At 45.4% G+C, this 72,089-nt stretch overlaps 3 protein-coding genes and 1 long non-coding RNA gene across 4 annotated transcripts; all 4 read left to right on the forward strand.

The window, feature by feature from the left end:
• The first annotated feature begins 29,715 nt into the window (after positions 1-29,715).
• LOC120985017 lies at positions 29,716-33,857 on the forward strand. Its single transcript, XR_005775491.1, has 3 exons — positions 29,716-29,806; positions 33,396-33,455; positions 33,794-33,857. It is a non-coding gene; the product is annotated as an uncharacterized LOC120985017 (long non-coding RNA).
• Positions 33,858-35,801: 1,944 nt separating this feature from the next.
• Positions 35,802-41,324, forward strand: LOC120985016. The gene is made up of 5 exons (XM_040413464.1): positions 35,802-35,932; positions 39,522-39,581; positions 39,920-39,989; positions 40,327-40,403; positions 40,648-41,324. The coding sequence occupies exons 1-5, from the start codon at positions 35,863-35,865 to the stop codon at positions 40,983-40,985; spliced, it is 615 nt and encodes a 204-aa protein (XP_040269398.1). The 5' UTR covers positions 35,802-35,862; the 3' UTR covers positions 40,986-41,324.
• Positions 41,325-41,975: 651 nt separating this feature from the next.
• LOC120985014 lies at positions 41,976-47,111 on the forward strand. The gene is made up of 5 exons (XM_040413462.1): positions 41,976-42,060; positions 45,649-45,708; positions 46,047-46,116; positions 46,453-46,529; positions 46,774-47,111. Exons 1-5 carry the CDS (start codon positions 41,991-41,993, stop codon positions 47,109-47,111), a joined length of 615 nt encoding a protein of 204 aa, XP_040269396.1. The 5' UTR covers positions 41,976-41,990.
• A 944-nt stretch (positions 47,112-48,055) lies between these two features.
• LOC120985015 lies at positions 48,056-53,238 on the forward strand. Its single transcript, XM_040413463.1, has 5 exons — positions 48,056-48,186; positions 51,776-51,835; positions 52,174-52,243; positions 52,580-52,656; positions 52,901-53,238. The coding sequence occupies exons 1-5, from the start codon at positions 48,117-48,119 to the stop codon at positions 53,236-53,238; spliced, it is 615 nt and encodes a 204-aa protein (XP_040269397.1). The 5' UTR covers positions 48,056-48,116.
• Positions 53,239-72,089: the final 18,851 nt, after the last annotated feature.

Below are 72,089 nucleotides of genomic sequence, written 5' to 3' on the forward strand. Positions count from 1 at the left end.
ACCGGATTAGGGCACCATTCCGTGGAATGAAAGATGGACTGGCAGATGGCACACAGGGGAGCCTTCAGACCTGCGAAGTGCCGGCAGAATAATTCCATGTCCAAGTCTGCCCAGTTGGACATGAACTGGAATTGATTCAGGGCTGCGGCGGCTTTGGCAGAAAACGAACGATGATAATCGTAAAATGCCGAGCCGCCGTACTTGTGCCCCAAATCCGCAATCCGGTACAAGTAAGTATCCAATTCCTCCCTACGAGTGGGATGGGCGGAGCATATTACATCCCTGTAGAGACTGAAGGCCAGGACAAACTCGGAAACCGACAGCTTCCTATTTAACCGAGCATCCTTGGCCTTCAAGACCACGGAAACCTCTCCGCAATTAATCACCCGGTTTTCGGAGATATCCTGGGAGGCAATCAAAATGGATGCTAAATTAACGTCCTTGCCTGCCAGGATATCCTTCTTAATATGCTCCGGAACGAAGTGGGAAGGAGCAATTTGGGGGGTGGCAGAAGGCCTACCTGCAACGTCCGGAGGAATGGCAGAAATGACTGCCGAACCTGGAGATTGCGGTGAGGCTGCTGGCCTGGATTCTAAAACCGCGACCCTGTTCTGAATGTCCGTGACTGAGCTAACAAGTCCGGTGATGGATGACTGGATCTGGGCTAGAGCCAGCCGGATGGAGTCGCTGTTGGACTGCTCAGCTGACGGACCCGGAGTGGTCATCAGGAGCCGGAATAATTCGGCCTTGCGGGCCGTCGCGGGATGCCGAATCCCCCTGCGATTGAGTTCGGCGATTAACTTTGGCACGGTCCAACTCCTCAGAGACGTGTTGCTAAGATGCCCCGAGACGGATGATCCTGGCATGGAGAGATTGTCCTCCATATCGGACATGTGAGACATGACGACCTGGGAAAGAAAGGGGACTTATGTCTACCGGAAAACAAAAAAGAAGCACAGACGGAAGCGGTGGTAGCGGCCGAAAGAAGGTGAGAGACTGAATTGTGTGAAAAGTGACCAACGAAAAACCTACCTGACGGGAATGTGAACGGTTTAGAATGCTGATTTCCAAAAACCCCAAACGATTAAGTGGGAACTAACAAAAAGAACGGACTTGAGTATCAAACTGAGAGTTAACCCTACCCCAGTGACCGTCTCTGAGCCGACTTACCTGGAATTGCCTCGAGATCCCTAGATGAAACGAAGGAAAAATAACAACTGCCCAATCTAAAGGAAGGAACAATCGACATAGATGTAAAAACCTAAGAAAATGCAGACGAAAACCTGGGCGAACCAGGAACATTGACAACCTGGGCGATCCAGGAACATTGACAACCTGGGCGATCCAGGAACACTGACAACCTGGGCGATCCAGGAACATTGACAACCTGGGCGATCCAGGAACACTGACAACCTGGGCGATCCAGGAACATTGACAACCTGGGCGATCCAGGAACACTGACAACCTGGGCGATCCAGGAACACTGACAACCTGGGCGATCCAGGAACACTGACAACCTGGGCGATCCAGGAACATTGACAACCTGGGCGAACCAGGAACACTGACAACCTGGGCGATCCAGGAACACTGACAACCTGGGTGATCCAGGAACACTGATAACCTGGGCGATCCAGGAACATAGACAACCTGGGCGATCCAGGAACACTGACAACCTGGGTGATCCAGGAACACTGACAACCTGGGCGATCCAGGAACATAGACAACCTGGGCGATCCAGGAACACTGACAACCTGGGCGATCCAGGAACACTGACAACCTGGGCGATCCAGGAACACTGACAACCTGGGCGATCCAGGAACACTGACAACCTGGGCGATCCAGGAACACTGACAACCTGGGCGATCCAGGAACACTGACAACCTGGGCGATCCAGGAACACTGACAACCTGGGTGATCCAGGAACACTGACAACCTGGGCGATCCAGGAACATTGATAACCTGGGCGATCCAGGAACACTGACAACCTGGGCGATCCAGGAACACTGACAACCTGGGCGATCCAGGAACATTGAAAACCTGGGCGATCCAGGAACATTGAAAATAGGGGTGAACCAGGGACCCTGGAAACGAAAAGACCAGGAGACAGAAGCAGATCGAGACAGACAACAAAACCCGCTGTCACAAAACAGTAAAAGTGAAAACATCCCTTGCACCTGAACCGCAAATTCTGGTATTATGATGCTGCCTTTTTTTTTTTTTTTTTTTTTTTTTTGAACAGCCTAAGTATAGCTGCTCTGAGTTTAAATGGTCACGTGCATTAAGGGCTGGTGCTTTAGCCCGCAGAAACACTGCTGTAGGTGGGGAGCACTAATAAAACTGCGCCCCCCCTGAGACACAGGAATACTGCCTGCATCATAAAACCACAATTGAGAACACCTCCTGTGCTGGAAGCCCTAGGAGCATAACTGGTTTCCAGGTAAGATTCAGGAATCAGTATATGCTGAACGAGCATGTTATACATTCAAAGGAACTCATCCTGAGCCGGCATGTGACCGGCAGATCACTGAAGCTAGGATGCCGCTCCCCCAACCCAGCCGCGCGCACTTCTGTGAGCGGAACAAACTGGGGGAGAGCGGCATCACAACCGCGCACCCCGGGGGCTGGAGACCAGGACGGGCGTGAGGCACAGCTGGAACGGAGCCAGCTGAGCCCCGATTACCTGGCAGGCTGGCGTGTAGCGATGCGGATGTCGGCGGCACGTGATCACAGTATACCGGAAGTAAGGACACTGGTCGGAAGAAGGAGCGCGATACGCTGTGATGCGTGAGACTCGGGCGCCCGGCTGAAACGGAGGGGGGTGACTAAATAGCCAGACGCCCCTCCCACAAATGCAGGCTGGTAACAGCCTTACAATTTGTTTAGTTTTTTACTTTTACTATATACTTTATATTTGCCTTTTGTCATTTTACTATGTACTTTACAGTTGCTTTTTGAATTTTTGTATAAAAGAGAGATGTTTTCACGGGTAATGCTTCCAGAGCCTGGACCTGTATGTAAATAAAAAATGGTTGTCACCCCTGGATGTACCAAAATATAATTTGATGCCAAAATATATAAAAACTTTTGTGCATACCAACCAGCTTTTCAATAGACATTTAAAGGGAACCTGATTTTGGACTGTTATCTACAGTAATACATGAGTAGTCGTATTGAGCGAAGCATTCGAAGCAGAATTCAGTCCATAGTTTAGGAAAACTTATTGATTTTCCTAGTCTACGACGTAAAAGTCATAGTTTTATTAAAGACACGGAGGCGAGTATTGCTATCTCTTCCTTTACTGTTCCACCAATAGCAGCAAAGAAAATTTACATAATGAACATGGTAACCATAGTAACACAATGTCCCTCCCAGACAGCCCCTATAATAGGCAGCTCTTCCTCTGGGTCTTCCTCTTTCTTTGAACCTGGCACCGTAACTGGACATCAACTGGAACCGTCAACTAGAACCGGAAACTGGAAGCGAAACGACACAGCTCCCACCGAACCATTCAATCGAAGCCAACGTGGCTAACACTTTAGCAGGAAATTAGAAGTACGCAGATCCTGGAAGTCAGTGAACTCTCACCCTGAAATAAAATAAAGAATATGGCCAGAGTGAATATCATTCTGGAACAAATCAAGTCAGACAGTCGATAACCGGAAATGAACCGTAATGCCATCTAATAAACTTCAATAGAGAAGACAAATGCCATAAATACAATAAATATATAAACAAATATATAAATAAATAAACATCATAAACATAACCTCCTCCGAACAATACATCAATAAATATACAAATAATCATAAATAAATAATTTACAGTTGGGTGGGCCATCGATCAGGGTGGGCAATACTCGCCTCCGTGTCTTTAATAAAACTATGACTTTTACGTCGTAGACTAGGAAAATCAATAAGTTTTACAGCAAGCCACGGAGGCTCCTATTGCTAGTTCAAAGCTGAGAAATCACAGAAGCAAACAAATGAGGAGGAGGACGAAAATAATACTCCCTGAATGTCGTGACACTAGACCAGTCTGCCAGACGTAAGATGTCTTCCATACGCGCACCAGAAATCGCCAAAGCGGTGGCAGATGCACCTCTCGTCGAATGCGCCGTAAATATAGCAGTATCGATACCCGCAAGGGACATAACCCACTTTATCCAACGAGCCAAAGTCGGACTGGAGACCGGTCCGAAAGGATGGCGAATAGAAAGGAAAAGCTGCGGGACCAAGGGAGAGCGGTAAGCCCTTGTTCGGGATTCGTATTCTCGCAAGCAAGCCACCGGACAAAGAGCCGGAGAGGACGGGAAACTGGGATATGACACCTCTCTAATGTGTGTTTTGGTACGTCTAGAAATATTGAAGGATACACCCTCCGGAGTGAAGGATCTAGCGTCATGATCCAGAGCTCGAACATCCGACACCCGTTTACAGGAAATAAGGCAGAAAAGTACAAGTAACTTGGCAGATAGTTGTCTCAAGGAGAGGTCCGGATTGCTGGGCCAAGCCGACAAAAATGACAAAACCAACGAAACATCCCAAGTGGTCACAAATCGAGGACGAGGAGGGCGAGCAAGACGCGAGCCGCGAAGTAAGCGGGAAACCAAAGGGTGCTGGCCCGCAGGTCTACCGTCGAAGCCCTGATGAGTAGAGGAGATCGCAGACCGAAAGAGGTTGATCGTTCTATAAGCTTTACCAGCCTCAAACAAGGAGGTAAGAAATTGTAACAAATGACTCACAGGTGCCGAAATGGGATCAAGGTTCCGTTCAAGGCACCAACTAGACCAAGATCCCCAAGCTGCCCGGTAAGATTTTCTAGTGCCGGGAGCCCATGCATTGTCCAGGAGGCGTCTAGTTGCCTCCGAAACGCCCTCGACTTCTCCAGGTATCCTGAGACTCGGCACGCCAGCAACGGTAGGGATCCTTCCAGCCGAAGCGGGTGGCTCAATCCTCTGGGATCGCGAAGAAGATCTACGTGGTCTGGGAGAAGAAAAGGTATGTCTACAAGAAGCTCCAGTAGAGCTGGAAACCAACTCTGAGTCCCCCAGAAGGGAATCACCACCATCAGTTCGGCCCTCTGGCGACGCACCTGAAGCAGCATCCTCGGAATCATCGCAAAAGGAGGAAAAGCATATAGAAGGGAGCTCGACCAATCCTGCAGGAATGCGTCCACTGCCTCTGCTCCCGGATCCGGGCGCCAGCTGAAGAATCGAGGAAGCTGTGCGTTGAGTCGTGAAGCAAACAGGTCCACCGAGAAGGGACCCCAGACGTCCGATATCGCGGAAAATATGTTCGGGGCCAGCTGCCAATCGCTGCCGTCCGTAAAGCAACGGGAGCTCCGGTCCGCCCGAGTATTGTGGAGGCCGGGTAGGTATTCCGCTTGGACCACAATGTCCCTGGAAAGGCAATATGACCAAAACTCCTTCGCAAGCCGAGCCAGAGTTGCCGACTGGGTACCACCCAGACGGTTGACGTAACGAACCGCAGACACGTTGTCCATACGTAGGAGGACGCAGGCATGAGCCATCCCATTGGTGAAACTCCGAATGGCAAATGATCCGGCCAGCAGTTCCAGCGCGTTGATGTGAAGGCGTGTTTCGTCCGTCGTCCAGCGGCCGCCCGTGGAGACCCCGTTGCAGTGGGCACCCCAGCCCTGCAGACTCGCATCCGATTCTATCGTAAACTCTGGTTGAAGGCCGAAGATCGCCTTGCCATTCCATGCCTCTAAGTTGTCGATCCACCACTGAAGCTCCTCCCTGGCTTCTGAGTCCAAGGTAACTAAATCTGCAAACGCCGCACCTGTGCGGAGGTGTGCAATCTTCAGCCGTTGCAGGGCTCGATAATGCAGTGGAGCAGGAAACACCGCCTGGATGGAAGAGGCGAGCAGGCCAATGATGCGGGCCAGATGCCGTAGGGTCAACTGAGGGGTAGACAGGGCGTGTCGCAGTTCTTTCCGAATTGATCGCAGTTTGGATGTCGGGAGACTGAGGGATTCGGACACTGAATCCACCGTGAAGCCCAGAAATTCCATCCTCTGCAGAGGGGTCAGGCAAGATTTCTCCAAATTGAGGAGAAAACCGAGGCGTGACAACAGATCTGACGTCCAGCCTAGATGTATCAGCAAGGTTGATTTGGAATGGTGCATGATAAGAATGTCGTCCAGATAGACGATCAGACGTACACCCCGACTGCGAAGCCACGACATGGCCGGACGCATCAGCTTGGTGAAGCACCAAGGAGCCGACGACAGGCCGAAAGGGAGGCAGGTGAACCGCCAAATCTCTTCTCCCCACTGAAAACATAGAAGGTCCCTGGATTGGGGGGCAATCGGTACCGTCAGGTAAGCATCCTTCAGGTCCAGTTTCACCATCCAATCCCCCGGCATAAGCAAGTCTCTGAGGAGGTGAATCCCCTCCATCTTGAAGTGGCGATAGCGCACTATGGAATTCAGAGAGCGTAGGTTGATAACCGGGCGCATCTGACCCCCTTTCTTCTGGACCAGAAAGATATTGCTGAGGACCCTCCTGTGAGAAGGAGGCGCCCTTTCTATCGCACACTTGTGGGAGAGTGATACTAGCTCTAGGTCTACCTGGGAGCAATCTGGTCTTGAATGAACAAACAGGGGGGGAGGAGGTAGGAGGTAAGGCGAGTCTATGAGCTCGATGTGAAAGCCTATGACTGTGGATAGAATCCATGGGTCGGAAGTGATGACTGACCAGGCACGGGAAAAATGACGGAGTCTGCCTCCGATACAATGATCCGAAAAATCCCCCACAGGGGGAAGACTTACCAAAAGGTCTCCTGGAGTTGGGGTTTCCACGGAAGGACCTGGAGCGCCAGTTGCCGCCTCTGGCCGGGAAGAAGGATGAGGAGCCTCTATGATCCTGGAAAGGAGGTCTCTGGTGATAGGAGCCTCTGCCCATGCCTCGGGCTTGGAAATTGGAACGGCCGGACAGACGGCCCCTGGTACTGCCGGCCCTGCTGGAGACCCGTCCCTGAAATACTCTGCGCATTGAGGACTGGGCCTTATCTAATGCCGTAAATGCGCCTACAAATCGGCCAAGATCCTTAATAAAGGAGTCGCCGAACAGCAGTCCTTGCGCCTCCTTACCCGCCTCCGTAAGGGCAAGGTTAGCTAGTTTGGGGTCTAATTTAAAAAGAATGGCCTTACGCCGTTCAATACATAAGGATGTGTTGGCGTTGCCCGCGACACAAATCGCTCTTTGAGCCCAGCCACGAAGCTCTTCGGGATCTATACGCGAGCCATCCGCTCTGGCAGTTTCAGCCAATTCTAGTAGTTTAGTAAGGGGCCCAAATACATCCAGGAGCTTGTCCTGGCAGCTCCTCAAGGCGGAGTCTAACCCTCTACGGGGGTTCCAGCCTGATTTCGCCAAAAATTGGGTCATCTTAGGGTCGACCACAGGGGTATCACAGACCTTATTAGGGACCACGGGTCTAGGGCACTCGGCACGTAGTTTGTTACGCGCTTCTTTACTTAGCGGGTGGCGAACCCGAGATTCCAAATATTTAGCCACATGATCGGACGGGAGCCATTCCGCTGACCGGGGGTGGTGGAGAGTGTCCGGATCGAACATAAGTTCGCCCACAGGGTCTACCAAAGCAGACGTCAGATCAACCGCTGAAGGGACTGAGCTTACTAGGGAAGTAGAGGGGACGGGGCCCCTGGTAGTGGGAGTTGGATCCGGGGTCTCCTCATCAGAGGGATAATCATGATCCTCAAACGCCTCTAAATCTGAGCCCAGATCAGAATCTGAATCGGTACCTGGTTGTGCTCTGGCACATTTCCACGTACGCGCCTTTTCTGCCTGGCGCGGTAAGGCTCTCTTGCGTGAATGTTGCACGCTCTCATGGGTGGCAGTACGCACACCAGTTCTATTATCCTGTGAAACAGGAGCTATAATGGCATCAGATGGCGTATTTATAACATGGGTAGTCTGCAAGGCCTCTCTAGGAGGGTGTGCAGCAAGGGCCTGAGAAATGGTTGCAGCCAGTATAGTGGACATGGAGTCCATAGCAGTCATTATGGCACTGGAGACCGACTGCTGTAGGGTTAATGTATGAGGGTCATCCCTCTCTACCTCCATATCATCTGCAGGCATTGGGCAGGCCTGGGAGGAGGGTAGATCGGCTGCTGACATAGTGGTATGAATATCGATTCAGCCAGGGAAAAGAAAATAATAGGGCCAAATTAGGGAGCTAACTACCTGTACCTAGAACGACGTCGCAAGGGTTAATCACCCAGGCGCGATGCGGTAGGAGCGGGAGCAGGAGCAGGGCAATGCGACCGTACCTGAGCGCAGGAAGGCGGAACTGAAATGCAGGCCGAGATCCCGCGATAGGCGCGAACCAAGATGGCCGCCGGGATCTCGCGAGACTACGCGCAAGCCCGGGAAAGTGAAGAAAGAAGATCCGGCCGTCAGGGAAAGGAGACCTGAGCTAAAGACGCCAGGAAAGAAGCGCCAAACACCGGTAAAAAGGGGAAATATGTAGCGGATAACGATATGAGCTGAAGGCGGGGGGGGGGGGACCCCCCCGAAAAGGGTACCACACAGTAAAATAACACCCCCAGGGGATAACAAGGGGGAGAAAACCAGCAAAAACAGGAGATATACAGTAGTAGGATGCAGGTGTTTTAGCAAAAAGCAAATATGGGATAAAACCGATAGATAAACATATATATATTCTAAATCAAAGGCAATAAATGATCTGAAATAATAGAGATCCTAAGGTAAAAATTGCAGCACTTATCTGGTGGCAGCAGCAAAGAAAGAGGAAGACCCAGAGGAAGAGCTGCCTATTATAGGGGCTGTCTGGGGAGGGACATTGTGTTACTATGGTTACCATGTTCATTATGTAAATTTTCTTTGCTGCTATTGGTGGAACAGTAAAGGAAGAGATAGCAATAGGAGCCTCCGTGGCTTGCTGTAAAACTACAACCCTTATCCAAACTTCATATAGTTATATCTGCCACCCGCACAGTATAGAGATGTGCCAAGAAGCAAAGACCGGCGGAGAATCCAGGAAGCATGGGAACTGGGATATTACTCACTCCATATGTAAGTATTACTTTGTGCATTTTTCAAGCATTCCAAGTGGTTTTTAAATAACTAAACATCTCCAGGGACACAATATTACACGTATGTTCCAGAGTGGGCATTTCTGGAATGTATTGTGGAAGATGCTGGGGAGAATAGGACTTGACTTATTAATGGAGAGTGAAATATTGGGAGGCATGGTGACTCCATGGCTGGTATGTGTGATTTACAGGATGTTTTTGCTCCTGTTGCAGGCTGTGAATATATTATATATCTGCAGGGTGTATAAGCCTATCATAGCTGATTCCGTGTCACAGTAGCATGTAGAGCAGTGGTCTCCAAACAGAGCCACGTGTGACTTTCAAATCATGGTTGAACGATTAGCTGTAGAAGCCTTATATTATGACCATAAGCAGCGGCTACATTATTTGCAGCCATATCCTAACCCCCAATAACATATTCTGTCCCAGTTTATTAAATGGGCTGTTCAGCTTTGGAGGCCTTTCTATCAGTAACCTCCTCTTCACCCCCACGTAACCTGGACCTGCAGAGGGAAGTGTACTTACCTGCTCCCCACTGGGTTTCGGCTCCTTTGGTTCCGTCAATGCCTTGTTGCTGTCTCCGTATGTCAACATCCAATTTGATTCAGGTCAAAATCGCCGCTCAGTACCTGCCTGCTTGCTCCGTTTGTATGCGGCAGCAGGTAGGGACTATTTCCTCTGTTTCGGGCGCGGAAGAGTATCTCTTCTCTTCTCTCTCCCGCGCCCGCTCCTCTGCTCTGCTCAGTCTGCTCTGCAGAATCAAGTCCCGGCCAGCTTGTCCTTCCCTGGCGCCGCGGAGTGATTCTTCTCCCTCCGCGGCGCCAGGGAAGAGAGTGAGAGAAGGAAAAGCACCACTGGCAGTGAAGAAAGGAAAAAAAATAAAAAATTTTGTGACACTCCGGGCAGCGAATCCAGGAATCCAGGGAGGCAGACAGCACAGCAGCCAGCGCTACTACTACAGTCTATCTACAGTGAAGGAGGAAGTGACTGTCCTGGGGCCAGGAATCAGGATAACAGGTATGAATGTACTTGTTTGGGGGGGGGGGGGTCAAGATCTACTGTCTGCAGGCTCACTCTAATTATTATTTCAGGCCTGGCTACCCCACTGTAGTTGAAAGTACTGAGTAGTGGTAGCATTTAAAGTGGAGGTTCACCCAAAAAATACATTTTTAACATTACATTCAGCCGAGTTGTCCTAGTAATGACTGTTCTGTCCCCACATGAAGGCGAATGAAGGTGTAACTGATAATGACTTTGTGACTGGCCTACCTTCGTATCCAAGCAGTGGAGCAGACCGGACCGGCAGATGCTCAGGTTAGATGGATCCAGACGTAGACATGAGGATGCAATCAAACGTGGGTTTATTTGATCCAGAGCAGTGACATACAGTGATGGAATACAGGAATGCAGTAGATGCTGTGATGTGGATGTCTTTTCTGAGGCTAACTGCTGAGGCAACTGCTGGTCAAAAACTGATGCCTTCACAAGCCGAGGTGTGTGTCTCCAGTCACAAAGGAATGCAGCACTGAAAAAGGCTACAGGAAGTGACCAGGCCCAAGGCTGCTAAAACCACGCCCAGACATAAAACTTTATAGACAACGAACGAAGCGTGCAGCATACAAATTCCGGCCAGCAGATGGCAGCAGAGAACAATAGATTTAAACAACATAGGTAAAACAAGAAATAATACAGTGCAGAAATTCAATATGAAAGGAACAGCACACTCCCCGTCTGAAATTCACTTTGGGGATTTCACTATGACGAATGTCCATAAAATATAAACAACCTGTAAAAAGAACATGTTAGAATGCAAACATAGATTAGTCCTGTTTTCCAACTTGGAATGGAGAAGATCTGCGAAACTAGATACAGTCCTGTTCACCCATCAGGGACGTTCTCGATGGGTCTCATCCAACTGGAGAAACGTTCAAAGCGCTGACAACTGAAGCTGGCGGTTTGCTTTGTTCCAGTGACTAATGCACTAACTTCAGCGCGGATTTCTGGATCATTATCCGGATCCTGAATGCTGAAAACTTCCTGTACACATTCGTCCGCCTCTCCGAGCAGAAACTCTGGACGAAAGACGAATCCAACGTGATTTTGGTTGTTGGGTTCTGTCACCTTCAGATAGGCAACCGCTGCGATGGCCTCCGTGGAGGCATCCGAGAACACGTGGAGTTCTTTCTTTATGCTAGAGGAAAGTGAGGTTTTAATATAGCATCTCGGGATGTGGATCTCATCCAAGGCACACAAAGATCGCTTCCAGGCTTCCCATTTTTGCTCTTTCTCGGAGGGAAGTGGGGTATCCCAATCCTTGACTGTTTCAGAAAACTGTCTCAGTAGAGATTTACCTTGTATGGTGATGGGCGCTACAAATCCCAGCGGATCAAATAGGCTGTTTACCACTGATAGGACGCCTCGCTTTGTGAATGGCTTGTCTGCACAACTTATCTGAAAACCGAAGGAGTCAGCCGAGAGATCCCATCTGAGGCCCAAGCTCCTCTGCACAGGTGGACTGTCCAGTCCCAAGTTAATGTCCTTGAATCCTGGTGCATGATCGCCTGATTCGAAGGCCCTCATAACGGCCAGGCTGTTTGAAGCAATTTTGTGTAGTCTAAGTTTAGCTTGGTACAACATACTTTGAGTCCTTTTGAGCAGATCGATAGCCGCTTCTTCAGTCGGTAGTGATTTGAGTCCATCGTCTACATAGAAGTCCTTTTCTACAAAGTCTCTGGCGTCTTTACCGTACTTGGATTCTCCCTCTAATGCAGTTCGCCGAAGGCCGTAAGTTGCCACGGCAGGTGAAGGGCTGTTTCCAAATACGTGTACCCTCATTCGATATTCTGCCATCTCTGCGTTGGTGTCGTTATTCTTGTACCACAGAAACCTGAGGAAATTCCGGTGGTCCTCTCTGACTACGAAACAGTGGAACATCTGTTCAATGTCAGCGGTGATGGCAACGAGCTCTTTTCTGAACCTCATCAGCACTCCAACTAGGTTATTCGTCAGATTAGGACCTGTGAGAAGGACATCATTAAGAGATACACCTTGATGTTTGGCACTTGAGTCGAAAACAACCCTAATTTGATTAGGTTTCCGTGGGTGATACACTCCAAATGAAGGCAAGTACCAGCACTCGTCGTTCTTCCCTAAGGAAGGAGCTGGTTCTGCATGGTTGTTGCGGAATATTTTGTCGATAAAGGCAACGATGTGTTCTCTCATCTCAGGCTTACTGTTCATGGTACGCTGAAGAGAGTTAAATCTAGACAGAGCTTGTTCCCTATTGTTCGGGAGTCTCACCCTGGTAGCTCGGAAGGGTAATGGAGAAACCCAGTGATTGGTTTCGTCTTTAAGGAACTCATTGTCCATTATCTTGATAAATTCTCTGTCCTCTACTGACAAAGCTACTTTATCATCGTCCTTGCTTGTGTGAAAGACTAATCTTCCCAAGTTGTCAGCAAAGGGAGGAATGTCGTCAGGTGGTTGTATGAGGTCTGGAGGCTTCTCTTTCACCTCATAGTGATGAGGGCAAGGCTTAATGCAAGTTGTGCGTCCATCTCCACGCACGTACGTTTTGAATGAGCGGATTTTTGGTTGATCCAAGCATACATTTCCTATGACTACCCATCCCAAGTCCAGTCTCTGGGCGTATGGTGCATAGTCGGGACCATTACACTGTTGACGCACCTTGTGTACCCTTAGATTGTCTCTGCCAAGCAGGAGTAGAATCTCGACGTTGTTGTCCATAGGTGGGATAACGTTGGCTAGGTGCCTTAGGTGTGGATGGTGAAATGCAGCTTCCGGGGTAGGAATTTCATCCCTATGGTTGGGTATTTGATCGCATTCGATCAGCGTCGGTAGAGGTATTTCCGTATTTCCACTGACGGAACAAGCGATGAATCCTTGTGCCCTCCTGCCGCTAGTCTCTATGCGACCCGAGCAGGTGTTTAAGATGTAGGGTTCTGACGGTCCCTTTATTCCAAAGGCTTCAAAGAATTTAGGTCCTGCTAGGGAGCGGTTGCTTTGGTCGTCAATGATGGCATACATTTTTACTGCCTTTTCTGGTAGCCCCTCCGGGTAGACCTTGATTAGGCATATGCGGGCACAACATTTCTCACTCTGGCCCTCCCCACATACGTCCAAGCATGAGCAGGAAACAGCAGTGGCTGTGTTAGCGTGGTTCTGGGGCTCCCCGCCATGACTTGGAGCAGGACTGGTGGTGACGGCAGCAGGTGAATCCCTTGTGAGTGGAGTTGGGTGCATAGCTGAGGCATGTCTATCACTATGACACTCCTCACACTTGATAATGGATTTGCAGTCCTTAGCCATGTGCTCCAATGAAGCGCAGCACTTGAAACATACCCCAAGCTCGGTCAGGACTTTCCTGCGCTCCTGTATTGTTTTGGATCTAAATCCTCTGCATTTGTTCAGTGAGTGTGGTTTTTTATGAATGGGACATTCACGATTGAAGGCCTTGTCTCCTGATGAGGTAGTGTACTGTCTACCAGTGGGTACTGCAGATGATGGTAGGTTAGTCTTTCTAACATTCACGCTGCTCTTAAAGTCTCTGTGTTTATGCACAATATTTTCATACCTTGATGATGGTGTCACTGAAGCTGTAGTATTGAACTCCAGGAAGTCGAGGCTGGGGTCATTCCTCATCTGGGACTGTTCATCGATGAATCTACAGAAATGAATAAATGGGGGAAAAGTGACGTCATGCACTCTTTTGTACCTTGAGACTGATGCCGCCCACTTCTCTTGCAGGCTGTATGGTAGCTTCACGACAATTGGGTTCACCCCATGGGCAGTATCCAGGTAGCACAGCCCGGACAGACGAGGGTCTCTTTTGGCAAGCTCCAGTTCCATGAGCAAATCACTTAAATCCTGAAGCTTATGGACATCCTTGAGACTGATCTTGGGGACGTTTTGCAGTCTCCTGAATAGTGCCTTCTCTATTGCTTCTGCGCTGCCAAAGGTGCGTTCGAGTCTCTGCCAGGCTGCAGCGAGACCTGCTTCTGCTTGTCCCACATAGACAGTTCTAAGGCTCTTGATGCGATTTGTGGAGCCTGGGCCCAGCCAGTTGATCAAGAGGTCGAGCTCCTGCTCTGCGGTTAGGTTGAGGTTGGCGATGGCGGCTTTGAAGGTTGCCTTCCAGGCTCTGTAGTTTTCCGCACGGTCATCAAATTTTGAGAGACTGGTGTTAATTAGCTCTCTGCTCACCATAAACCTGGCAAACTCAGACATATCTGATTTCTCACTGCTTGTTGCCATGACAACTTGTGATGCCCCTGGGGCGTATAGGTTGCGTGGCGTGAAAGGGTGAGATGCTTCCGGGTAGAATGATGTTGCTGCAGGGTTGAGCTGTGGTCTAGCCTCTGTAGATTCTGATGACTGCTGCTTGAGCTGTGGAGGTAGGCCAGGAAACACCTGGTAGCCATCTTGCTGTAATAACTGCCCTTGAGAGGGCGCGTCTGGGCAACTGTTATTGGATTGCTCGGGTACTGTGGGTATCGCTGCCACTGCAGGTAGAGCTGACTTGGAGGTTTCAGTGTTGTTGGCTTGGACAGTACTGCACACTGGGGGTGGTGCAGATAACTGTTTCAGTATGTAGTCGCTGGTGCGATCAGCTGGATCGTCTATCTCCTCTGGTGGTAAGCAGACTGAATCAAGGCCTTGGCTCAATGCTTGCTCAAGTAGTCTTACTCTTGCTAATGCGATTTCCTCTTCCCTCTCTGATTCAAGGATCTTTATTCGAGCCTCTGCTTCTGCCCTCTTGGCTTCTGCCGTCTGTGCTTCTGTTCTCGCAAGGACTTCTTTTTCGGTGAAGGAACGCCTCACTTTGGATAGTTCTGCATTTATGCGGGCCTCTAGTAATCTGTCGCTCAGGTTGGAGCTTCTAGAGCATGATGATCTGTAGGACCGTGAGGAATGTTTAGACGAATGTGATCTGTGTGATCTAGTTTCTTGCAAATGAGAGATGCGGAGTTCCACTTTATCTTTAGCATCCAGCACCATGGCGTCTCTTTGTCTGTCTATTGATTCTGCCTTGCACAATTCTGACGGGGCTTCTTCAATATTAGAGTCTTTTAGAAAGGTTATATACCTTGTGGACAGTTTCTTGTATCTTTCATGGGCTGCGTTCAGCCGCCCGACGGCAACTTGTAAACTGGTGGTGTCGCCTGAGGAGGACTTAAGTCCTGATATGAGGGAGGAAACTCTTTCCCATAGCTCTTCCAGGTTGTCACATAGCTTATCTTTCCTGGTGTGATAATTTTCTGTGATCTTTATAGTTGGTTTGAGAGAGCGCCTTGGTCGCGTGACTTGGTCTGCTGGAAGTGTGGGTTCTACCTCCAGCTCTTCATAATGATCAGTATCAGGTTGCATTTGCTTTGTTTCATCACTGGGGAACTGTACAAGGTCCTTTTCGGACATTTTGATTTAAGGTGCGCTGTCTCTTTAAGAAAATGAACTTTTGAATTGGGGGCTGAAAATTGCAGTGCGGCTCGGATGAGGCACCCCGATGAGTTTCCCAAAGTCCTTTTAGTGAATTGCGGGGTTTTGGTTTAAGGGAGGCCCCGCGTGCGTGAACAGTTCTTATATCATGCAAGCAAGGGTTAATATAGGATGTAATAAGGGGCTTGGCGAGTAGTGGAGGACTTCCAGGTGAGAGTATATCTACTGCGGACACGCCGTGCTTCCCCTTAGACTTATGGGACATGCACTGTTGCCGGGCAGATTTGCTGGGAGTGGGCCTGTTGCAGGGGAGGTTCCTGAGTGTGGCACTGGGCTCTGAGGGAACCTGTAGCCGGCATTGGACATTCAGACGGGTATTTACTGGGGTATAAGGCTTTAAGGCAGTTTTTGACTGTTCTGTCCCCACATGAAGGCGATTGAAGGTGTAACTGATAATGACTTTGTGACTGGCCTACCTTCGTATCCAAGCAGTGGAGCAGACCGGACCGGCAGATGCTCAGGTTAGATGGATCCAGACGTAGACATGAGGATGCAATCAAACGTGGGTTTATTTGATCCAGAGCAGTGACATACAGTGATACAATACAGTAGATGCTGTGATGTGGATGTCTTTTCTGAGGCTAACTGCTGAGGCAACTGCTGAGGCAACTGCTGGTCAAAAACTGATGCCTTCACAAGCCGAGGTGTGTGTCTCCAGTCACAAAGGAATGCAGCACTGAAAAAGGCTACAGGAAGTGACCAGGCCCAAGGCTGCTAAAACCACGCCCAGACATAAAACTTTATAGACAACGAACGAAGCGTGCAGCATACAAATTCCGGCCAGCAGATGGCAGCAGAGAACAATAGATTTAAACAACATAGGTAAAACAAGAAATAATACAGTGCAGAAATTCAATATGAAAGGAACAGCACAATGACAATCGGCTGTTTTTTTTCTCGTACATACCGTATTTTACCGCCGCTTCCGGGTAGGTCTTCTGCGGGACTGGGCGTTCCTATTTGATTGACAGGCTTCCGACCGTCGCATACTGCGCGTCACGAGTTGCCAAAAGAAGCCGAACGTTGGTGCGCAGGCGCCGTATAGAGCCGCACCGATGTTCGGCTTCTTTCGGCAACTCATGATGCACTGTATGCGACGGTCGGAAGCCTGTCAATCAGATAGGAACGCCCAGTCCCGCAGAAGACATACCCGGAAGCGGCGGCGGTGAAAAAAACCAGACGATTGTCATTAGGACAACTCGGCTGAATGTAATGTTAAAAATTTATTTTTGGGTGAACCCCCGCTTTAAGGAAAATGTTTCACTGCAAATATATACCTCCCAACCGTCCCGCAATTCCAAGTGTGTCCCGGGGTCCCGCGGACTAGACTAGAGTCCCAGAAAACAGGGCCCCAGGCGCAACCTTTAGGGGGACGACATTCCGTGCCTCCTCCTAATTTTCATTTTCTGTGTCCCTGATCTCACCCGCCATGTTTGGTGTCCGGTGCCCTGTGATTGGGCGTATGGGGGTCATGTGCGGCGTGGGGCTGGCCTGTCTGGGATCGTCTAGAAGTCCCGCCTCCGCACATGACCGCTATATGCCCAATCACAGCGCGGCGGGAAATACGGACCATGGTGGCGGGAGACAATCAGAGTGTGAGCCGCAAGAGCTGCGGTCTTCCCCTCCGCCTGTTTCTCTGCTCTGTGTCCCTCGGCGGCAGAGGGGCAGGGCAACTCGGTTCTAAGAGATGGGAGCATGGATGATGGAGGTGCAGTCTTACACCATGGAGCGGGCTGCAGGTGGATGGCGCAGGCGGGGAGTCGGGACAGAGGTAAGGAGGACGGGTTTGAACCGAGCTGTGGGGAGGGGGTGTGTGAGTAGTGCAGGAAGTAGGACGCTTACTGTAGGAGTCAGGGGGGTCAGCGTCTGTGTCAGGTGGGGGTCAGCGTCTGTGTCAGGTGGGGGTCAGCGTCTGTGTCAGGTGGGGGTCAGCGTCTCTGTCAGGTGGGGGTCAGCGTCTGTGTCAGGTGGGGTCAGTGTCTGTGTCAGGTGGGGTGCAGCGTCTGTGTCAGGTGGGGTGCAACATCTGTGTCAGGTGGGGGTCAGCGTCTGTGTCAGGTGGGGGTCAGCGTCTGTGTCAGGTGGGGGTCAGCGTCTGTGTCAGGTGGGGGTCAGCGTCTGTGTCAGGTGGGGGTCAGCGTCTGTGTCAGGTGGGGGTCAGCGTCTGTGTCAGGTGGGGGTCAGCGTCTGTGTCAGGTGGGGGTCAGCGTAATGTGAGTAGTGCAGAAAGTAGGAGTCAGGTGGATCAGTGTGTGTGTCAGGGGGTCAGATAGATCACATGTGTTAAAAACATGGAAAGAGTGCAGCGCTATGTGGTTAAAATCATGTGTGAAATAAATTTTATACCTTGAAATGTAAACAAATGATATGTGAAAAATGTATTAAAAGGAAAACTAATGCAGAGTCCAAAAAGAACATAACATAGTCTGTGAAGAGTTAATTTCAAAGGCACACTACACAGACCACACTGTGGAATCTAGGAGCCAGCTAAAAAAGTTAGGAGCCAGAAACGCACCCCGTCCCACTAAGCTCGCGCGCAGAAGCGAACACATACGTGAGCAGCGCCCGCATATGAAAGCGGTGTTAAAACCACACATGTGAGGTATCGCCGCGATCGTTAGAGCGAGAGCAATAATTCTAGCACTAGACCTCCTCTGTAACTCAAAACATGCAACCTGTAGAATTTTTTAGACCTTGCCTATGGAGATTTTAAAGGGTAAACGTTTGTTGCCATTCCACGAGCGGGTGCAATTTTTAAGCGTGACATGTGGGGTCAAAATTTACTTGGCGTAACATTATCTTTCACAATATAAAAAAAATCGGGCTAACTTTACTGTTGTCTTATTTTTTAAGTAAAAAAATAAGTGTATTTTTTCCCAAAAAAGTCGCTTGTAAGACCGCTGCGCATATACTGTGTGACAAAGTATTGCAACAACTGCTATTTTATTCTCTAGGGTGTTAGAGTAAAAAATATATATAATGTTTGGGGGTTCTAATTAGAGGGAAGGAGATGGCAGTGAAAACACAAGGAAGCTCTATTAGCATTGCTAGTTTTATGTCATACCAATGGCCACCACAAGATGGCGCCAGATCACAGAAGGAAGCATAGGCCTGCAGAAGGCCGCAAAGCCGCGGTCTCAATGGCTGGCGCGGCCTGACACAATCGCACATCAGGGGAGGTAGGGGGCACACGGAGACACAGGATGGGGTATCCTGTGCCTCCGTGCGCCCTCGACGCGCAATCGTGTCGGGCTGCGCCGGCTGGTAATTGAGGCCGCAGGTTTGCGGCTTTCTGCAGGCCTATGCTTCTTTCCCCAGGCGCCAGGTCACTAATTCTAGTCGCAATTGCGACCTGGCGCCCAGCTTTCGTTGACCCCTGCTTTAACTGCAGTATATTTACTGCCGCAGGGTGACACACACGTGCAGGCTGGATCACATTTGCGTCATCCATCCTGTTCTGGGTTAGGGACGCACATGAATGCGCCTGCTGCACTGGTTAGTGTATGAGGCTTGAGTTCCTACCACCACTGTTTGTGCTACACAGCATTCCATAGAAGTGCCTGTAGCAGACCACTGTGTGTCCCACTCCTAGCTTCTGTAGCCTCCTGGGATCTGTGATGGTTTTATATGAATAAATAAAAGCTCATCAAAAGCTGATCATTGTAAGCACCCTCTCAGTGGTAAATGGTTTGTCATTTCTGTAAACTGATACGTCTGCATTAGAGCTTGTTCTTTTGAAAGACAAAAGACTTAATAGCTAGATCACCATATGAAAATAAATGAAAGAGAGGCTTAAAAAAAAAAACTAATGCAGATAGCACATCTAAGAATTGGTAAGCTGCAATATAATAAAGGTTTGTTTTTGGGTTAAATACTGCTTTAAACATATTTGCTGATTTATAGAAAATAAAATGGTTTACTTTGCTTACAAATAATGCATCATTGCACTACAGCAGTATTACACCTTGTTCATAGTAGTGGCTTGGGGGAGGTGGTAAAACCACGTTGTTAAACCATGCTTTTTAATGCCCTCCAACCTCTCCCCCTTTAGATGCAGAAGCAGTGGCCAGCGTCTACATATGTAGCAGCCATGGCAGGAATTATACCTCGTTTTGCGTCTAACGAGCACAACCACTGGCAGAACACTGCCCATTCAATTGAATTTGAATGCTGTTCAACCATCCTGCAGTGCACCCGGTTGCAGCAAGGCAAAGTGGTGGAGGGTGAGGGGGCACTATGCGTGCCACATTTCTATTCTACCCAAAGGTGTCCCAGGTCTATTTCAATCTATATAGTGTATATTAATAAAACAATTGTCTGTGCGCCGCTAAAGTGTTTGGGTTTGGCTTGAAGAAAAAGTGGCAACCCTAGTGGTGTGGCATTGAGGGGATTCAAATTTCAAATTTCTGTGAATTGCCTCAGAAAAGCAATCTGAGTAAGGATCTATTTTTGAAGGAGCTCCTGGTGTGAACAAGCCCATAGAGTGTTGTCACAAGTTAAAGTGACACTAAACTGTAGTTCTATTCAAGTATGTATTCTTAACTTAAAGTCCCGTCTTCCTCTTACAGCAAAAGTGGATAGGAGAGCTTCGGGAGCTCGCAGAGGACGTTACAAAGAGGCAGAAAACCACAGTAAGAAACAATTTCAGGAAAAATAGATTACAGGCCCATTAAGTAGTGGATATGTATGCTTTTTATTTTGAGCGACCGTGAGTGTTTTTGAGCTGATAGTATCTTAAGACACTGGGCTCCATTCCTGAAACAATATCTACCGCTTTAAGAGCAGTGGTAAAAAATCAATTTCAATTTTTTTTACCATTCTGCAAAAATTTTTAGTAAAACATGGCCTGCGTTATTCCATTCAAATATGCGGTACAAGAAGTCCCCGAGTTACGAACATCCGACTTGCGAACAACTCCTGCTTGCGAACGGGAGGCTGCGTGGCCACTTTTCGGCGGCGGGCACATTCGAATGAACCTTTTTGACTGCGAGCACATTCAACGGAATCTTTTCAATGGCGGGCACATTCAAGGAACATCGGAAAACAACGTATCTGCTGTTCTGCGCATTCGCGGCCACTTTTTGATGGCGGGCCAATTCAACGGAACTTCAAAAAACAACGTATCTGCTGTTCTGCGCATGCTTTTCCGACTTACGAACATATTTGACTTAAAAACAAACCTACAGTCCCTAGCCAGTTTGGAACTTGGGGACGGACTGCCTGTATTTATCTCATGAAACCAATTGCTATTTTATTATTGCATGCAATTTTTAGGAAAATGTGTCGTCGCCCAATACCGCATGCAATATGCTTTAGTGAATGGAGCCCATGATCACATTGAGGTGGAGTGAGTGATAAGCGCCTTTGGGCAATCTTACTTAGATATGACCCAAATTTGGGATTCTGGCTGCGTTTGTTCAGAACAAGAATCCTATCTCCCTGTTTCAGGTCAATCCAAAAATGTATCCACACAAGTCTGGATTTCTGAAGCGCAAGGAGAGGAAAGAGCGAGAGGAAGAACAAGAAAAAATAAAGAAGAAAAATCTAATATTTCACTATTTTAAGAAGCCAGAAACTACCCAGGAACCTAATGTTGAACAAGGAGAATCCTCAGAACTAGATATGGATGTTAGGTCAGACACAATTGAGGGCCATTCTCAACATTGTGAGCTGCTCACTATATCTGAAGATTTGCAAGAAGAGGGTATGGCTGCCTTTGAAATTCAAAACTGCTCCACTGAGAGTGTTTTACCTGAGGAAAGTGTGTCCTCATGCACCCAGTCTGCTGCAAGTATAGAAGATACCTCCTCCATTGCATATCCCTTTGAAATTTTGAGCGATTTAGAAACTTCATGCAGCTCCTCTTTTGCCTCAAGTTCTACAGGTCCTGTTACTATGGATTTGTGCAAAGTCGATTGGAAAGATCCAGCACTGTGGCCAGAAAATCTTCAAGACAAAGAAAGAAATCAAATTGTGCTTTCTGGATTGATGACTGAAGAGGATCTGAAAAAAATGGCATATCGTATGACTTTGGACAGCGATGGACGTTCATTTTCGGAGTATCTTTTGTATGCAAAATCCTCAAATGGACGTGAGAAGATTTTAAGAGACTGGCTTCGATGGAGTGATTCCAAACATGTTTTATACTGCATCACTTGCAGAGCTTTTTCTACAAATTATTACCATAGAAAGGATGGGAGTATACTATGTAGGAGCGAAGGCTTTGACCCTTCCAAAAACACATGGCATCGACTTTATACACGATTGCCAGAGCATGAACGTTCTGCTCAACACCGAAAGTACTACCTAAGTTGGCGAGCTTTACAGAGGTCCATAGGCGGACAAGGTGTGGACTTTGAGATGCAAAGAAAATTGACAAGAGAAGCAGAAAAGTTTGCAGCTCTGTTGGAAAGGCTTCTTAATGTTACCTTATTTTTGGCCTCACGGAATCTGGCTTTTAGAGGATGTTCTCAAAGAATTGGAGACATTCAAAATGGTAATTTCCTTGGAACTCTTGAACTTGTTGCCAAATATGATAGTGTACTTAGGGAGCACTTGGAAAAGGTGAAACAAAGCCAGGAAAAAGGAAAGCGTCTACCTGCACATTATCTGTCATCAGCCACACAAAACGAATTAATCGATGTATGTGGAAGACATGTTTTGAATGTCATGCTTTCTGAAAGGCAACAATCTATTTATTTTTCAGTGATCTGTGATGCAACACCAGATGTATCGCATATGGAACAGAATGTTATTATTCTGCGATATGTGCACAGAGATCTTGTGAAAAGAAAATGGGGCATTCAAGAAAGGTTCCTGGAATTCTTTGATTTCTTTGAGAAGACTGGTGAAGAAATTGCTGAAATGCTGCTAACAAGATTGTGTGAGCATGGCATTGATGTCAAAGACTGTAGAGGTCAAGGATATGATAATGGAGCCAACATGTCAGGAAAAATTAAAGGTGTAAGATCCAGGATCCAACAAAAGTATCCAGCAGCGTTGTTTAGTCCATGTGCAGCACACTCATTAAATCTGGTTGGTGTACATGCAGCTTCAAGTTCCCCTGAAATGAAGACCTTCTTTGGGAGTGTAAATAGGCTATATGTTCTATTTAGCAGCAGTCCTGAGAGATGGAGCGCTTTGTTAGATGAAGTTGGTGGTTCTTTACATGGCCTTAGTGACACCAGATGGAGTTCCAGGATTGAAGCAGTAAAGCCAATCGCACAAAAGCTTCCAAGTGTTCTGAAAGCTTTGGAAAGAGTGCTGAAAAGTAAAAAACTGACAAGTGCTGCACACTCTGAAGCGGAAGGGCTGCTAGATTATTTCTCCTCTTTCCGTGCAATTGTTCTGGCTACATTCTGGGTCAAGGTCCTGCAAAGTTTTGAGGAACGGAATAAAATCCTTCAGTCCAGGTCTGTATCTATTGACATAGGTGCAGCCAACATCAGGGCTTTGTCTGAAGAAATGAAGATTCTACGGGATAAGTGGCCAGCTCTACTCTCGGAGTCCAAAGTTGTTGCTGATTCTATGGAGATTCCCAAGGAGCTACTGAATGCTCACCAGCTTCGTAAAAAGAAGGCTGATAAAAATGTAAAAGATCTGGATGTGGAAATTTATTTCAAAGTCAATATGTTCTTCCCAGTAATGGATGTCATAATTTCAGACCTGGATCAAAGATTTAAATCAATGGAAGAAGTCTGCAAGCTCTTTGCTCCCATCTTGAATCTGAGGACTCTTTCAGAAGAAGAACTGAAAACTTCAACAGAAATGCTGATTTCCACATACCGTGATGACTTTACTGAATCCCTACTTACAGAACTACAACTCCTGCGGAAAATCTATGCAGAAACATTTACCAATCAGCTGGGTCCCTTGGAATTATTAAATTCAATTTATGAGCTGCAGCTTGAAGGGATTTTTGGAGAGATTTGTATTGCCCTTAGAATTTTTGCTACCCTTCCACTCTCAGTTGCAGAAGGAGAGAGAGCGTTCAGCAAGTTAGCCTTGATAAAAAAACTATCTCCGATCGACAATGAGTGAGCAGCGTCTGAACAGTCTGGCTCTTCTGTCCATTGAGCATGAACTTGCAAGACAGCTAAACTTTAAAGACCTTATAAATGAGTTTGCTGAAGCAAAGGTACGAAGAATGTCCACTACAAATTTGTAACACCTTTGGCAAAATGGGAAAGGACTAGTGAAACTGGTCAGTGTTTCACATTGTTTTTGGGTGAAGCCATAAATATATGCACATATGCAGACTGTGAATGTTCAATTGCACTCTGAACTTGGGTCGTTTGACTCCTGTTGTTTTTGTGCCTGTTGGCGCACTTATGTTTACCCAGTTGTCTACAGTAAACTATCTTTAACGAGACCTGGCTTGTTGTTTTTTTTCCACCTTTATCATTTGTTTAATCTTCCTAATTTTTTCAAAATACCACTTCATTTATTCATTAATGTTTTTTTATTACATATTGATATTAAAGAGGTCTGTTCTCATCTGAAAACAGTATTTATTTTGGATAATAAAACTTATAACTGGCTGGAGAAAAATAAATATCACTTGTAGACAAATCTGCATGTTGTTTCAAGGCGGCGTCTGGGGAGGGGCCAAGGGCGGGGCCAGGGGTGTGGCTGAAGGAGGGATCAGGGGGTGGAGCTGAAGGGGGCCCCGTCATGTATGCTGTACGGGGCCCCATGATTTCTATCAGCGGCCCTGCACCCATGGGTCACGTGACATGACACATGGGGGTCACGTCGCTGATGTTCAGTAATGTGAAGATTCTTTCAGAACTTTTTTTTTATTATTAAAAAAAAAACGAGTTCTCGTCTTTTCACCCAGAACACATTTGATTTTGCACAAAATGGGAACATATTCATATCTTGGCTATATCTGCTTTATTTGGACCCCATAGATTGAAATGGGAATCCTAGAGCATCACAGTGAAAACCCACAGACTTCACTGGGAGTGTTTGTTCGGCATGAGGGACCAAAGCAGTGCAAGTCTATAAGGTTTTTTCCATTGATCCATGGTCAGTAGAAAAACAAGGATGTGTGAATAGACACAAAAAAATTATGGATACTGTGACAAAACCCCTGTTTTAGGTATGTCCAGACTCGTCTGCTGTTCATGTAGTTAACCCTATTTCGCCCCTTAAATGTTCACAAACCACCTCATCTGCCTGTGACGCAGTTAGCGAACACAATGGACATTAGCGAACACAATGGATATTGCCTATGATACATTTAGCAAACACAATTTGTCTGGGTCATTGACCGCATGGAACTACACAATTTTTCTGGGTCATTGACCGCATGGAACTATGTCCGGCCCCTTTATCCAATTATCTCCAGGATAGAGAGGAGAGATTTTACTGCTCATGTGGGAGTGTGTTATATCTTACTGTATATTGATTGGTCACTGTATTTTGTGTGCCTGTTCCCCACAAGGGCCCCGTGAGAGTAACCCTTGCTGGAGGACGATCAGATCAGCGTGGGTCCGACTGTTTGAGGAGAAGGCAGCACACATATGAGAGCTGTTTTCTCTGCTCTGTTTACCGGCTTGTTGCAGAAATTTCAGTGGTGAGCAGGCAAACAGAGTAGAGAAGGCAGTGGTGGTACGAAATAACAAAAAACGGACAACCCCTACTTGGAAAACATTACATACAGCGCTACAGAACATACAGGAGAATACAGCCCCACATATGTACCTCTTACATCCAGTGATGTCTCCTCTAATGTAGATATTCTCATCCTCATCTTTTCCTGTCAGACCAGACCGCCATGATGATTTATTATTTCAACCGCGTCTCGTCTCTGAAGAGTTTAACAAAGCGACATCTTAGTTTCCTACTTTTCCATCATCTTCCTCATCTTCTGAACACCCCATCCTGCCTCCACCAATACTATCCTGCAGAAACAGTCGCCATGAAAATACTAGTACAACACACATATTGCGCCAGTACAAAAAATACCCCCTTACCTTTCAGATCAGACCCCCATTTCAGACCTCAGATGAGACCCCCATTAGACCTCCAGATCCCCATATCAGACCCCTATTAAAACTTAGACCAGACCTCCATACCCCCATTAGACCTCCAGACCCCCATATCAGACCCCTATTAAAACTTAGACCAGACCTCCATACCCCCCATTAGACCTCCAGACCCCCATATTAGACCTCAGACTAGACCTCTAGACCCCCAATCAGACCCCCATTAAAACTCCAAGTCCCCATATCAGACCTCAGAGCAGACCTCCAGACCCCCGTTAGACCTAAGACCAGACCTCCAGACCCCCATTAGACTTCCAGACCCCCCAATCATACCCCTATTAGACTCTCAGACCCCCATTAAACCTCCAGAACCCAATGTTAGACCTTAGACTAGACCTCCAGACCAAAGAATTCAATTGTTGAGTTTCCCTTTCTTCTCCTTTTGGTCCAGACCATCATGTGCAGATGTCTTTGGTCAGGAGTGTGCCACCTCCTCTGCTATATAAGAAGACACCAGGATTAATAGATGGCACACTATAGATGGGACGATTACAGATTTTACATTAGGGACCAGGAGACCAGGTTAAACCTCTGACTTCACTGATTGCTTCTGCAGTCAATCCCCACCCGCTATAACACACTTTCACACTGCCATCCTGGAGCGTTTTCTAATACGGTGCCCACTTCGGCACCAAAAATACTGTACTGCCAAGATAAAAGTACAAGAAGAAGCAGCTACAGAACTAGAAAATGATGGGGCCTAATACAGACTTTAGACATCAAACCTCAGACCAGATCCCACCCCAAGTTAGCCCCGAATTAATGTGGCTATCTAAAAGGAGCCGTCCAAAATGAAAGGTGGAATCTGATTGGTTGCTATGGGCAACTAAGCCAGTTCTACTTTACACTAGTTTGATAAATAACCCCTTATATTCTTATGACTTTATTAAAGGTTTACCAAAAGCGGCATTCCCCTTTAAACATCACTGCTCTATAAACAGTTCTTTATTCAGACTAGATCTCTGATGACATCAGCAGTAGCAAGAAGCCCCGCCCCCTTAGAATACTGAAGCTGTGTGACATCACAATGCTGTGTCCAGGCTTCTATGTGTTGGAGAACACTGGATTCTTTTGAGGGTTAGTTGTTGGAGATGATGGATTCGAGAAGAATTGCTCTTGTATTTCTATTATTTTTTACATTTTATGTTCAAGGAAAGCCCACAAAAACACCTGCAGGTAATGGATATTATCACTGGGGGTTTATCTTACTGAATGGTGGCTGAATATTGTATCTATCCTTACATGATTACGGGTCATAGAGGCAAACCTGGCTGGTATCTCTGTGGCTTGGAGCTCAGGTTATAGGACAGTGGGCTGTGTGCGGCATTGTAGCTGAGCCCCATTTAATTTGATGGCGCTGAACTGCAATACCGTACACAACCCCTGGACAAGAGGGAGGATATTTCAGAAAGAAAGCTGCAAGGTTTCTAATCTCATACAATGGCCTTAAATGATGACATTTTGTCTGTAGCCACCACTAGTGGGCACTTACTAAATACTGATTTATTGTTATCTTCTGTCTCCCCGTGTCCCCATTTTGGGGTTCAGTTGCCGCTATCATTGATTTAATGTCTTTATTTTCCTTCATTTTTTCATGGACAGTGACTTTCCCAGGATCAGGGAGGACAACCCCCGGTCCGGACAGCGCCGGTGCAAATAACAGTGAGTAGACAATTCCTTCCTCTCCTAATTCTACTCTCATCATCCTCTACCAAGCCCTGACTGTAGTGGAGAACAGCCACTAAGCTGCTCCTTTGGGGGATCGGTCCTATAAAATGATGCTGGAACATATAATGATGTGCCCCTTATCCAGACGTTACCAGCCCACAGTCCAGCAATTACCCCTCCATGCCCAGCCAAGCTGCCAGTGCCTACCTGCTGATGTCCTCATAAAGGTCACTGCTGGCATCAGGAGGATCTAGAGATGTTGGATAATGTCTTGTAGAATATGTTCTCTATGATAACAATTAATAACGAGCATCTTGTGTCTTTATTACCAGTCATGTACCGCGTTGTCCTGCCGCTAGTAGTATTCCTATTGGTCGCCGCCGTGATTATCATCTTTTGCTGGTGAGTTTCCAATTTTCTTCTACTCTACACATCACATTATTTTCTATACACTGTACTGTCTGACCTACAGGGGGCGCAGTAACTACTGCAGCCAGGTTATAATACAGGGGTCGGATGGGGCAGGGATATAATCAGGTAACCGCTTGTCCCCCCTTTCCCGATGCTGTATTATGATATAATATAGACTATGGCACTATATCCTTCCTGCCTGTTATATACTGCAGCTTTATATCTCACCCCCTGTAGTGGGGGAGGGGGGTCATGGGTATATTTTGATGGGGAACTAAAGATTGTCATCTGTACCGACTTATGTCAGGACATTTCTCTGTCTCACAGTTACAAGTACAAGGCCTGGCGCCGGCGTGAACAAAAACAGGCAGCTGATCTAGAGATGGTTCGAGTGGAGAAGCCAGGTAATAATTTCTATATAATAACATATATAAGCGAGGTACAGGCAGAGCTTAGGGTTACCTCTCATATCTGCTCATCACACACTTTGGGCTCCTTCTATTACTCAGAATTTTGCAGAATTCAGAGATGAGACAGCTCATGTCTGCTGATTAGCTGCATCACTATATTACTGCATTGCTCATAATATTAAAAGGATAGATTCTGTTATATCTACTACCTACTGATGGTTTCCTTCTCATTTTGTAGTTGTTCAAAAACCTGTAGTGCAAATTAAGAAGAAAAAAAACATCAGACCTCCCATGGATAACATCAAGAAAGTAAAACCAATTATTGAACGAATAAAAGCTGCCAAAAAAGCGGAGGACAAGATCATTAGAATAACATCTAAAACAGAGGAGGAGACGATCATGAAGGTAACATCCAAAACAGAGGAGGAGATCACGAAGAGAACATCCCGCCTGAAACGGTTCCGTAAATGGATAAAAAAAAGTACCCAGAAGAAGAACATGGGGAAAGAAAAGGAGCGCACTAACCATCTCTGCAAATATATGACCACCTGCTGCAGTTGTCGGTCCATGGACTAAATGGAGTTAACTTATTACCATCATGCCCATTAGTTTTAAAGCCCTGAAACACCATCTACAGTGGCCATATCTGTCTGTCCCTCTGTTTGTCTGTCTGTCTATCTGTATGTCTGTCTTTCCCCCTGTCTGTCTGTCTATCTATCGTAGAATACATAGGTAGATTGAAGACACCTGGAGGGGGTGTACATCTCATCTACATTTTTTTAATGTAGGTGAGATGAAAAATCCAGGAAAGTTGGGTTTCCTCAGTAAATTTTCTTTGCTGAGGACTTTAGTAACCTTGTTTTCCGGGCCTGCATTTTTTTGGAATGGCAGGTAGGTTGGAAGTGGGACCTGTCATTCCCTCCCCCTCCAGTACACCCCCCCCCCTTCCCCACCAATTAGCCCAGGTGATGTTGTTACTGGGGCATAAAACTGTTGACAAGTCCAGTCAAGGTCTGAGTCTAGGAAGGCACAGTAGCCGCAGTGGAACGTCTGTGCTCTGAATACTGTTATGTGTAAACTGATCTCTATGTGATGTCACTGTTTTGTTGCTGGACTAAATAAATCCAAGTTGTATTTTTAACCTCTGAAGCCTCTGAATGTTGTCATTGCTAACCCCCATCCCATATATACCGATACCGACAATATCTACGCCATTAGTTGGAATGATCCACCTGGAATCAGTGACTGGCTCTGTTACTTAGTCCATACAAGCAGTACAGCAGGATCTACTGACATGAATAAGAGATCTGCTACTAGCATTGTTCCAGCTGGTTCTAGAGCCCAGAAAAAAAGCTGTACAGAGGACCACTGCCTCAGACCTTAAAGGGGTTTTCCAGCGTAAACCCCTTTATAATTTGGCTCTGGAATATGGCATATATAAAACAAGAAACGCACTTATCTGCTCCCTTCTGCTCACTTCCAGTATTAAGGCTCCATTCATGTGTGCATATACCGATCCCTCCTGATATAGACATGTGACCACTGAAGCCAATCATAGGCTGTCACATGCTTGTATAGAGATGTGCCAAGAAGCAAAGACCGGCGGAGAATCCAGGAAGCATGGGAACTGGGATATTACTCACTCCATATGTAAGTATTACTTTGTGCATTTTTCAAGCATTCTAAGTGGTTTTTAAATAACTAAACATCTCCAGGGACACAATATTACACGTATGTTCCAGAGTGGGCATTTCTGGAATGTATTGTGGAAAATGCTGGGGAGAATGGGACTTGACTTATCAATGGAGAGGGAAATATTGGGAGGCATGGTGACTCCATGGCTGGTATGTGTGATTTACAGGATGTTTTTGCTCCTGTTGCAGGCTGTGAATATATTATATATCTGCAGGGTGTATAAGCCTATCATAGCTGATTCCGTGTCACAGTAGCATGTAGAGCAGTGGTCTCCAAACAGAGCCACGTGTGACTTTCAAATCATGGTTGAACGATTAGCTGTAGAAGCCTTAAATTATGACCATAAGCAGCGGCTACATTATTTGCAGCCATATCCTAACCCCCAATAACATATTCTGTCCCAGTTTATTAAATGGGCTGTTCAGCTTTGGAGGCCTTTCTATCAGTAACCTCCTCTTCACCCCCACGTAACCTGGACCTGCAGAGGGAAGTGTACTTACCTGCTCCCCACTGGGTTTCGGCTCCTTTAATTCCGTCAATGCCTTGTTGCTGTCTCCGTATGTCAACATCCAATTTGATTCAGGTCATGCGGGTCACGTGACATGTCACCCATGGGTCACGTGACATGACACATGGGGGTCACGTCGCTGATGTTCAGTAATGTGAAGATTCTTTCAGAACTTTTTTTTTATTATTAAAAAAAAAACGAGTTCTCGTCTTTTCACCCAGAACACATTTGATTTTGCACAAAATGGGAACATATTCATATCTTGGCTATATCTGCTTTATTTGGACCCCATAGATTGAAATGGGAATCCTAGAGCATCACAGTGAAAACCCACAGACTTCACTGGGAGTGTTTGTTCGGCATGAGGGACCAAAGCAGTGCAAGTCTATAAGGTTTTTTCCATTGATCCATGGTCAGTAGAAAAACAAGGATGTGTGAATAGACACAAAAAAATTATGGATACTGTGACAAAACCCCTGTTTTAGGTATGTCCAGACTCGTCTGCTGTTCATGTAGTTAACCCTATTTCGCCCCTTAAATGTTCACAAACCACCTCATCTGCCTGTGACGCAGTTAGCGAACACAATGGACATTAGCGAACACAATGGATATTGCCTATGATACATTTAGCAAACACAATTTGTCTGGGTCATTGACCGCATGGAACTACACAATTTTTCTGGGTCATTGACCGCATGGAACTATGTCCAGCCCCTTTATCCAATTATCTCCAGGATAGAGAGGAGAGATTTTACTGCTCATGTGGGAGTGTGTTATATCTTACTGTATATTGATTGGTCACTGTATTTTGTGTGCCTGTTCCCCACAAGGGCCCCGTGAGAGTAACCCTTGCTGGAGGACGATCAGATCAGCGTGGGTCCGACTGTTTGAGGAGAAGGCAGCACACATATGAGAGCTGTTTTCTCTGCTCTGTTTACCGGCTTGTTGCAGAAATTTCAGTGGTGAGCAGGCAAACAGAGTAGAGAAGGCAGTGGTGGTACGAAATAACAAAAAACGGACAACCCCTACTTGGAAAACATTACATACAGCGCTACAGAACATACAGGAGAATACAGCCCCACATATGTACCTCTTACATCCAGTGATGTCTCCTCTAATGTAGATATTCTCATCCTCATCTTTTCCTGTCAGACCAGACCGCCATGATGATTTATTATTTCAACCGCGTCTCGTCTCTGAAGAGTTTAACAAAGCGACATCTTAGTTTCCTACTTTTCCATCATCTTCCTCATCTTCTGAACACCCCATCCTGCCTCCACCAATACTATCCTGCAGAAACAGTCGCCATGAAAATACTAGTACAACACACATATTGCGCCAGTACAAAAAATACCCCCTTACCTTTCAGATCAGACCCCCATTTCAGACCTCAGATGAGACCCCCATTAGACCTCCAGATCCCCATATCAGACCCCTATTAAAACTTAGACCAGACCTCCATACCCCCATTAGACCTCCAGACCCCCATATCAGACCCCTATTAAAACTTAGACCAGACCTCCATACCCCCCATTAGACCTCCAGACCCCCATATTAGACCTCAGACTAGACCTCTAGACCCCCAATCAGACCCCCATTAAAACTCCAAGTCCCCATATCAGACCTCAGAGCAGACCTCCAGACCCCCATTAGACCTAAGACCAGACCTCCAGACCCCCATTAGACTTCCAGACCCCCCAATCATACCCCTATTAGACTCTCAGACCCCCATTAAACCTCCAGAACCCAATGTTAGACCTTAGACTAGACCTCCAGACCAAAGAATTCAATTGTTGAGTTTCCCTTTCTTCTCCTTTTGGTCCAGACCATCATGTGCAGATGTCTTTGGTCAGGAGTGTGCCACCTCCTCTGCTATATAAGAAGACACCAGGATTAATAGATGGCACACTATAGATGGGACGATTACAGATTTTACATTAGAGACCAGGAGACCAGGTTAAACCTCTGACTTCACTGATTGCTTCTGCAGTCAATCCCCACCCGCTATAACACACTTTCACACTGCCATCCTGGAGCGTTTTCTAATACGGTGCCCACTTCGGCACCAAAAATACTGTACTGCCAAGATAAAAGTACAAGAAGAAGCAGCTACAGAACTAGAAAATGATGGGGCCTAATACAGACTTTAGACATCAAACCTCAGACCAGATCCCACCCCAAGTTAGCCCCGAATTAATGTGGCTATCTAAAAGGAGCCGTCCAAAATGAAAGGTGGAATCTGATTGGTTGCTATGGGCAACTAAGCCAGTTCTACTTTACACTAGTTTGATAAATAACCCCTTATATTCTTATGACTTTATTAAAGGTTTACCAAAAGCGGCATTCCCCTTTAAACATCACTGCTCTATAAACAGTTCTTTATTCAGACTAGATCTCTGATGACATCAGCAGTAGCAAGAAGCCCCGCCCCCTTAGAATACTGAAGCTGTGTGACATCACAATGCTGTGTCCAGGCTTCTATGTGTTGGAGAACACTGGATTCTTTTGAGGGTTAGTTGTTGGAGATGATGGATTCGAGAAGAATTGCTCTTGTATTTCTATTATTTTTTACATTTTATGTTCAAGGAAAGCCCACAAAAACACCTGCAGGTAATGGATATTATCACTGGGGGTTTATCTTACTGAATGGTGGCTGAATATTGTATTTATCCTTACATGATTACGGGTCATAGAGGCAAACCTGGCTGGTATCTCTGTGGCTTGGAGCTCAGGTTATAGGACAGTGGGCTGTGTGCGGCATTGTAGCTGAGCCCCATTTAATTTGATGGCGCTGAACTGCAATACCGTACACAACCCCTGGACAAGAGGGAGGATATTTCAGAAAGAAAGCTGCAAGGTTTCTAATCTCATACAATGGCCTTAAATGATGACATTTTGTCTGTAGCCACCACTAGTGGGCACTTACTAAATACTGATTTATTGTTATCTTCTGTCTCCCCGTGTCCCCATTTTGGGGTTCAGCTGCCGCTATCATTGATTTAATGTCTTTATTTTCCTTCATTTTTTCATGGACAGTGACTTTCCCAGGATCAGGGAGGACAACCCCCGGTCCGGACAGCGCCGGTGCAAATAACAGTGAGTAGACAATTCCTTCCTCTCCTAATTCTACTCTCATCATCCTCTACCAAGCCCTGACTGTAGTGGAGAACAGCCACTAAGCTGCTCCTTTGGGGGATCGGTCCTATAAAATGATGCTGGAACATATAATGATGTGCCCCTTATCCAGACGTTACCAGCCCACAGTCCAGCAATTACCCCTCCATGCCCAGCCAAGCTGCCAGTGCCTACCTGCTGATGTCCTCATAAAGGTCACTGCTGGCATCAGGAGGATCTAGAGATGTTGGATAATGTCTTGTAGAATATGTTCTCTATGATAACAATTGATAACGAGCATCTTGTGTCTTTATTACCAGTCATGTACCGCGTTGTCCTGCCGCTAGTAGTATTCCTATTGGTCGCCGCCGTGATTATCATCTTTGCTGGTGAGTTTCCAATTTTCTTCTACTCTACACATCACATTATTTTCTATACACTGTACTGTCTGACCTACAGGGGGCGCAGTAACTACTGCAGCCAGGTTATAATACAGGGGCCGGATGGAGCAGGGATATAATCAGGTAATCGCTTGTCCCCCCTTTCCCGATGCTGTATTATGATATAATATAGACTATGGCATTATATCCTTCCTGCCTGTTATATACTGCAGCTTTATATCTCACCCCCTGTAGTGGGGGAGGGGGGTCATGGGTATATTTTGATGGGGAACTAAAGATTGTCATCTGTACCGACTTATGTCAGGACATTTCTCTGTCTCACAGTTACAAGTACAAGGCCTGGCGCCGGCGTGAACAAAAACAGGCAGCTGATCTAGAGATGGTTCGAGTGGAGAAGCCAGGTAATAATTTCTATATAATAACATATATAAGCGGGGTACAGGCAGAGCTTAGGGTTACCTCTCATATCTGCTCATCACACACTTTGGGGTCCTTCTAATACTCTGAATTTTGCAGAATTCAGAGATGAGACAGCTCATGTCTGCTGATTAGCTGCATCACTATATTACTGCATTGCTCATAATATTAAAAGGATAGATTCTGTTATATCTACTACCTACTGATGGTTTCCTTCTCATTTTGTAGTTGTTCAAAAACCTGTAGTGCAAATTAAGAAGAAAAAAAACATCAGACCTCCCATGGATAACATCAAGAAAGTAAAACCAATTATTGAACGAATAAAAGCTGCCAAAAAAGAGGAGGACAAGATCATGAGAATAACATCTAAAACAGAGGAGGAGACCATCATGAAGGTAACATCCAAAACAGAGGAGGAGATCACGAAGAGAACATCCCGCCTGAAACGGTTCCGTAAATGGATAAAAAAAAGTACCCAGAAGAAGAACATGGGGAAAGAAAAGGAGCGCACTAACCATCTCTGCAAATATATGACCACCTGCTGCAGTTGTCGGTCCATGGACTAAATGGAGTTAACTTATTACCATCATGCCCATTAGTTTTAAAGCCCTGAAACACCATCTACAGTGGCCATATCTGTCTGTCCCTCTGTTTGTCTGTCTGTCTATCTGTATGTCTGTCTTTCCCCCTGTCTGTCTGTCTATCTATCGTAGAATACATAGGTAGATTGAAGACACCTGGAGGGGGTGTACATCTCATCTACATTTTTTTAATGTAGGTGAGATGAAAAATCCAGGAAAGTTGGGTTTCCTCAGTAAATTTTCTTTGCTGAGGACTTTAGTAACTTTGTTTTCCGGGCCTGCATTTTTTTGGAATGGCAGGTAGGTTGGAAGTGGGACCTGTCATTCCCTCCCCCTCCAGTACATCCCCCCCCCTTCCCCACCAATTAGCCCAGGTGATGTTGTTACTGGGGCATAAAACTGTTGACAAGTCCAGTCAAGGTCTGAGTCTAGGAAGGCACAGTAGCCGCAGTGGAACGTCTGTGCTCTGAACACTGTTATGTGTAAACTGATCTCTATGTGATGTCACTGTTTTGTTGCTGGACTAAATAAATCCAAGTTGTATTTTTAACCTCTGAAGCCTCTGAATGTTGTCATTGCTAACCCCCATCCCATATATACCGATCCCGACAATATCTACGCCATTAGTTGGAATGATCCACCTGGAATCAGTGACTGGCTCTGTTACTTAGTCCATACAAGCAGTACAGCAGGATCTACTGACATGAATAAGAGATCTGCTACTAGCATTGTTCCAGCTGGTTCTAGAGCCCAGAAAAGAAGCTGTACAGAGGACCACTGCCTCAGACCTTAAAGGGGTTTTCCAGCGTTAACCCCCTTTATAATTTGGCTCTGGAATATGGCATATATAAAACAAGAAACGCACTTATCTGCTCCCTTCTGCTCACTTCCAGTATTAAGGCTCCATTCATGTGTGCATATACCGATCCCTCCTGATATAGACATGTGACCACTGCAGCCAATCATAGGCTGTCACATGCTTGTATAGAGATGTGCCAAGAAGCAAAGACCGGCGGAGAATCCAGGAAGCATGGGAACTGGGATATTACTCACTCCATATGTAAGTATTACTTTGTGCATTTTTCAAGCATTCTAAGTGGTTTTTAAATAACTAAACATCTCCAGGGACACAATATTACACGTATGTTCCAGAGTGGGCATTTCTGGAATGTATTGTGGAAGATGCTGGGGAGAATGGGACTTGACTTATCAATGGAGAGTGAAATATTGGGAGGCATGGTGACTCCATGGCTGGTATGTGTGATTTACAGGATGTTTTTGCTCCTGTTGCAGGCTGTGAATATATTATATATCTGCAGGGTGTATAAGCCTATCATAGCTGATTCCGTGTCACAGTAGCATGTAGAGCAGTGGTCTTCAAACAGAGCCACGTGTGACTTTCAAATCATGGTTGAATGAGTAGCTGTAGAAGCCTTAAATTATGACCATAAGCAGCGGCTACATTATTTGCAGCCATATCCTAACCCCCAATAACATATTCTGTCCCAGTTTATTAAATGGGCTGTTCAGCTTTGGAGGCCTTTCTATAAGTAACCTCCTCTTCACCCCCACGTAACCTGGACCTGCAGAGGGAAGTGTACTTACCTGCTCCCCACTGGGTTTCAGCTCCTTTGGTTCCGTCAATGCCTTGTTGCTGTCTCCGTATGTCAACATCCAATTTGATTCAGGTCATGTGGGTCACGTGACATGTCACCCATGGGTCACGTGACATGACACATGGGGGTCACGTCGCTGATGTTCAGTAATGTGAAGATTCTTTCAGAACTTTTTTTTTATTATTAAAAAAAAAACGAGTTCTCGTCTTTTCACCCAGAACACATTTGATTTTGCACAAAATGGGAACATATTCATATCTTGGCTATATCTGCTTTATTTGGACCCCATAGATTGAAATGGGAATCCTAGAGCATCACAGTGAAAACCCACAGACTTCACTGGGAGTGTTTGTTCGGCATGAGGGACCAAAGCAGTGCAAGTCTATAAGGTTTTTTCCATTGATCCATGGTCAGTAGAAAAACAAGGATGTGTGAATAGACACAAAAAAATTATGGATACTGTGACAAAACCCCTGTTTTAGGTATGTCCAGACTCGTCTGCTGTTCATGTAGTTAACCCTATTTCGCCCCTTAAATGTTCACAAACCACCTCATCTGCCTGTGACGCAGTTAGCGAACACAATGGACATTAGCGAACACAATGGATATTGCCTATGATACATTTAGCAAACACAATTTGTCTGGGTCATTGACCGCATGGAACTACACAATTTTTCTGGGTCATTGACCGCATGGAACTATGTCCAGCCCCTTTATCCAATTATCTCCAGGATAGAGAGGAGAGATTTTACTGCTCATGTGGGAGTGTGTTATATCTTACTGTATATTGATTGGTCACTGTATTTTGTGTGCCTGTTCCCCACAAGGGCCCCGTGAGAGTAACCCTTGCTGGAGGCCGATCAGATCAGCGTGGGTCCGACTGTTTGAGGAGAAGGCAGCACACATATGAGAGCTGTTTTCTCTGCTCTGTTTACCTGCTTGTTGCAGAAATTTCAGTGGTGAGCAGGCAAACAGAGTAGAGAAGGCAGTGGTGGTACGAAATAACAAAAAACGGACAACCCCTACTTGGAAAACATTACATACAGCGCTACAGAACATACAGGAGAATACAGCCCCACATATGTACCTCTTACATCCAGTGATGTCTTCTCTAATGTAGATATTCTCATCCTCATCTTTTCCTGTCAGACCAGACCGCCATGATGATTTATTATTTCAACCGCGTCTCGTCTCTGAAGAGTTTAACAAAGCGACATCTTAGTTTCCTACTTTTCCATCATCTTCCTCATCTTCTGAACACCCCATCCTGCCTCCACCAATACTATCCTGCAGAAACAGTCGCCATGAAAATACTAGTACAACACACATATTGCGCCAGTACAAAAAATACCCCCTTACCTTTCAGATCAGACCCCCATTTCAAACCTCAGATGAGACCCCCATTAGACCTCCAGATCCCCATATCAGACCCCTATTAAAACTTAGACCAGACCTCCATACCCCCATTAGACCTCCAGACCCCCATATCAGACCCCTATTAAAACTTAGACCAGACCTCCATACCCCCCATTAGACCTCCAGACCCCCATATTAGACCTCAGACTAGACCTCTAGACCCCCAATCAGACCCCCATTAAAACTCCAAGTCCCCATATCAGACCTCAGAGCAGACCTCCAGACCCCCATTAGACCTAAGACCAGACCTCCAGACCCCCATTAGACTTCCAGACCCCCCAATCATACCCCTATTAGACTCTCAGACCCCCATTAAACCTCCAGAACCCAATGTTAGACCTTAGACTAGACCTCCAGACCAAAGAATTCAATTGTTGAGTTTCCCTTTCTTCTCCTTTTGGTCCAGACCATCATGTGCAGATGTCTTTGGTCAGGAGTGTGCCACCTCCTCTGCTATATAAGAAGACACCAGGATTAATAGATGGCACACTATAGATGGGACGATTACAGATTTTACATTAGAGACCAGGAGACCAGGTTAAACCTCTGACTTCACTGATTGCTTCTGCAGTCAATCCCCACCCGCTATAACACACTTTCACACTGCCATCCTGGAGCGTTTTCTAATACGGTGCCCACTTCGGCACCAAAAATACTGTACTGCCAAGATAAAAGTACAAGAAGAAGCAGCTACAGAACTAGAAAATGATGGGGCCTAATACAGACTTTAGACATCAAACCTCAGACCAGATCCCACCCCAAGTTAGCCCCGAATTAATGTGGCTATCTAAAAGGAGCCGTCCAAAATGAAAGGTGGAATCTGATTGGTTGCTATGGGCAACTAAGCCAGTTCTACTTTACACTAGTTTGATAAATAACCCCTTATATTCTTATGACTTTATTAAAGGTTTACCAAAAGCGGCATTCCCCTTTAAACATCACTGCTCTATAAACAGTTCTTTATTCAGACTAGATCTCTGATGACATCAGCAGTAGCAAGAAGCCCCGCCCCCTTAGAATACTGAAGCTGTGTGACATCACAATGCTGTGTCCAGGCTTCTATGTGTTGGAGAACACTGGATTCTTTTGAGGGTTAGTTGTTGGAGATGATGGATTCGAGAAGAATTGCTCTTGTATTTCTATTATTTTTTACATTTTATGTTCAAGGAAAGCCCACAAAAACACCTGCAGGTAATGGATATTATCACTGGGGGTTTATCTTACTGAATGGTGGCTGAATATTGTATTTATCCTTACATGATTACGGGTCATAGAGGCAAACCTGGCTGGTATCTCTGTGGCTTGGAGCTCAGGTTATAGGACAGTGGGCTGTGTGCGGCATTGTAGCTGAGCCCCATTTAATTTGATGGCGCTGAACTGCAATACCGTACACAACCCCTGGACAAGAGGGAGGATATTTCAGAAAGAAAGCTGCAAGGTTTCTAATCTCATACAATGGCCTTAAATGATGACATTTTGTCTGTAGCCACCACTAGTGGGCACTTACTAAATACTGATTTATTGTTATCTTCTGTCTCCCCGTGTCCCCATTTTGGGGTTCAGCTGCCGCTATCATTGATTTAATGTCTTTATTTTCCTTCATTTTTTCATGGACAGTGACTTTCCCAGGATCAGGGAGGACAACCCCCGGTCCGGACAGCGCCGGTGCAAATAACAGTGAGTAGACAATTCCTTCCTCTCCTAATTCTACTCTCATCATCCTCTACCAAGCCCTGACTGTAGTGGAGAACAGCCACTAAGCTGCTCCTTTGGGGGATCGGTCCTATAAAATGATGCTGGAACATATAATGATGTGCCCCTTATCCAGACGTTACCAGCCCACAGTCCAGCAATTACCCCTCCATGCCCAGCCAAGCTGCCAGTGCCTACCTGCTGATGTCCTCATAAAGGTCACTGCTGGCCTCAGGAGGATCTAGAGATGTTGGATAATGTCTTGTAGAATATGTTCTCTATGATAACAATTGATAACGAGCATCTTGTGTCTTTATTACCAGTCATGTACCGCGTTGTCCTGCCGCTAGTAGAATTCCTATTGGTCGCCGCCGTGATTATCATCTTTTGCTGGTGAGTTTCCAATTTTCTTCTACTCTACACATCACATTATTTTCTATACACTGTACTGTCTGACCTACAGGGGGCGCAGTAACTACTGCAGCCAGGTTATAATACAAGGGCCGGATGGGGCAGGGATATAATCAGGTAACCGCTTGTCCCTCCTTTCCCGATGCTGTATTATGATATAATATAGACTATGGCACTATATCCTTCCTGCCTGTTATATACTGCAGCTTTATATCTCACCCCCTGTAGTGGGGGAGGGGGGGTCATGGGTATATTTTGATGGGGAACTAAAGATTGTCATCTGTACCGACTTATGTCAGGACATTTCTCTGTCTCACAGTTACAAGTACAAGGCCTGGCGCCGGCGTGAACAAAAACAGGCAGCTGATCTAGAGATGGTTCGAGTGGAGAAGCCAGGTAATAATTTCTATATAATAACATATATAAGCGGGGTACAGGCAGAGCTTAGGGTTACCTCTCATATCTGCTCATCACACACTTTGGGGTCCTTCTATTACTCAGAATTTTGCAGAATTCAGAGATGAGACAGCTCATGTCTGCTGATTAGCTGCATCACTATATTACTGCATTGCTCATAATATTAAAAGGATAGATTCTGTTATATCTACTACCTACTGATGGTTTCCTTCTCATTTTGTAGTTGTTCAAAAACCTGTAGTGCAAATTAAGAAGAAAAAAAACATCAGACCTCCCATGGATAACATCAAGAAAGTAAAACCAATTATTGAACGAATAAAAGCTGCCAAAAAAGAGGAGGACAAGATCATTAGAATAACATCTAAAACAGAGGAGGAGACGATCATGAAGGTAACATCCAAAACAGAGGAGGAGATCACGAAGAGAACATCCCGCCTGAAACGGTTCCGTAAATGGATAAAAAAAAGTACCCAGAAGAAGAACATGGGGAAAGAAAAGGAGCGCACTAACCATCTCTGCAAATATATGACCACCTGCTGCAGTTGTCGGTCCATGGACTAAATGGAGTTAACTTATTACCATCATGCCCATTAGTTTTAAAGCCCTGAAACACCATCTACAGTGGCCATATCTGTCTGTCCCTCTGTTTGTCTGTCTGTCTATCTGTATGTCTGTCTTTCCCCCTGTCTGTCTGTCTATCTATCGTAGAATACATAGGTAGATTGAAGACACCTGGAGGGGGTGTACATCTCATCTACATTTTTTTAATGTAGGTGAGATGAAAAATCCAGGAAAGTTGGGTTTCCTCAGTAAATTTTCTTTGCTGAGGACTTTAGTAACTTTGTTTTCCGGGCCTGCATTTTTTTGGAATGGCAGGTAGGTTGGAAGTGGGACCTGTCATTCCCTCCCCCTCCAGTACATCCCCCCCCCTTCCCCACCAATTAGCCCAGGTGATGTTGTTACTGGGGCATAAAACTGTTGACAAGTCCAGTCAAGGTCTGAGTCTAGGAAGGCACAGTAGCCGCAGTGGAACGTCTGTGCTCTGAATACTGTTATGTGTAAACTGATCTCTATGTGATGTCACTGTTTTGTTGCTGGACTAAATAAATCCAAGTTGTATTTTTAACCTCTGAAGCCTCTGAATGTTGTCATTGCTAACCCCCATCCCATATATACCGATCCCGACAATATCTACGCCATTAGTTGGAATGATCCACCTGGAATCAGTGACTGGCTCTGTTACTTAGTCCATACAAGCAGTACAGCAGGATCTACTGACATGAATAAGAGATCTGCTACTAGCATTGTTCCAGCTGGTTCTAGAGCCCAGAAAAGAAGCTGTACAGAGGACCACTGCCTCAGACCTTAAAGGGGTTTTCCAGCGTTAACCCCCTTTATAATTTGGCTCTGGAATATGGCATATATAAAACAAGAAACGCACTTATCTGCTCCCTTCTGCTCACTTCCAGTATTAAGGCTCCATTCATGTGTGCATATACCGATCCCTCCTGATATAGACATGTGACCACTGAAGCCAATCATAGGCTGTCACATGCTTGTATAGAGATGTGCCAAGAAGCAAAGACCGGCGGAGAATCCAGGAAGCATGGGAACTGGGATATTACTCACTCCATATGTAAGTATTACTTTGTGCATTTTTCAAGCATTCTAAGTGGTTTTTAAATAACTAAACATCTCCAGGGACACAATATTACACGTATGTTCCAGAGTGGGCATTTCTGGAATGTATTGTGGAAGATGCTGGGGAGAATGGGACTTGACTTATCAATGGAGAGTGAAATATTGGGAGGCATGGTGACTCCATGGCTGGTATGTGTGATTTACAGGATGTTTTTGCTCCTGTTGCAGGCTGTGAATATATTATATATCTGCAGGGTGTATAAGCCTATCATAGCTGATTCCGTGTCACAGTAGCATGTAGAGCAGTGGTCTCCAAACAGAGCCACGTGTGACTTTCAAATCATGGTTGAACGATTAGCTGTAGAAGCCTTAAATTATGACCATAAGCAGCGGCTACATTATTTGCAGCCATATCCTAACCCCCAATAACATATTCTGTCCCAGTTTATTAAATGGGCTGTTCAGCTTTGGAGGCCTTTCTATCAGTAACCTCCTCTTCACCCCCACGTAACCTGGACCTGCAGAGGGAAGTGTACTTACCTGCTCCCCACTGGGTTTCGGCTCCTTTGGTTCCGTCAATGCCTTGTTGCTGTCTCCGTATGTCAACATCCAATTTGATTCAGGTCATGTGGGTCACGTGACATGTCACCCATGGGTCACGTGACATGACACATGGGGGTCACGTCGCTGATGTTCAGTAATGTGAAGATTCTTTCAGAACTTTTTTTTTATTATTAAAAAAAAAACGAGTTCTCGTCTTTTCACCCAGAACACATTTGATTTTGCACAAAATGGGAACATATTCATATCTTGGCTATATCTGCTTTATTTGGACCCCATAGATTGAAATGGGAATCCTAGAGCATCACAGTGAAAACCCACAGACTTCACTGGGAGTGTTTGTTCGGCATGAGGGACCAAAGCAGTGCAAGTCTATAAGGTTTTTTCCATTGATCCATGGTCAGTAGAAAAACAAGGATGTGTGAATAGACACAAAAAAATTATGGATACTGTGACAAAACCCCTGTTTTAGGTATGTCCAGACTCGTCTGCTGTTCATGTAGTTAACCCTATTTCGCCCCTTAAATGTTCACAAACCACCTCATCTGCCTGTGACGCAGTTAGCGAACACAATGGAAATTAGCAAACACAATGGATATTGCCTATCATACATTTAGCAAACACAATTTGTCTGGGTCATTGACCGCATGGAACTACACAATTTTTCTGGGTCATTGACCGCATGGAACTATGTCCAGCCCCTTTATCCAATTATCTCCAGGATAGAGAGGAGAGATTTTACTGCTCATGTGGGAGTGTGTTATATCTTACTGTATATTGATTGGTCACTGCATTTTGTGTGCCTGTTCCCCACAAGGGCCCCGTGAGAGTAACCCTTGCTGGAGGCCGATCAGATCAGCGTGGGTCCGACTGTTTGAGGAGAAGGCAGCACACATATGAGAGCTGTTTTCTCTGCTCTGTTTACCGGCTTGTTGCAGAAATTTCAGTGGTGAGCAGGCAAACAGAGTAGAGAAGGCAGTGGTGGTACGAAATAACAAAAAACGGACAACCCCTACTTGGAAAACATTACATACAGCGCTACAGAACATACAGGAGAATACAGCCCCACATATGTACCTCTTACATCCAGTGATGTCTCCTCTAATGTAGATATTCTCATCCTCATCTTTTCCTGTCAGACCAGACCGCCATGATGATTTATTATTTCAACCGCGTCTCGTCTCTGAAGAGTTTAACAAAGCGACATCTTAGTTTCCTACTTTTCCATCATCTTCCTCATCTTCTGAACACCCCATCCTGCCTCCACCAATACTATCCTGCAGAAACAGTCGCCATGAAAATACTAGTACAACACACATATTGCGCCAGTACAAAAAATACCCCCTTACCTTTCAGATCAGACCCCCATTTCAGACCTCAGATGAGACCCCCATTAGACCTCCAGATCCCCATATCAGACCCCTATTAAAACTTAGACCAGACCTCCATACCCCCATTAGACCTCCAGACCCCCATATCAGACCCCTATTAAAACTTAGACCAGACCTCCATACCCCCATTAGACCTCCAGACCCCCATATTAGACCTCAGACTAGACCTCTAGACCCCCAATCAGACCCCCATTAAAACTCCAAGTCCCCATATCAGACCTCAGAGCAGACCTCCAGACCCCCATTAGACCTAAGACCAGACCTCCAGACCCCCATTAGACTTCCAGACCCCCCAATCATACCCCTATTAGACCCCCATACCCCCATTAAACCTCCAGAACCCAATGTTAGACCTTAGACTAGACCTCCAGACCAAAGAATTCAATTGTTGAGTTTCCCTTTCTTCTCCTTTTGGTCCAGACCATCATGTGCAGATGTCTTTGGTCAGGAGTGTGCCACCTCCTCTGCTATATAAGAAGACACCAGGATTAATAGATGGCACACTATAGATGGGACGATTACAGATTTTACATTAGAGACCAGGAGACCAGGTTAAACCTCTGACTTCACTGATTGCTTCTGCAGTCAATCCCCACCCGCTATAACACACTTTCACACTGCCATCCTGGAGCGTTTTCTAATACGGTGCCCACTTCGGCACCAAAAATACTGTACTGCCAAGATAAAAGTACAAGAAGAAGCAGCTACAGAACTAGAAAATGATGGGGCCTAATACAGACTTTAGACATCAAACCTCAGACCAGATCCCACCCCAAGTTAGCCCCGAATTAATGTGGCTATCTAAAAGGAGCCGTCCAAAATGAAAGGTGGAATCTGATTGGTTGCTATGGGCAACTAAGCCAGTTCTACTTTACACTAGTTTGATAAATAACCCCTTATATTCTTATGACTTTATTAAAGGTTTACCAAAAGCGGCATTCCCCTTTAAACATCACTGCTCTATAAACAGTTCTTTATTCAGACTAGATCTCTGATGACATAAGCAGTAGCAAGAAGCCCCGCCCCCTTAGAATACTGAAGCTGTGTGACATCACAATGCTGTGTCCAGGCTTCTATGTGTTGGAGAACACTGGATTCTTTTGAGGGTTAGTTGTTGGAGATGATGGATTCGAGAAGAATTGCTCTTGTATTTCTATTATTTTTTACATTTTATGTTCAAGGAAAGCCCACAAAAACACCTGCAGGTAATGGATATTATCACTGGGGGTTTATCTTACTGAATGGTGGCTGAATATTGTATTTATCCTTACATGATTACGGGTCATAGAGGCAAACCTGGCTGGTATCTCTGTGGCTTGGAGCTCAGGTTATAGGACAGTGGGCTGTGTGCGGCATTGTAGCTGAGCCCCATTTAATTTGATGGCGCTGAACTGCAATACCGTACACAACCCCTGGACAAGAGGGAGGATATTTCAGAAAGAAAGCTGCAAGGTTTCTAATCTCATACAATGGCCTTAAATGATGACATTTTGTCTGTAGCCACCACTAGTGGGCACTTACTAAATACTGATTTATTGTTATCTTCTGTCTCCCCGTGTCCCCATTTTGGGGTTCAGCTGCCGCTATCATTGATTTAATGTCTTTATTTTCCTTCATTTTTTCATGGACAGTGACTTTCCCAGGATCAGGGAGGACAACCCCCGGTCCGGACAGCGCCGGTGCAAATAACAGTGAGTAGACAATTCCTTCCTCTCCTAATTCTACTCTCATCATCCTCTACCAAGCCCTGACTGTAGTGGAGAACAGCCACTAAGCTGCTCCTTTGGGGGATCGGTCCTATAAAATGATGCTGGAACATATAATGATGTGCCCCTTATCCAGACGTTACCAGCCCACAGTCCAGCAATTACCCCTCCATGCCCAGCCAAGCTGCCAGTGCCTACCTGCTGATGTCCTCATAAAGGTCACTGCTGGCATCAGGAGGATCTAGAGATGTTGGATAATGTCTTGTAGAATATGTTCTCTATGATAACAATTGATAACGAGCATCTTGTGTCTTTATTACCAGTCATGTACCGCGTTGTCCTGCCGCTAGTAGTATTCCTATTGGTCGCCGCCGTGATTATCATCTTTTGCTGGTGAGTTTCCAATTTTCTTCTACTCTACACATCACATTATTTTCTATACACTGTACTGTCTGACCTACAGGGGGCGCAGTAACTACTGCAGCCAGGTTATAATACAGGGGCCGGATGGGGCAGGGATATAATCAGGTAACCGCTTGTCCCCCCTTTCCCGATGCTGTATTATGATATAATATAGACTATGGCACTATATCCTTCCTGCCTGTTATATACTGCAGCTTTATATCTCACCCCCTGTAGTGGGGGAGGGGGGTCATGGGTATATTTTGATGGGGAACTAAAGATTGTCATCTGTACCGACTTATGTCAGGACATTTCTCTGTCTCACAGTTACAAGTACAAGGCCTGGCGCCGGCGTGAACAAAAACAGGCAGCTGATCTAGAGATGGTTCGAGTGGAGAAGCCAGGTAATAATTTCTATATAATAACATATATAAGCGGGGTACAGGCAGAGCTTAGGGTTACCTCTCATATCTGCTCATCACACACTTTGGGGACCTTCTATTACTCAGAATTTTGCAGAATTCAGAGATGAGACAGCTCATGTCTGCTGATTAGCTGCATCACTATATTACTGCATTGCTCATAATATTAAAAGGATAGATTCTGTTATATCTACCTCCTACTGATGGTTTCCTTCTCATTTTGTAGTTGTTCAAAAACCTGTAGTGCAAATTAAGAAGAAAAAAAACATCAGACCTCCCATGGATAACATCAAGAAAGTAAAACCAATTATTGAACGAATAAAAGCTGCCAAAAAAGCGGAGGACAAGATCATTAGAATAACATCTAAAACAGAGGAGGAGACGATCATGAAGGTAACATCCAAAACAGAGGAGGAGATCACGAAGAGAACATCCCGCCTGAAACGGTTCCGTAAATGGATAAAAAAAAGTACCCAGAAGAAGAACATGGGGAAAGAAAAGGAGCGCACTAACCATCTCTGCAAATATATGACCACCTGCTGCAGTTGTCGGTCCATGGACTAAATGGAGTTAACTTATTACCATCATGCCCATTAGTTTTAAAGCCCTGAAACACCATCTACAGTGGCCATATCTGTCTGTCCCTCTGTTTGTCTGTCTGTCTATCTGTATGTCTGTCTTTCCCCCTGTCTGTCTGTCTATCTATCGTAGAATACATAGGTAGATTGAAGACACCTGGAGGGGGTGTACATCTCATCTACATTTTTTTAATGTAGGTGAGATGAAAAATCCAGGAAAGTTGGGTTTCCTCAGTAAATTTTCTTTGCTGAGGACTTTAGTAACTTTGTTTTCCGGGCCTGCATTTTTTTGGAATGGCAGGTAGGTTGGAAGTGGGACCTGTCATTCCCTCCCCCTCCAGTACACCCCCCCCCCTTCCCCACCAATTAGCCCAGGTGATGTTGTTACTGGGGCATAAAACTGTTGACAAGTCCAGTCAAGGTCTGAGTCTAGGAAGGCACAGTAGCCGCAGTGGAACGTCTGTGCTCTGAACACTGTTATGTGTAAACTGATCTCTATGTGATGTCACTGTTTTGTTGCTGGACTAAATAAATCCAAGTTGTATTTTTAACCTCTGAAGCCTCTGAATGTTGTCATTGCTAACCCCCATCCCATATATACCGATCCCGACAATATCTACGCCATTAGTTGGAATGATCCACCTGGAATCAGTGACTGGCTCTGTTACTTAGTCCATACAAGCAGTACAGCAGGATCTACTGACATGAATAAGAGATCTGCTACTAGCATTGTTCCAGCTGGTTCTAGAGCCCAGAAAAGAAGCTGTACAGAGGACCACTGCCTCAGACCTTAAAGGGGTTTTCCAGCGTTAACCCCCTTTATAATTTGGCTCTGGAATATGGCATATATAAAACAAGAAACGCACTTATCTGCTCCCTTCTGCTCACTTCCAGTATTAAGGCTCCATTCATGTGTGCATATACCGATCCCTCCTGATATAGACATGTGACCACTGCAGCCAATCATAGGCTGTCACATGCTTGTATAGAGATGTGCCAAGAAGCAAAGACCGGCGGAGAATCCAGGAAGCATGGGAACTGGGATATTACTCACTCCATATGTAAGTATTACTTTGTGCATTTTTCAAGCATTCTAAGTGGTTTTTAAATAACTAAACATCTCCAGGGACACAATATTACACGTATGTTCCAGAGTGGGCATTTCTGGAATGTATTGTGGAAGATGCTGGGGAGAATGGGACTTGACTTATCAATGGAGAGTGAAATATTGGGAGGCATGGTGACTCCATGGCTGGTATGTGTGATTTACAGGATGTTTTTGCTCCTGTTGCAGGCTGTGAATATATTATATATCTGCAGGGTGTATAAGCCTATCATAGCTGATTCCGTGTCACAGTAGCATGTAGAGCAGTGGTCTCCAAACAGAGCCACGTGTGACTTTCAAATCATGGTTGAACGATTAGCTGTAGAAGCCTTAAATTATGACCATAAGCAGCGGCTACATTATTTGCAGCCATATCCTAACCCCCAATAACATATTCTGTCCCAGTTTATTAAATGGGCTGTTCAGCTTTGGAGGCCTTTCTATCAGTAACCTCCTCTTCACCCCCACGTAACCTGGACCTGCAGAGGGAAGTGTACTTACCTGCTCCCCACTGGGTTTCGGCTCCTTTGGTTCCGTCAATGCCTTGTTGCTGTCTCCGTATGTCAACATCCAATTTGATTCAGGTCATGTGGGTCACGTGACATGTCACCCATGGGTCACGTGACATGACACATGGGGGTCACGTCGCTGATGTTCAGTAATGTGAAGATTCTTTCAGAACTTTTTTTTTATTATTAAAAAAAAAACGAGTTCTCGTCTTTTCACCCAGAACACATTTGATTTTGCACAAAATGGGAACATATTCATATCTTGGCTATATCTGCTTTATTTGGACCCCATAGATTGAAATGGGAATCCTAGAGCATCACAGTGAAAACCCACAGACTTCACTGGGAGTGTTTGTTCGGCATGAGGGACCAAAGCAGTGCAAGTCTATAAGGTTTTTTCCATTGATCCATGGTCAGTAGAAAAACAAGGATGTGTGAATAGACACAAAAAAATTATGGATACTGTGACAAAACCCCTGTTTTAGGTATGTCCAGACTCGTCTGCTGTTCATGTAGTTAACCCTATTTCGCCCCTTAAATGTTCACAAACCACCTCATCTGCCTGTGACGCAGTTAGCGAACACAATGGACATTAGCGAACACAATGGATATTGCCTATGATACATTTAGCAAACACAATTTGTCTGGGTCATTGACCGCATGGAACTACACAATTTTTCTGGGTCATTGACCGCATGGAACTATGTCCAGCCCCTTTATCCAATTATCTCCAGGATAGAGAGGAGAGATTTTACTGCTCATGTGGGAGTGTGTTATATCTTACTGTATATTGATTGGTCACTGCATTTTGTGTGCCTGTTCCCCACAAGGGCCCCGTGAGAGTAACCCTTGCTGGAGGCCGATCAGATCAGCGTGGGTCCGACTGTTTGAGGAGAAGGCAGCACACGTATGAGAGCTGTTTTCTCTGCTCTGTTTACCGGCTTGTTGCAGAAATTTCAGTGGTGAGCAGGCAAACAGAGTAGAGAAGGCAGTGGTGGTACGAAATAACAAAAAACGGACAACCCCTACTTGGAAAACATTACATACAGCGCTACAGAACATACAGGAGAATACAGCCCCACATATGTACCTCTTACATCCAGTGATGTCTCCTCTAATGTAGATATTCTCATCCTCATCTTTTCCTGTCAGACCAGACCGCCATGATGATTTATTATTTCAACCGCGTCTCGTCTCTGAAGAGTTTAACAAAGCGACATCTTAGTTTCCTACTTTTCCATCATCTTCCTCATCTTCTGAACACCCCATCCTGCCTCCACCAATACTATCCTGCAGAAACAGTCGCCATGAAAATACTAGTACAACACACATATTGCGCCAGTACAAAAAATACCCCCTTACCTTTCAGATCAGACCCCCATTTCAGACCTCAGATGAGACCCCCATTAGACCTCCAGATCCCCATATCAGACCCCTATTAAAACTTAGACCAGACCTCCATACCCCCATTAGACCTCCAGACCCCCATATCAGACCCCTATTAAAACTTAGACCAGACCTCCATACCCCCAATTAGACCTCCAGACCCCCATATTAGACCTCAGACTAGACCTCTAGACCCCCAATCAGACCCCCATTAAAACTCCAAGTCCCCATATCAGACCTCAGAGCAGACCTCCAGACCCCCATTAGACCTAAGACCAGACCTCCAGACCCCCATTAGACTTCCAGACCCCCCAATCATACCCCTATTAGACTCTCAGACCCCCATTAAACCTCCAGAACCCAATGTTAGACCTTAGACTAGACCTCCAGACCAAAGAATTCAATTGTTGAGTTTCCCTTTCTTCTCCTTTTGGTCCAGACCATCATGTGCAGATGTCTTTGGTCAGGAGTGTGCCACCTCCTCTGCTATATAAGAAGACACCAGGATTAATAGATGGCACACTATAGATGGGACGATTACAGATTTTACATTAGAGACCAGGAGACCAGGTTAAACCTCTGACTTCACTGATTGCTTCTGCAGTCAATCCCCACCCGCTATAACACACTTTCACACTGCCATCCTGGAGCGTTTTCTAATACGGTGCCCACTTCGGCACCAAAAATACTGTACTGCCAAGATAAAAGTACAAGAAGAAGCAGCTACAGAACTAGAAAATGATGGGGCCTAATACAGACTTTAGACATCAAACCTCAGACCAGATCCCACCCCAAGTTAGCCCCGAATTAATGTGGCTATCTAAAAGGAGCCGTCCAAAATGAAAGGTGGAATCTGATTGGTTGCTATGGGCAACTAAGCCAGTTCTACTTTACACTAGTTTGATAAATAACCCCTTATATTCTTATGACTTTATTAAAGGTTTACCAAAAGCGGCATTCCCCTTTAAACATCACTGCTCTATAAACAGTTCTTTATTCAGACTAGATCTCTGATGACATCAGCAGTAGCAAGAAGCCCCGCCCCCTTAGAATACTGAAGCTGTGTGACATCACAATGCTGTGTCCAGGCTTCTATGTGTTGGAGAACACTGGATTCTTTTGAGGGTTAGTTGTTGGAGATGATGGATTCGAGAAGAATTGCTCTTGTATTTCTATTATTTTTTACATTTTATGTTCAAGGAAAGCCCACAAAAACACCTGCAGGTAATGGATATTATCACTGGGGGTTTATCTTACTGAATGGTGGCTGAATATTGTATTTATCCTTACATGATTACGGGTCATAGAGGCAAACCTGGCTGGTATCTCTGTGGCTTGGAGCTCAGGTTATAGGACAGTGGGCTGTGTGCGGCATTGTAGCTGAGCCCCATTTAATTTGATGGCGCTGAACTGCAATACCGTACACAACCCCTGGACAAGAGGGAGGATATTTCAGAAAGAAAGCTGCAAGGTTTCTAATCTCATACAATGGCCTTAAATGATGACATTTTGTCTGTAGCCACCACTAGTGGGCACTTACTAAATACTGATTTATTGTTATCTTCTGTCTCCCCGTGTCCCCATTTTGGGGTTCAGCTGCCGCTATCATTGATTTAATGTCTTTATTTTCCTTCATTTTTTCATGGACAGTGACTTTCCCAGGATCAGGGAGGACAACCCCCGGTCCGGACAGCGCCGGTGCAAATAACAGTGAGTAGACAATTCCTTCCTCTCCTAATTCTACTCTCATCATCCTCTACCAAGCCCTGACTGTAGTGGAGAACAGCCACTAAGCTGCTCCTTTGGGGGATCGGTCCTATAAAATGATGCTGGAACATATAATGATGTGCCCCTTATCCAGACGTTACCAGCCCACAGTCCAGCAATTACCCCTCCATGCCCAGCCAAGCTGCCAGTGCCTACCTGCTGATGTCCTCATAAAGGTCACTGCTGGCATCAGGAGGATCTAGAGATGTTGGATAATGTCTTGTAGAATATGTTCTCTATGATAACAATTGATAACGAGCATCTTGTGTCTTTATTACCAGTCATGTACCGCGTTGTCCTGCCGCTAGTAGTATTCCTATTGGTCGCCGCCGTGATTATCATCTTTTGCTGGTGAGTTTCCAATTTTCTTCTACTCTACACATCACATTATTTTCTATACACTGTACTGTCTGACCTACAGGGGGCGCAGTAACTACTGCAGCCAGGTTATAATACAGGGGCCGGATGGGGCAGGGATATAATCAGGTAACCGCTTGTCCCCCCTTTCCCGATGCTGTATTATGATATAATATAGACTATGGCACTATATCCTTCCTGCCTGTTATATACTGCAGCTTTATATCTCACCCCCTGTAGTGGGGGAGGGGGGTCATGGGTATATTTTGATGGGGAACTAAAGATTGTCATCTGTACCGACTTATGTCAGGACATTTCTCTGTCTCACAGTTACAAGTACAAGGCCTGGCGCCGGCGTGAACAAAAACAGGCAGCTGATCTAGAGATGGTTCGAGTGGAGAAGCCAGGTAATAATTTCTATATAATAACATATATAAGCGGGGTACAGGCAGAGCTTAGGGTTACCTCTCATATCTGCTCATCACACACTTTGGGGACCTTCTATTACTCAGAATTTTGCAGAATTCAGAGATGAGACAGCTCATGTCTGCTGATTAGCTGCATCACTATATTACTGCATTGCTCATAATATTAAAAGGATAGATTCTGTTATATCTACCTCCTACTGATGGTTTCCTTCTCATTTTGTAGTTGTTCAAAAACCTGTAGTGCAAATTAAGAAGAAAAAAAACATCAGACCTCCCATGGATAACATCAAGAAAGTAAAACCAATTATTGAACGAATAAAAGCTGCCAAAAAAGCGGAGGACAAGATCATTAGAATAACATCTAAAACAGAGGAGGAGACGATCATGAAGGTAACATCCAAAACAGAGGAGGAGATCACGAAGAGAACATCCCGCCTGAAACGGTTCCGTAAATGGATAAAAAAAAGTACCCAGAAGAAGAACATGGGGAAAGAAAAGGAGCGCACTAACCATCTCTGCAAATATATGACCACCTGCTGCAGTTGTCGGTCCATGGACTAAATGGAGTTAACTTATTACCATCATGCCCATTAGTTTTAAAGCCCTGAAACACCATCTACAGTGGCCATATCTGTCTGTCCCTCTGTTTGTCTGTCTGTCTATCTGTATGTCTGTCTTTCCCCCTGTCTGTCTGTCTATCTATCGTAGAATACATAGGTAGATTGAAGACACCTGGAGGGGGTGTACATCTCATCTACATTTTTTTAATGTAGGTGAGATGAAAAATCCAGGAAAGTTGGGTTTCCTCAGTAAATTTTCTTTGCTGAGGACTTTAGTAACTTTGTTTTCCGGGCCTGCATTTTTTTGGAATGGCAGGTAGGTTGGAAGTGGGACCTGTCATTCCCTCCCCCTCCAGTACATCCCCCCCCCTTCCCCACCAATTAGCCCAGGTGATGTTGTTACTGGGGCATAAAACTGTTGACAAGTCCAGTCAAGGTCTGAGTCTAGGAAGGCACAGTAGCCGCAGTGGAACGTCTGTGCTCTGAATACTGTTATGTGTAAACTGATCTCTATGTGATGTCACTGTTTTGTTGCTGGACTAAATAAATCCAAGTTGTATTTTTAACCTCTGAAGCCTCTGAATGTTGTCATTGCTAACCCCCATCCCATATATACCGATCCCGACAATATCTACGCCATTAGTTGGAATGATCCACCTGGAATCAGTGACTGGCTCTGTTACTTAGTCCATACAAGCAGTACAGCAGGATCTACTGACATGAATAAGAGATCTGCTACTAGCATTGTTCCAGCTGGTTCTAGAGCCCAGAAAAGAAGCTGTACAGAGGACCACTGCCTCAGACCTTAAAGGGGTTTTCCAGCGTTAACCCCCTTTATAATTTGGCTCTGGAATATGGCATATATAAAACAAGAAACGCACTTATCTGCTCCCTTCTGCTCACTTCCAGTATTAAGGCTCCATTCATGTGTGCATATACCGATCCCTCCTGATATAGACATGTGACCACTGCAGCCAATCATAGGCTGTCACATGCTTGTATAGAGATGTGCCAAGAAGCAAAGACCGGCGGAGAATCCAGGAAGCATGGGAACTGGGATATTACTCACTCCATATGTAAGTATTACTTTGTGCATTTTTCAAGCATTCTAAGTGGTTTTTAAATAACTAAACATCTCCAGGGACACAATATTACACGTATGTTCCAGAGTGGGCATTTCTGGAATGTATTGTGGAAGATGCTGGGGAGAATGGGACTTGACTTATCAATGGAGAGTGAAATATTGGGAGGCATGGTGACTCCATGGCTGGTATGTGTGATTTACAGGATGTTTTTGCTCCTGTTGCAGGCTGTGAATATATTATATATCTGCAGGGTGTATAAGCCTATCATAGCTGATTCCGTGTCACAGTAGCATGTAGAGCAGTGGTCTCCAAACAGAGCCACGTGTGACTTTCAAATCATGGTTGAACGATTAGCTGTAGAAGCCTTAAATTATGACCATAAGCAGCGGCTACATTATTTGCAGCCATATCCTAACCCCCAATAACATATTCTGTCCCAGTTTATTAAATGGGCTGTTCAGCTTTGGAGGCCTTTCTATCAGTAACCTCCTCTTCACCCCCACGTAACCTGGACCTGCAGAGGGAAGTGTACTTACCTGCTCCCCACTGGGTTTCGGCTCCTTTGGTTCCGTCAATGCCTTGTTGCTGTCTCCGTATGTCAACATCCAATTTGATTCAGGTCAAAATCGCCGCTCAGTACCTGCCTGCTTGCTCCGTTTGTATGCGGCAGCAGGTAGGGACTATTTCCTCTGTTTCGGGCGTGGAAGAGTATCTCTTCTCTTCTCTCTCCCGCGCCCGCTCCTCTGCTCTGCTCAGTCTGCTCTGCAGAATCAAGTCCCGGCCAGCTTGTCCTTCCCTGGCGCCGCGGAGTGATTCTTCTCCCTCCGCGGCGCCAGGGAAGAGAGTGAGAGAAGGAAAAGCACCACTGGCAGTGAAGAAAGGAAAAAAAATAAAAAATTTTGTGACACTCCGGGCAGCGAATCCAGGAATCCAGGGAGGCAGACAGCACAGCAGCCAGCGCTACTACTACAGTCTATCTACAGTGAAGGAGGAAGTGACTCTGTCCTGGGGCCAGGAATCAGGATAACAGGTATGAATGTACTTGTTTGGGGGGGGGGGGGTCAAGATCTACTGTCTGCAGGCTCACTCTAATTATTATTTCAGGCCTGGCTACCCCACTGTGAAAGTACTGAGTAGTGGTAGCATTTAAAGTGGAGGTTCACCCAAAAAATACATTTTTAACATTACATTCAGCCGAGTTGTCCTAGTAATGACAATCGGCTGTTTTTTTTCTCGTACATACCGTATTTTACCGCCGCTTCCGGGTAGGTCTTCTGCGGGACTGGGCGTTCCTATTTGATGACAGGCTTCCGACCGTCGCATACTGCGCGTCACGAGTTGCCAAAAGAAGCCGAACGTCGGTGCGCAGGCGCCGTATAGAGCCGCACCGATGTTCGGCTTCTTTCGGCAACTCATGATGCACTGTATGCGACGGTCGGAAGCCTGTCAATCAGATAGGAACGCCCAGTCCCGCAGAAGACATACCCGGAAGCGGCGGCGGTGAAAAAAACCAGACGATTGTCATTAGGACAACTCGGCTGAATGTAATGTTAAAAATTTATTTTTGGGTGAACCCCCGCTTTAAGGAAAATGTTTCACTGCAAATATATACCTCCCAACCGTCCCGCAATTCCAAGTGTGTCCCGGGGTCCCGCGGACTAGACTAGAGTCCCAGAAAACAGGGCCCCAGGCGCAACCTTTAGGGGGACGACATTCCGTGCCTCCTCCTAATTTTCATTTTCTGTGTCCCTGATCTCACCCGCCATGTTTGGTGTCCGGTGCCCTGTGATTGGGCGTATGGGGGTCATGTGCGGCGTGGGGCTGGCCTGTCTGGGATCGTCTAGAAGTCCCGCCTCCGCACATGACCGCTATATGCCCAATCACAGCGCGACGGGAAATACGGACCATGGTGGCGGGAGACAATCAGAGTGTGAGCCGCAAGAGCTGCGGTCTTCCCCTCCGCCTGTTTCTCTGCTCTGTGTCCCTCGGCGGCAGAGGGGCAGGGCAACTCGGTTCTAAGAGATGGGAGCATGGATGATGGAGGTGCAGTCTTACACCATGGAGCAGGCTGCAGGTGGATGGCGCAGGCGGGGAGTCGGGACAGAGGTAAGGAGGACGGGTTTGAACGGAGCTGTGGGGAGGGGGTGTGTGAGTAGTGCAGGAAGTAGGACGCTTACTGTAGGAGTCAGGGGGGTCAGCGTCTGTGTCAGGTGGGGGTCAGCGTCTGTGTCAGGTGGGGGTCAGCGTCTGTGTCAGGTGGGGGTCAGCGTCTGTGTCAGGTGGGGGTCAGCGTCTCTGTCAGGTGGGGGTCAGCGTCTGTGTCAGGTGGGGTCAGTGTCTGTGTCAGGTGGGGTGCAGCGTCTGTGTCAGGTGGGGTGCAACATCTGTGTCAGGTGGGGGTCAGCGTCTGTGTCAGGTGGGGGTCAGCGTCTGTGTCAGGTGGGGGTCAGCGTCTGTGTCAGGTGGGGGTCAGCGTCTGTGTCAGGTGGGGGTCAGCGTCTGTGTCAGGTGGGGGTCAGCGTCTGTGTCAGGTGGGGGTCAGCGTCTGTGTCAGGTGGGGGTCAGCGTCTGTGTCAGGTGGGGGTCAGCGTCTGTGTCAGGTGGGGGTCAGCGTCTGTGTCAGGTGGGGGTCAGCGTCTGTGTCAGGTGGGGGTCAGCGTAATGTGAGTAGTGCAGAAAGTAGGAGTCAGGTGGATCAGTGTGTGTGTCAGGGGGTCAGATAGATCACATGTGTTAAAAACATGGAAAGAGTGCAGCGCTATGTGGTTAAAATCATGTGTGAAATAAATTTTATACCTTGAAATGTAAACAAATGATATGTGAAAAATGTATTAAAAGGAAAACTAATGCAGAGTCCAAAAAGAACATAACATAGTCTGTGAAGAGTTAATTTCAAAGGCACACTACACAGACCACACTGTGGAATCTAGGAGCCAGCTAAAAAAGTTAGGAGCCAGAAACGCACCCCGTCCCACCAAGCTCGCGCGCAGAAGCGAACACATACGTGAGCAGCGCCCGCATATGAAAGCGGTGTTAAAACCACACATGTGAGGTATCGCCGCGATCGTTAGAGCGAGAGCAATAATTCTAGCACTAGACCTCCTCTGTAACTCAAAACATGCAACCTGTAGAATTTTTTAGACCTTGCCTATGGAGATTTTAAAGGGTAAACGTTTGTTGCCATTCCACGAGCGGGTGCAATTTTTAAGCGTGACATGTGGGGTCAAAATTTACTTGGCGTAACATTATCTTTCACAATATAAAAAAAATCGGGCTAACTTTACTGTTGTCTTATTTTTTAAGTAAAAAAATAAGTGTATTTTTTCCCAAAAAAGTCGCTTGTAAGACCGCTGCGCATATACTGTGTGACAAAGTATTGCAACAACTGCTATTTTATTCTCTAGGGTGTTAGAGTAAAAAATATATATAATGTTTGGGGGTTCTAATTAGAGGGAAGGAGATGGCAGTGAAAACACAAGGAAGCTCTATTAGCATTGCTAGTTTTATGTCATACCAATGGCCACCACAAGATGGCGCCAGATCACAGAAGGAAGCATAGGCCTGCAGAAGGCCGCAAAGCCGCGGTCTCAATGGCTGGCGCGGCCTGACACAATCGCACATCAGGGGAGGTAGGGGGCACACGGAGACACAGGATGGGGTATCCTGTGCCTCCGTGCGCCCTCGACGCGCAATCGTGTCGGGCTGCGCCGGCTGGTAATTGAGGCCGCAGGTTTGCGGCTTTCTGCAGGCCTATGCTTCTTTCCCCAGGCGCCAGGTCACTAATTCTAGTCGCAATTGCGACCTGGCGCCCAGCTTTCGTTGACCCCTGCTTTAACTGCAGTATATTTACTGCCGCAGGGTGACACACACGTGCAGGCTGGATCACATTTGCGTCATCCATCCTGTTCTGGGTTAGGGACGCACATGAATGCGCCTGCTGCACTGGTTAGTGTATGAGGCTTGAGTTCCTACCACCACTGTTTGTGCTACACAGCATTCCATAGAAGTGCCTGTAGCAGACCACTGTGTGTCCCACTCCTAGCTTCTGTAGCCTCCTGGGATCTGTGATGGTTTTATATGAATAAATAAAAGCTCATCAAAAGCTGATCATTGTAAGCACCCTCTCAGTGGTAAATGGTTTGTCATTTCTGTAAACTGATACGTCTGCATTAGAGCTTGTTCTTTTGAAAGACAAAAGACTTAATAGCTAGATCACCATATGAAAATAAATGAAAGAGAGGCTTAAAAAAAAAAACTAATGCAGATAGCACATCTAAGAATTGGTAAGCTGCAATATAATAAAGGTTTGTTTTTGGGTTAAATACTGCTTTAAACATATTTGCTGATTTATAGAAAATAAAATGGTTTACTTTGCTTACAAATAATGCATCATTGCACTACAGCAGTATTACACCTTGTTCATAGTAGTGGCTTGGGGGAGGTGGTAAAACCACGTTGTTAAACCATGCTTTTTAATGCCCTCCAACCTCTCCCCCTTTAGATGCAGAAGCAGTGGCCAGCGTCTACATATGTAGCAGCCATGGCAGGAATTATACCTCGTTTTGCGTCTAACGAGCACAACCACTGGCAGAACACTGCCCATTCAATTGAATTTGAATGCTGTTCAACCATCCTGCAGTGCACCCGGTTGCAGCAAGGCAAAGTGGTGGAGGGTGAGGGGGCACTATGCGTGCCACATTTCTATTCTACCCAAAGGTGTCCCAGGTCTATTTCAATCTATATAGTGTATATTAATAAAACAATTGTCTGTGCGCCGCTAAAGTGTTTGGGTTTGGCTTGAAGAAAAAGTGGCAACCCTAGTGGTGTGGCATTGAGGGGATTCAAATTTCAAATTTCTGTGAATTGCCTCAGAAAAGCAATCTGAGTAAGGATCTATTTTTGAAGGAGCTCCTGGTGTGAACAAGCCCATAGAGTGTTGTCACAAGTTAAAGTGACACTAAACTGTAGTTCTATTCAAGTATGTATTCTTAACTTAAAGTCCCGTCTTCCTCTTACAGCAAAAGTGGATAGGAGAGCTTCGGGAGCTCGCAGAGGACGTTACAAAGAGGCAGAAAACCACAGTAAGAAACAATTTCAGGAAAAATAGATTACAGGCCCATTAAGTAGTGGATATGTATGCTTTTTATTTTGAGCGACCGTGAGTGTTTTTGAGCTGATAGTATCTTAAGACACTGGGCTCCATTCCTGAAACAATATCTACCGCTTTAAGAGCAGTGGTAAAAAATCAATTTCAATTTTTTTTACCATTCTGCAAAAATTTTTAGTAAAACATGGCCTGCGTTATTCCATTCAAATATGCGGTACAAGAAGTCCCCGAGTTACGAACATCCGACTTGCGAACAACTCCTGCTTGCGAACGGGAGGCTGCGTGGCCACTTTTCGGCGGCGGGCACATTCGAATGAACCTTTTTGACTGCGAGCACATTCAACGGAATCTTTTCAATGGCGGGCACATTCAAGGAACATCGGAAAACAACGTATCTGCTGTTCTGCGCATTCGCGGCCACTTTTTGATGGCGGGCCAATTCAACGGAACTTCAAAAAACAACGTATCTGCTGTTCTGCGCATGCTTTTCCGACTTACGAACATATTTGACTTAAAAACAAACCTACAGTCCCTAGCCAGTTTGGAACTTGGGGACGGACTGCCTGTATTTATCTCATGAAACCAATTGCTATTTTATTATTGCATGCAATTTTTAGGAAAATGTGTCGTCGCCCAATACCGCATGCAATATGCTTTAGTGAATGGAGCCCATGATCACATTGAGGTGGAGTGAGTGATAAGCGCCTTTGGGCAATCTTACTTAGATATGACCCAAATTTGGGATTCTGGCTGCGTTTGTTCAGAACAAGAATCCTATCTCCCTGTTTCAGGTCAATCCAAAAATGTATCCACACAAGTCTGGATTTCTGAAGCGCAAGGAGAGGAAAGAGCGAGAGGAAGAACAAGAAAAAATAAAGAAGAAAAATCTAATATTTCACTATTTTAAGAAGCCAGAAACTACCCAGGAACCTAATGTTGAACAAGGAGAATCCTCAGAACTAGATATGGATGTTAGGTCAGACACAATTGAGGGCCATTCTCAACATTGTGAGCTGCTCACTATATCTGAAGATTTGCAAGAAGAGGGTATGGCTGCCTTTGAAATTCAAAACTGCTCCACTGAGAGTGTTTTACCTGAGGAAAGTGTGTCCTCATGCACCCAGTCTGCTGCAAGTATAGAAGATACCTCCTCCATTGCATATCCCTTTGAAATTTTGAGCGATTTAGAAACTTCATGCAGCTCCTCTTTTGCCTCAAGTTCTACAGGTCCTGTTACTATGGATTTGTGCAAAGTCGATTGGAAAGATCCAGCACTGTGGCCAGAAAATCTTCAAGACAAAGAAAGAAATCAAATTGTGCTTTCTGGATTGATGACTGAAGAGGATCTGAAAAAAATGGCATATCGTATGACTTTGGACAGCGATGGACGTTCATTTTCGGAGTATCTTTTGTATGCAAAATCCTCAAATGGACGTGAGAAGATTTTAAGAGACTGGCTTCGATGGAGTGATTCCAAACATGTTTTATACTGCATCACTTGCAGAGCTTTTTCTACAAATTATTACCATAGAAAGGATGGGAGTATACTATGTAGGAGCGAAGGCTTTGACCCTTCCAAAAACACATGGCATCGACTTTATACACGATTGCCAGAGCATGAACGTTCTGCTCAACACCGAAAGTACTACCTAAGTTGGCGAGCTTTACAGAGGTCCATAGGCGGACAAGGTGTGGACTTTGAGATGCAAAGAAAATTGACAAGAGAAGCAGAAAAGTTTGCAGCTCTGTTGGAAAGGCTTCTTAATGTTACCTTATTTTTGGCCTCACGGAATCTGGCTTTTAGAGGATGTTCTCAAAGAATTGGAGACATTCAAAATGGTAATTTCCTTGGAACTCTTGAACTTGTTGCCAAATATGATAGTGTACTTAGGGAGCACTTGGAAAAGGTGAAACAAAGCCAGGAAAAAGGAAAGCGTCTACCTGCACATTATCTGTCATCAGCCACACAAAACGAATTAATCGATGTATGTGGAAGACATGTTTTGAATGTCATGCTTTCTGAAAGGCAACAATCTATTTATTTTTCAGTGATCTGTGATGCAACACCAGATGTATCGCATATGGAACAGAATGTTATTATTCTGCGATATGTGCACAGAGATCTTGTGAAAAGAAAATGGGGCATTCAAGAAAGGTTCCTGGAATTCTTTGATTTCTTTGAGAAGACTGGTGAAGAAATTGCTGAAATGCTGCTAACAAGATTGTGTGAGCATGGCATTGATGTCAAAGACTGTAGAGGTCAAGGATATGATAATGGAGCCAACATGTCAGGAAAAATTAAAGGTGTAAGATCCAGGATCCAACAAAAGTATCCAGCAGCGTTGTTTAGTCCATGTGCAGCACACTCATTAAATCTGGTTGGTGTACATGCAGCTTCAAGTTCCCCTGAAATGAAGACCTTCTTTGGGAGTGTAAATAGGCTATATGTTCTATTTAGCAGCAGTCCTGAGAGATGGAGCGCTTTGTTAGATGAAGTTGGTGGTTCTTTACATGGCCTTAGTGACACCAGATGGAGTTCCAGGATTGAAGCAGTAAAGCCAATCGCACAAAAGCTTCCAAGTGTTCTGAAAGCTTTGGAAAGAGTGCTGAAAAGTAAAAAACTGACAAGTGCTGCACACTCTGAAGCGGAAGGGCTGCTAGATTATTTCTCCTCTTTCCGTGCAATTGTTCTGGCTACATTCTGGGTCAAGGTCCTGCAAAGTTTTGAGGAACGGAATAAAATCCTTCAGTCCAGGTCTGTATCTATTGACATAGGTGCAGCCAACATCAGGGCTTTGTCTGAAGAAATGAAGATTCTACGGGATAAGTGGCCAGCTCTACTCTCGGAGTCCAAAGTTGTTGCTGATTCTATGGAGATTCCCAAGGAGCTACTGAATGCTCACCAGCTTCGTAAAAAGAAGGCTGATAAAAATGTAAAAGATCTGGATGTGGAAATTTATTTCAAAGTCAATATGTTCTTCCCAGCAATGGATGTCATAATTTCAGACCTGGATCAAAGATTTAAATCAATGGAAGAAGTCTGCAAGCTCTTTGCTCCCATCTTGAATCTGAGGACTCTTTCAGAAGAAGAACTGAAAACTTCAACAGAAATGCTGATTCCACATACCGTGATGACTTTACTGAATCCCTACTTACAGAACTACAACTCCTGCGGAAAATCTATGCAGAAACATTTACCAATCAGCTGGGTCCCTTGGAATTATTAAATTCAATTTATGAGCTGCAGCTTGAAGGGATTTTTGGAGAGATTTGTATTGCCCTTAGAATTTTTGCTACCCTTCCACTCTCAGTTGCAGAAGGAGAGAGAGCGTTCAGCAAGTTAGCCTTGATAAAAAAACTATCTCCGATCGACAATGAGTGAGCAGCGTCTGAACAGTCTGGCTCTTCTGTCCATTGAGCATGAACTTGCAAGACGGCTAAACTTTAAAGACCTTATAAATGAGTTTGCTGAAGCAAAGGTACGAAGAATGTCCACTACAAATTTGTAACACCTTTGGCAAAATGGGAAAGGACTAGTGAAACTGGTCAGTGTTTCACATTGTTTTTGGGTGAAGCCATAAATATATGCACATATGCAGACTGTGAATGTTCAATTGCACTCTGAACTTGGGTCGTTTGACTCCTGTTGTTTTTGTGCCTGTTGGCGCACTTATGTTTACCTAGTTGTCTACAGTAAACTATCTTTAACGAGACCTGGCTTGTTGTTTTTTTTCCACCTTTATCATTTGTTTAATCTTCCTAATTTTTTCAAAATACCACTTCATTTATTCATTAATGTTTTTTTATTACATATTGATATTAAAGAGGTCTGTTCTCATCTGAAAACAGTATTTATTTTGGATAATAAAACTTATAACTGGCTGGAGAAAAATAAATATCACTTGTAGACAAATCTGCATGTTGTTTCAAGGCGGCGTCTGGGGAGGGGCCAAGGGCGGGGCCAGGGGTGTGGCTGAAGGAGGGATCAGGGGGTGGAGCTGAAGGGGGCCCCGTCATGTATGCTGTACGGGGCCCCATGATTTCTATCAGCGGCCCTGCACCCATGGGTCACGTGACATGACACATGGGGGTCACGTCGCTGATGTTCAGTAATGTGAAGATTCTTTCAGAACTTTTTTTTTATTATTAAAAAAAAAACGAGTTCTCGTCTTTTCACCCAGAACACATTTGATTTTGCACAAAATGGGAACATATTCATATCTTGGCTATATCTGCTTTATTTGGACCCCATAGATTGAAATGGGAATCCTAGAGCATCACAGTGAAAACCCACAGACTTCACTGGGAGTGTTTGTTCGGCATGAGGGACCAAAGCAGTGCAAGTCTATAAGGTTTTTTCCATTGATCCATGGTCAGTAGAAAAACAAGGATGTGTGAATAGACACAAAAAAATTATGGATACTGTGACAAAACCCCTGTTTTAGGTATGTCCAGACTCGTCTGCTGTTCATGTAGTTAACCCTATTTCGCCCCTTAAATGTTCACAAACCACCTCATCTGCCTGTGACGCAGTTAGCGAACACAATGGACATTAGCGAACACAATGGATATTGCCTATGATACATTTAGCAAACACAATTTGTCTGGGTCATTGACCGCATGGAACTACACAATTTTTCTGGGTCATTGACCGCATGGAACTATGTCCAGCCCCTTTATCCAATTATCTCCAGGATAGAGAGGAGAGATTTTACTGCTCATGTGGGAGTGTGTTATATCTTACTGTATATTGATTGGTCACTGTATTTTGTGTGCCTGTTCCCCACAAGGGCCCCGTGAGAGTAACCCTTGCTGGAGGACGATCAGATCAGCGTGGGTCCGACTGTTTGAGGAGAAGGCAGCACACATATGAGAGCTGTTTTCTCTGCTCTGTTTACCGGCTTGTTGCAGAAATTTCAGTGGTGAGCAGGCAAACAGAGTAGAGAAGGCAGTGGTGGTACGAAATAACAAAAAACGGACAACCCCTACTTGGAAAACATTACATACAGCGCTACAGATCATACAGGAGAATACAGCCCCACATATGTACCTCTTACATCCAGTGATGTCTCCTCTAATGTAGATATTCTCATCCTCATCTTTTCCTGTCAGACCAGACCGCCATGATGATTTATTATTTCAACCGCGTCTCGTCTCTGAAGAGTTTAACAAAGCGACATCTTAGTTTCCTACTTTTCCATCATCTTCCTCATCTTCTGAACACCCCATCCTGCCTCCACCAATACTATCCTGCAGAAACAGTCGCCATGAAAATACTAGTACAACACACATATTGCGCCAGTACAAAAAATACCCCCTTACCTTTCAGATCAGACCCCCATTTCAGACCTCAGATGAGACCCCCATTAGACCTCCAGATCCCCATATCAGACCCCTATTAAAACTTAGACCAGACCTCCATACCCCCATTAGACCTCCAGACCCCCATATCAGACCCCTATTAAAACTTAGACCAGACCTCCATACCCCCATTAGACCTCCAGACCCCCATATTAGACCTCAGACTAGACCTCTAGACCCCCAATCAGACCCCTATTAAAACTTCAAGTCCCCATATCAGACCTCAGAGCAGACCTCCAGACCCCCGTTAGACCTAAGACCAGACCTCCAGACCCCCATTAGACTTCCAGACCCCCCAATCATACCCCTATTAGACTCTCAGACCATCATTAAACCTCCAGAACCCAATGTTAGACCTTAGACTAGACCTCCAGACCAAAGAATTCAATTGTTGAGTTTCCCTTTCTTCTCCTTTTGGTCCAGACCATCATGTGCAGATGTCTTTGGTCAGGAGTGTGCCACCTCCTCTGCTATATAAGAAGACACCAGGATTAATAAATGGCACACTATAGATGGGACGATTACAGATTTTACATTAGGGACCAGGAGACCAGGTTAAACCTCTGACTTCACTGATTGCTTCTGCAGTCAATCCCCGCCCGCTATAACACACTTTCACACTGCCATCCTGGAGCGTTTTCTAATACGGTGCCCACTTCGGCACCAAAAATACTGTACTGCCAAGATAAAAGTACAAGAAGAAGCAGCTACAGAACTAGAAAATGATGGGGCCTAATACAGACTTTAGACATCAAACCTCAGACCAGATCCCACCCCAAGTTAGCCCCGAATTAATGTGGCTATCTAAAAGGAGCCGTCCAAAATGAAAGGTGGAATCTGATTGGTTGCTATGGGCAACTAAGCCAGTTCTACTTTACACTAGTTTGATAAATAACCCCTTATATTCTTATGACTTTATTAAAGGTTTACCAAAAGCGGCATTCCCCTTTAAACATCACTGCTCTATAAACAGTTCTTTATTCAGACTAGATCTCTGATGACATAAGCAGTAGCAAGAAGCCCCGCCCCCTTAGAATACTGAAGCTATGTGACATCACAATGCTGTGTCCAGGCTTCTATGTGTTGGAGAACACTGGATTCTTTTGAGGGTTAGTTGTTGGAGATGATGGATTCGAGAAGAATTGCTCTTGTATTTCTATTATTTTTTACATTTTATGTTCAAGGAAAGCCCACAAAAACACCTGCAGGTAATGGATATTATCACTGGGGGTTTATCTTACTGAATGGTGGCTGAATATTGTATCTATCCTTACATGATTACGGGTCATAGAGGCAAACCTGGCTGGTATCTCTGTGGCTTGGAGCTTAGGTTATAGGACAGTGGGCTGTGTGCGGCATTGTAGCTGAGCCCCATTTAATTTGATGGCGCTGAACTGCAATACCGTACACAACCCCTGGACAAGAGGGAGGATATTTCAGAAAGAAAGCTGCAAGGTTTCTAATCTCATACAATGGCCTTAAATGATGACATTTTGTCTGTAGCCACCACTAGTGGGCACTTACTAAATACTGATTTATTGTTATCTTCTGTCTCCCCGTGTCCCCATTTTGGGGTTCAGTTGCCGCTATCATTGATTTAATGTCTTTATTTTCCTTCATTTTTTCATGGACAGTGACTTTCCCAGGATCAGGGAGGACAACCCCCGGTCCGGACAGCGCCGGTGCAAATAACAGTGAGTAGACAATTCCTTCCTCTCCTAATTCTACTCTCATCATCCTCTACCAAGCCCTGACTGTAGTGGAGAACAGCCACTAAGCTGCTCCTTTGGGGGATCGGTCCTATAAAATGATGCTAGAACATATAATGATGTGCCCCTTATCCAGACGTTACCAGCCCACAGTCCAGCAATTACCCCTCCATGCCCAGCCAAGCTGCCAGTGCCTACCTGCTGATGTCCTCATAAAGGTCACTGCTGGCATCAGTAGGATCTAGAGATGTTGGATAATGTCTTGTAGAATATGTTCTCTATGATAACAATTGATAACGAGCATCTTGTGTCTTTATTACCAGTCATGTAAAGCGTTGTCCTGCCGCTAGTAGTATTCCTATTGGTCGCCGCCGTGATTATCATCTTGGTGAGTTTCCAATTTTCTTCTACTCTACACATCACATTATTTTCTATACACTGTACTGTCTGACCTACAGGGGGCGCAGTAACTACTGCAGCCAGGTTATAATACAGGGGTCGGATGGGGCAGGGATATAATCAGGTAACCGCTTGTCCCCCCTTTCCCGATGCTGTATTATGATATAATATAGACTATGGCACTATATCCTTCCTGACTGTTATATACTGCAGCTTTATATCTCACCCCCTGTAGTGGGGGAGGGGGGTCATGGGTATATTTTGATGGGGAACTGAAGATTGTCATCTGTACCGACTTATGTCAGGACATTTCTCTGTCTCACAGTTACAAGTACAAGGCCTGGCGCCGGCGTGAACAAAAACAGGCAGCTGATCTAGAGATGGTTCGAGTGGAGAAGCCAGGTAATAATTTCTATATAATAACATATATAAGCGAGGTACGGGCAGAGCTTAGGGTTACCTCTCATATCTGCTCATCACACACTTTGGGGTCCTTCTATTACTCAGAATTTTGCAGAATTCAGAGATGAGACAGCTCATGTCTGCTGATTAGCTGCATCACTATATTACTGCATTGCTCATAATATTAAAAGGATAGATTCTGTTATATCTACTACCTACTGATGGTTTCCTTCTCATTTTGTAGTTTTTCAAAAACCTGTAGTGCAAATTAAGAAGAAAAAAAACATCAGACCTCCCATGGATAACATCAAGAAAGTAAAACCAATTATTGAACGAATAAAAGCTGCCAAAAAAGCGGAGGACAAGATCATTAGAATAACATCTAAAACAGAGGAGGAGACGATCATGAAGGTAACATCCAAAACAGAGGAGGAGATCACGAAGAGAACATCCCGCCTGAAACGGTTCCGTAAATGGATAAAAATAAAAAAAAGTACCCAGAAGAAGAACACGGGGAAAGAAAAGGAGCGCACTAACCATCTCTGCAAATATATGACCACCTGCTGCAGTTGTCGGTCCATGGACTAAATGGAGTTAACTTATCACCATCATGCCCATTAGTTTTAAAGCCCTGAAACACCATCTACAGTGGCCATATCTGTCTGTCCCTCTGTTTGTCTGTCTGTCTATCTGTATGTCTGTCTTTCCCCCTGTCTGTCTGTCTATCTATCGTAGAATACATAGGTAGATTGAAGACACCTGGAGGGGGTGTACATCTCATCTACATTTTTTTAATGTAGGTGAGATGAAAAATCCAGGAAAGTTGGGTTTCCTCAGTAAATTTTCTTTGCTGAGGACTTTAGTAACTTTGTTTTCCGGGCCTGCATTTTTTTGGAATGGCAGGTAGGTTGGAAGTGGGACCTGTCATTCCCTCCCCCTCCAGTACATCCCCCCCTTCCCCACCAATCAGCCAAGGTGATGTTGTCACTGGGGCATAAAACTGTTGACAAGTCCAGTCAAGGTCTGAGTCTAGGAAGGCACAGTAGCCGCAGTGGAACGTCTGTGCTCTGAATACTGTTATGTGTAAACTGATCTCTATGTGATGTCACTGTTTTGTTGCTGGACTAAATAAATCCAAGTTGTATTTTTAACCTCTGAAGCCTCTGAATGTTATCATTGCTAACCCCCATCCCATATATACCGATCCCGACAATATCTACGCCATTAGTTGGAATGATCCACCTGGAATCAGTGACTGGCTCTGTTACTTAGTCCATACAAGCAGTACAGCAGGATCTACTGACATGAATAAGAGATCTGCTACTAGCATTGTTCCAGCTGGTTCTAGAGCCCAGAAAAGAAGCTGTACAGAGGACCACTGCCTCAGACCTTAAAGGGGTTTTCCAGCGTTAACCCCCTTTATAATTTGGCTCTGGAATATGGCATATATAAAACAAGAAACGCACTTATCTGCTCCCTTCTGCTCACTTCCAGTATTAAGGCTCCATTCATGTGTGCATATACCGATCCCTCCTGATATAGACATGTGACCACTGCAGCCAATCATAGGCTGTCACATGCTTGTATAGAGATGTGCCAAGAAGCAAAGACCGGCGGAGAATCCAGGAAGCATGGGAACTGGGATATTACTCACTCCATATGTAAGTATTACTTTGTGCATTTTTCAAGCATTCCAAGTGGTTTTTAAATAACTAAACATCTCCAGGGACACAATATTACACGTATGTTCCAGAGTGGGCATTTCTGGAATGTATTGTGGAAGATGCTGGGGAGAATAGGACTTGACTTATTAATGGAGAGTGAAATATTGGGAGGCATGGTGACTCCATGGCTGGTATGTGTGATTTACAGGATGTTTTTGCTCCTGTTGCAGGCTGTGAATATATTATATATCTGCAGGGTGTATAAGCCTATCATAGCTGATTCCGTGTCACAGTAGCATGTAGAGCAGTGGTCTCCAAACAGAGCCACGTGTGACTTTCAAATCATGGTTGAACGATTAGCTGTAGAAGCCTTATATTATGACCATAAGCAGCGGCTACATTATTTGCAGCCATATCCTAACCCCCAATAACATATTCTGTCCCAGTTTATTAAATGGGCTGTTCAGCTTTGGAGGCCTTTCTATCAGTAACCTCCTCTTCACCCCCACGTAACCTGGACCTGCAGAGGGAAGTGTACTTACCTGCTCCCCACTGGGTTTCGGCTCCTTTGGTTCCGTCAATGCCTTGTTGCTGTCTCCGTATGTCAACATCCAATTTGATTCAGGTCATGTGGGTCACGTGACATGTCACCCATGGGTCACGTGACATGACACATGGGGGTCACGTCGCTGATGTTCAGTAATGTGAAGATTCTTTCAGAACTTTTTTTTTATTATTAAAAAAAAAACGAGTTCTCGTCTTTTCACCCAGAACACATTTGATTTTGCACAAAATGGGAACATATTCATATCTTGGCTATATCTGCTTTATTTGGACCCCATAGATTGAAATGGGAATCCTAGAGCATCACAGTGAAAAACCACAGACTTCACTGGGAGTGTTTGTTCGGCATGAGGGACCAAAGCAGTGCAAGTCTATAAGGTTTTTTCCATTGATCCATGGTCAGTAGAAAAACAAGGATGTGTGAATAGACACAAAAAAATTATGGATACTGTGACAAAACCCCTGTTTTAGGTATGTCCAGACTCGTCTGCTGTTCATGTAGTTAACCCTATTTCGCCCCTTAAATGTTCACAAACCACCTCATCTGCCTGTGACGCAGTTAGCGAACACAATGGACATTAGCGAACACAATGGATATTGCCTATGATACATTTAGCAAACACAATTTGTCTGGGTCATTGACCGCATGGAACTACACAATTTTTCTGGGTCATTGACCGCATGGAACTATGTCCAGCCCCTTTATCCAATTATCTCCAGGATAGAGAGGAGAGATTTTACTGCTCATGTGGGAGTGTGTTATATCTTACTGTATATTGATTGGTCACTGTATTTTGTGTGCCTGTTCCCCACAAGGGCCCCGTGAGAGTAACCCTTGCTGGAGGACGATCAGATCAGCGTGGGTCCGACTGTTTGAGGAGAAGGCAGCACACATATGAGAGCTGTTTTCTCTGCTCTGTTTACCGGCTTGTTGCAGAAATTTCAGTGGTGAGCAGGCAAACAGAGTAGAGAAGGCAGTGGTGGTACGAAATAACAAAAAACGGACAACCCCTACTTGGAAAACATTACATACAGCGCTACAGATCATACAGGAGAATACAGCCCCACATATGTACCTCTTACATCCAGTGATGTCTCCTCTAATGTAGATATTCTCATCCTCATCTTTTCCTGTCAGACCAGACCGCCATGATGATTTATTATTTCAACCGCGTCTCGTCTCTGAAGAGTTTAACAAAGCGACATCTTAGTTTCCTACTTTTCCATCATCTTCCTCATCTTCTGAACACCCCATCCTGCCTCCACCAATACTATCCTGCAGAAACAGTCGCCATGAAAATACTAGTACAACACACATATTGCGCCAGTACAAAAAATACCCCCTTACCTTTCAGATCAGACCCCCATTTCAGACCTCAGATGAGACCCCCATTAGACCTCCAGATCCCCATATCAGACCCCTATTAAAACTTAGACCAGACCTCCATACCCCCATTAGACCTCCAGACCCCCATATCAGACCCCTATTAAAACTTAGACCAGACCTCCATACCCCCATTAGACCTCCAGACCCCCATATTAGACCTCAGACTAGACCTCTAGACCCCCAATCAGACCCCTATTAAAACTTCAAGTCCCCATATCAGACCTCAGAGCAGACCTCCAGACCCCCGTTAGACCTAAGACCAGACCTCCAGACCCCCATTAGACTTCCAGACCCCCCAATCATACCCCTATTAGACTCTCAGACCCCCATTAAACCTCCAGAACCCAATGTTAGACCTTAGACTAGACCTCCAGACCAAAGAATTCAATTGTTGAGTTTCCCTTTCTTCTCCTTTTGGTCCAGACCATCATGTGCAGATGTCTTTGGTCAGGAGTGTGCCACCTCCTCTGCTATATAAGAAGACACCAGGATTAATAAATGGCACACTATAGATGGGACGATTACAGATTTTACATTAGGGACCAGGAGACCAGGTTAAACCTCTGACTTCACTGATTGCTTCTGCAGTCAATCCCCGCCCGCTATAACACACTTTCACACTGCCATCCTGGAGCGTTTTCTAATACGGTGCCCACTTCGGCACCAAAAATACTGTACTGCCAAGATAAAAGTACAAGAAGAAGCAGCTACAGAACTAGAAAATGATGGGGCCTAATACAGACTTTAGACATCAAACCTCAGACCAGATCCCACCCCAAGTTAGCCCCGAATTAATGTGGCTATCTAAAAGGAGCCGTCCAAAATGAAAGGTGGAATCTGATTGGTTGCTATGGGCAACTAAGCCAGTTCTACTTTACACTAGTTTGATAAATAACCCCTTATATTCTTATGACTTTATTAAAGGTTTACCAAAAGCGGCATTCCCCTTTAAACATCACTGCTCTATAAACAGTTCTTTATTCAGACTAGATCTCTGATGACATAAGCAGTAGCAAGAAGCCCCGCCCCCTTAGAATACTGAAGCTATGTGACATCACAATGCTGTGTCCAGGCTTCTATGTGTTGGAGAACACTGGATTCTTTTGAGGGTTAGTTGTTGGAGATGATGGATTCGAGAAGAATTGCTCTTGTATTTCTATTATTTTTTACATTT

Source organism: Bufo bufo, unplaced genomic scaffold, assembly GCF_905171765.1.
Source record: "Bufo bufo unplaced genomic scaffold, aBufBuf1.1, whole genome shotgun sequence".
Classification (NCBI taxonomy): Eukaryota; Metazoa; Chordata; class Amphibia; order Anura; family Bufonidae; genus Bufo; species Bufo bufo.

Bases quoted from the DNA above. Each gene is read 5' to 3' on its own strand.
- LOC120985016 (XM_040413464.1), top strand. From the start codon at position 35,863: ATGTGCCAAGAAGCAAAGACCGGCGGAGAATCCAGGAAGCATGGGAAC. The intron at 35,933-39,521 runs GTAAGTATTACT...TTTCATGGACAG, and splicing joins GGATATTACTCACTCCATAT to TGACTTTCCCAGGATCAGGG. The intron at 40,404-40,647 runs GTAATAATTTCT...CTCATTTTGTAG, and splicing joins GGTTCGAGTGGAGAAGCCAG to TTGTTCAAAAACCTGTAGTG.
- LOC120985014 (XM_040413462.1), top strand. From the start codon at position 41,991: ATGTGCCAAGAAGCAAAGACCGGCGGAGAATCCAGGAAGCATGGGAAC. The intron at 42,061-45,648 runs GTAAGTATTACT...TTTCATGGACAG, and splicing joins GGATATTACTCACTCCATAT to TGACTTTCCCAGGATCAGGG. The intron at 45,709-46,046 runs GTGAGTAGACAA...CTTTATTACCAG, and splicing joins CAGCGCCGGTGCAAATAACA to TCATGTACCGCGTTGTCCTG.
- LOC120985015 (XM_040413463.1), top strand. From the start codon at position 48,117: ATGTGCCAAGAAGCAAAGACCGGCGGAGAATCCAGGAAGCATGGGAAC. The intron at 52,244-52,579 runs GTGAGTTTCCAA...TCTGTCTCACAG, and splicing joins GTGATTATCATCTTTTGCTG to TTACAAGTACAAGGCCTGGC. The intron at 52,657-52,900 runs GTAATAATTTCT...CTCATTTTGTAG, and splicing joins GGTTCGAGTGGAGAAGCCAG to TTGTTCAAAAACCTGTAGTG.